The 72,089-nt window shown below is 45.3% G+C and overlaps 3 protein-coding genes across 3 annotated transcripts; 2 read left to right on the top strand and 1 right to left on the bottom strand.

The window, feature by feature from the left end:
* The first annotated feature begins 36,638 nt into the window (after positions 1-36,638).
* LOC306787033 (ectonucleotide pyrophosphatase/phosphodiesterase family member 7-like) lies at positions 36,639-43,320 on the top strand. The gene is made up of 6 exons (XM_079282030.1): positions 36,639-36,738; positions 37,178-37,323; positions 37,462-38,091; positions 40,909-41,143; positions 42,676-42,799; positions 43,050-43,320. The coding sequence occupies exons 1-6, from the start codon at positions 36,654-36,656 to the stop codon at positions 43,105-43,107; spliced, it is 1,278 nt and encodes a 425-aa protein (XP_079138156.1). The 5' UTR covers positions 36,639-36,653; the 3' UTR covers positions 43,108-43,320.
* Positions 43,321-44,739: 1,419 nt separating this feature from the next.
* On the top strand, positions 44,740-48,496 carry cbx2 (chromobox homolog 2 (Drosophila Pc class)). The gene is made up of 5 exons (XM_079282300.1): positions 44,740-44,821; positions 44,938-44,981; positions 46,865-46,930; positions 47,033-47,102; positions 47,183-48,496. The coding sequence occupies exons 1-5, from the start codon at positions 44,750-44,752 to the stop codon at positions 48,482-48,484; spliced, it is 1,554 nt and encodes a 517-aa protein (XP_079138426.1). The 5' UTR covers positions 44,740-44,749; the 3' UTR covers positions 48,485-48,496.
* Positions 48,497-66,250: 17,754 nt separating this feature from the next.
* Positions 66,251-67,560, bottom strand: nog1 (noggin 1). The gene has a single exon (XM_079281382.1). The coding sequence runs from the start codon at positions 67,296-67,298 to the stop codon at positions 66,630-66,632; it is 669 nt and encodes a 222-aa protein (XP_079137508.1). The 5' UTR covers positions 67,299-67,560; the 3' UTR covers positions 66,251-66,629.
* Between the last annotated feature and the right edge of the window lie 4,529 nt (positions 67,561-72,089).

The raw sequence follows: 72,089 nt of genomic DNA, 5'->3' as shown, positions 1-72,089 counted from the left end.
TAAGGTTTATGAAAACATTATGAAATACGTAGTTAGGTTTAGTGACCATTACACAACGTGACAGAAACATCAACAAGCTGAAGCATCCCTGCTTGTTGAACCCACACACCTCCCTGTCCTCCCTATTCGACCAATGTGTTTGTGATTAAATTGTGAAGAGCACAAAGTTCCTCATAGATCCTCTTTAAAAAAAGTGGCCGCCTACGAATGATCCGAGTCACCGGCTTTCAGGAGGCAGCCCGATCGGACCCTCACATCCAAAAGATAACAGTAAAAACAGTTTGGAGGAGTGTGATTAAAAGGCTAACGAAGCCATTAAAGGTGTCATATGGCAGCCTTTTAGCAGGCCTGTAGAGTCACCGGGGTCCGCCGCTGTGCCCTGTTAGAGTTGTTAGCAAGAACCACAGCCAGCCGGCAGGACGTGTCCCCGTGTCCCCGTGTCTTCTACCTGAGGCCCCGCTGTGATCACGCAGCAGGCGAGCATACGATGCTCCTTCGCCCCTCACAGTTCATAGCCCGACACCCCAACCAAGAGGCCTAATTAAATAGGGTCTGATCATGGCGGAGTCAATTATTTAACACTGCCCACACATACTCATGTCTCCTCTTCAGATCCTGAACCAGAGACTTCTCTTTGTCGCTTTTGTCTCCTCTTGTTTCATTTCCCCTCTTTGTCTGTCTCGTCTTTTCTTTTTTTTTTACGACATTTGAAACCAAGTGCTCTTTCATCTCCGAAATGCCATTCGGCGGCCACGGCAGAGTCGTGAAACAGTCACGGAAACAAATGCAGGGCCGGAGCTGGAGGAAGATAACATCGTGTGTTGATTAAAGACGTGGAGGGAGACGCCTATATCATGCTTTGGAATCAACACAGAAGGGCTGACAGAAATATCCCCCCGAGGACGGATATAACAATGGGACAAGCGAGGACGTTAACTGTTGGCTCTTCCTGCTTTCACGCCGAATACCCCCCCCCCCCTAACCTATGCATTTTAATATAAATAACGCTTCTTGTTTTATTATGCCCTTTAGAAACCTGTAGCCCGTTAACATTGCTTTTTGCTGATGCTGTGATCCAAGCAGTACAACTGAAGGTTCACAGGGAAACCGGTGTATTCGTTCACTCAGCGGGGGATGGCATTTTTCATTTCTTTTCTTCGATGCGAGGCTTTTTCCATCTGACAGCGGCGCTCTCTCCGGGCCAATTTCAGACTTTCTGATCACCCACCGCACCGTGCACATCTTTCCACCGCTACACTGTGCTAACTACGAGACCTGAATCCCACAGAAAAGCACTGACCCAAGACAGCGCGGACTGAAAGGGGGGGGGGGGGGGGGGGGGGGGGGGGGGGGGGAGGGGTACATTGCCTTGTAAACATTGCATTTTGCATTTACAATCCGTTGTCATGAAACACTTAACCTTGATAAAAAGCTGCAAACTAACAGCGAGGGGACATTCAAATGCAGCACTCGATACCCCTACATCAGTACAAGGCCTCTACCCAGCAGACCCAACAGACTGAATCAATCAATTAGGAGTGATTGTGCAAAGCTGCTAACTTCACATTTGTTGTTTTCTCCCAGCGGCAGCAGTGCTTGGGGCGGCTGGGTCCAGAGAAGTAGATCTGCGGTTTGATCTCCTCCCGTCCGCATGTGGAAGTGTCCTTGGGCAAGATAATGAACCCCACATTGCTCCCGAAAAGCCATCAGTGTGTGAGTGAGCATCACTATACATCCTGATGAGCAGTTTGCCACCTTTGGGAGCCTCCACCAGCGGATCTGTGGCGGTTTAATGCCAAGTGCGTCTGCAGATGCAAGGTTCTTGGCTTGGCGATTGGTGCAGGAAGACAAACACAGTGCTCTGGTAGAAGACATGATTTGAAAATTAAAAAAAATGTGAAAATGTACAATAGAATATGATAAACAAACAAATTAAGAGTGTGTTGAAATAACCTTTCTAGCATGGGCTCAGCTCGCTAGGGCACTGAAAGAAAGTAGCTGGTACTGTCAACAATTTCCGCGAATGGAAAAGCCAAAAGAGCGAGTCGAGCAGAGCCGTGACGTACCACGCAGTGGAAATGCGGCATCTGATTCACAAGACGGGACTCGGGGTCTTGGCTGGTTAGCATGTCTTCAGTTGACAGCGTACATCCTCATGCACAGGAAACGAGGACCGAGCAGCTCTTGCCTGAACAGCTGATGGGGCTATTTTTAACAATTATGGGAACAAATTCAGGCATAATCCTGCAGAGCTGTGTGCTTCTTCTGGGTTTCACTCAGGACGTTGAGGATTCAAATAATACATCGGCCTCAAGTAGCAAAGAGACTAACAGATGAGTGAAAACTCATACAAAGCTCGTATTTTCATTCAATCATCTTGATGTTCGTCATGGTCGAAATACAGTCCCCAGAAATAGATATAACCAAATGCACATCACCGGGCACACAGCTCCACGGTACATAAAGAGCATCTATTAACAGCCTCTGCAACTCAGCATTACTTTAATAATTAATGGGATTTGTAAGTGTGCAGTAAAATATCACGACACCAGACAACAAAGGTATGCAATTGCTCCATAATGTGCTTTTGCTCCCTGAGCTGTAATGCACTCAGACTGTACGGGGCTGTGGCGCGTCTGCGCATGATCTCGGGCACATTCGTTACCAAAACAACACTTTACTCCGGTGGCAAAATGATGTTGACCTTTGCAAAATCGAATACGAGCAAACCGTGTCTCATTGTTCAAAGATAATAGCCGGGCAGCATTCCTCGTAAGGCAGATGATGTTGCTGGCGTGCTGAGTGCCAGCCCCGCTGTTGGGTGGGTGTTTGGAGCGCTGATGACTCATTCTGCATCTGCTTTAGAGAGACCTGGGTGACAGCTTTCTGTTTTAACCGCCGAAACAAAGCCTTTCCTGTCGTCGTGGATTTTTACTCCGCTTAGATAAATGATTGAGCAAAAAAAAAAAAAAAATCTCCTTTTTGTCTGAGCGACATCCTACCTGAGGGTTACTCGGCATAGCATGTGGAAGAAGAGGAGGAAACAGCACAGAGAGAGAGAGGGAGGGAGAATTAGAGAGCCAGCCACCCTAAAGAAGCCTCGTTCATTCTCCAGGGAAATTGCATCACATATTGATCCGTGTTCCCTGCATCTAATGGACACAGAGGGTGGAATTGCTGGTGGCAATTGGGAAATAGCTATGAGAGTAACAAGGAGTCATTAAGGCATGAAACCCTGGTTATTCACCTGAGGACCTCTCACCTGCCTTCACACAGTCCGTCACAGTGCAGGCTGTCTGAGCGGCTCCATGGACCGGGGAGGTAGATTGGCAAAGCAGCAGGTTCACGGGCTCAGACGAGCATTTGTCTCCATTACAGCCCTCACGCTGGCAAATAAACAGGGGAGACAGCCAATCATTCTACGTTACATCCATGACTATAGCACTTTACATTTTCTATCCGCGCAACAGACTCCCTGGGCCATCTCGCAATCCTCACATTCATTTTGTTTTACTGCGCATTCTGCTACTCGTGAGCACAGATGGAGCCTGAACAAGGGAGGGATTTCCATGACTGCTATAACATTTATGGCCCTTTCTCCGAGGCAAACAAAAAAACAAAAAGCAAGATCCAAAACAAGGTCTGCATGCTAACCCAAATCTGTCATGCCATCGGTGTCGTGCTACTTCAAAACAGAAAGCGAAACTCAGCCTTTCAGCAGCAGTGTGCACCGACATTGTTTCTGCTTGGAGCTCACTGGCCGATGCGGCCGCAGGAGAAGGGCGACAGCAAATGCATTCAAAGGGCTTTTTTCCAACACCGTGCTAAAACAGCAAATGCGAAATTGAAGGCTAAAGCCAGGGCAAGAAAAGCAAGACGGGAGCAGCCAGTAGAGAGAGAATCTGTCATTTATCATGAAAGGAGAAGGAAGTGGGAGGACCGGCATCACGCTGATTTCATTTTGTGGATCTCAGTTTGATGTAAAGCAGAAGCTTGGGGCTGCACAAAAGGCTATTTTTGTTCACACCTAAGCAGGCAAAACGCATTATTCTTCAACATATTCTCTTATTTTTTAATCATGTTCCTTTAAGCTGCAAATGCACCACAGACGGAGCGGCTGCCCTGCACAATTTATATTGGATTTCTAATCGTTTTTTATGGCTCTTTGCAGCTGATAGCCATCTCTATTGCAATTCAGATAACGCTCCATTATTCTTAGAGGCGCGCGGACTATTTCACACATATGAAGGCACTTACTTGCATGTAAATTATTGATCACATCTCAACCCCTTAAATAAACCAATCGGCTCTGCGCATGTAAATAAGGCGCCGCACTTAGCCGAGGTGTTTCGCCCCGGTGTCACACTGCCGCTGATTTTGATTTGGTGCCATTTGGATGTTAAGTGCAGTGGACATTGAGTGCTACAGCAGGGGACAGGCAGCACATCAGTCTCTGTCCAAGCAGACAGAAGCAGCCAGGAAGGAGCTACAGCAGCTAAAGGGCCGCTGCATGAAGACAGGAATCCCAGGAGTGATGGGAAAACGACTTCTGTATGATGAACCCTGTACGAGCTCAGAGGTAGCGGCTCACCTCGGCCGTATGATGAACCGTAAACAAGCTGAGCTACAGCATCTCATCTCATCCCTTTGGTGCTCACGATCTGCCAGTGACCATAATTGCGCAGATTCCGTTTTTGTGACAAAAAGCAGGTTTTCACATGTCACAACATCACCTTTTTGTCGAGGTTGAATCCTCGCTTGCTGCCGCTGCTGGTCAGCAGAGCTGCAGCATGTGTGGTGAATGCTGTTTTGTGCATATTTGTGGAATATCTACATTGCTCTGGCTCTGTTTTTGCAGTGCTACTTTTGGCTTTGAAGCTGCTCCTCAAGGGATCCCCCCCCCCTAAAAAGTTACCTGATGAGCCACCGTTCCCACAGGAAAGAGGGGGTTAGAAACAGAGACAGAGAGAAAGAGAAAGAAAAAGCTCTCATTATTTCTCCCTAATTGCCCACGAGTGACCCTCCTGATTCCCCCCTCTGCAACCAGGTACGGTGCCTCATTACAGGCAGCCTCCTGAGTTCTCCCGGGAGGAACCCATGAAAAGGCCATGAAAGGCCTCGTCTGACAGGGGCCAGCCAGACTGGACCAATTAACAGCGTTTTTCTGTGCTCTGACTCGCCACACTGCAGTTTGCAACTCATCTGTGGCGTGAGACTCGTGGACGTCCTGGGTCAGGGTGGGATGCTTTGTTCAGGAGGCAGGAGGGATAAGGCCAGTGCCGTCCAGCCACTGCTTCGGCGCCATTTACATGTTTCTCACGCCTCCTTTCACTTTTTAATTTGTACTTTTTAGGGTACACATGGCTGACTACTGTATTTATTTATTTTATATTTTGATTAGCTTTGAGAAGGAATATTAAAGAAATGAATTAAGTGCAAATCCGCCTTTTTAACTTTGTATCCAGGGCAAAACAAGTATTCATTTTGGATTAAACTGCGACAGGCCGAGGAAAGTTTAAAATATAGTTGTTTTCTGGCGCCCGGGCATCATCGCTCCACGAAGGCTAAATGCAATTGTCTCTCAGCCTCACAGTGCCAGGTGACTTAGTGTGCGTCTGAATAAATGACCCGGTCGAGGTGAGCTCCCCGTGTCAAGCCAGGAGCATCAAAGACAAACCAGGCAACCTTGCCAGAGGGCCCGCTGTTGTCCTTTCACCCGGAGAACTCCATTTTCACTTTCCAAGGCCTGATGCATTCAAGCCCGTCCTGATCTTTGTAATGACTGGTCAAAAAAAAAAGAAGTAATTCAGACAGCCTGCTGTCTATTAGTGACATGAAAGACAAGGCTTTCAAAGAGCGTCCTCCTTCCTCTGCAGGTCGAAAGAGGCACCGACATCCTCCACGAGGCCACATCAGTTTCCAGTAGAGTGGAAGACAATAATGGGGGGGGGGGGGGGGGGGGGGACAACGATACAACTCAGCCAACAGAGTCTGTCACTTCAGGAGGCGGTGGTGGTTTGGGCAGAGGGAAAGAGGAAGGGTTGTGAGGGGTGGGGCTGGAGGGGAAGAGGGGCACTGATTGGCTTGCTGTCTCCTGGGTGGGGGGAGGGGGGGGCGTGTTTGCCTGCAGGGAAAGGTCACGGGAGGGAACGGGAGCAACGAGGTGTGAAGGGAAGGCGCTGTCCTCGGCTCCTGGGCCCTAGGAGACGTCCCCGGCAAGGTGTTAATGCAGATGCTGCAGCCTCCCAGCTTCTGTTCATTATACCGTCTTACAATATTTTTTAGGGGTTAAACTCAATGTGGTTATTTTTTCTCATTAATTAGTCATGTCTCCAATCAAGCTCACCTCGAGTCTAACCTTCCAAACACCCTGAGCTGTGACCAACAACGTCTCGCTCCCAGCTGACAGTTGGTCGGTGGTCCCTCGGCGTCCGATAGTCTCGACTAATGTAAACCCAGCCGCGTCTTCACTAGACAGTCAGAGCAACTGACTCGAAAGAGAGAGCAAGTCCACACACAGTGTGAGGGAGGGGCGGTCAAACAGACACCAGACTTTCACCCAGGAGACCGCTGTTTGTGTCCCGTGCAAAACTAAAGGTAAACGTCGGTCGTCAGCGTCGTTTGTCACTCGCGAGTCACGAGTCATTGGTCAGTCAAGTTCATGTCAGCCACACTCGTTTCCTCAAACAAATGAAGTGGTTTTGTTGCCTAAGCCTCAACCTTCCTGTGAAGTCAGAAGTTCTCCTTGAAAAGACACGAAGGAGGTAACGAGTGGAAAGTGACACGCTGTCCCACGGCTCCCTGTGGCTAGAGGAGCATCCCACCACAGCTCTTAGGTAAACGCAGTATCGGTGTCATGTGAAATGAAAACGTGATATTTATGATGCCAATGTTGTGTAAATAGTGTGCACTGACCTTTTTTTACATTTCCAATGCAAACGTGTCTGCTATTGTGTTTTAAAACGTAAGAATGTTCATGTTTTGGTCGACGTTGTTGCTTTTACTTGTGGTTGGTGCAGAATCTGAGTTCGAAGACACCGTCTTGCTTCGTGTACACATGGTAATCAATAACTGGTGCATGTTAATTCTTTAGTACCTGTGCCTTTTGCTTCCAGTGACCTGCATGTGTCCTATTGATTATCATTATTTATGTTGCTTGCAACAAGATGGTTCAAAACCAAGCAGCATTGTTTGTAATGCAGGATATGATATATGAATATATTGACTTAAAGGGGAACACCACTTAAATAAAAAATTCGACGATGTTATTAACATCCTAAAGTTCAATCAATACTTGTGAACACGAGCTACTCCCTCTGAAAGCCAGACAGCAGAGCAGTAAAGTCTCAAACACGGTCTGGAACTCCACAGAACGGTTCCCGTGTTTCTTTTATGTCCAAACAAGCTTTATTCCCGCGCAGAGTTTCAGTTGAGAAACAGAAAACGTCGCTGTATACTCAGAACGCTCCCCTGGCTGCTCTCTGTGTTATCTATGTTAAAGATGAGAGGCGGGAATTCGAGTCACATGACTTGGACTCGAGTCACATGACTTGGACTCGAGTCACAAATTTCATGACTTTAGAGTTGACAAAATCAAAAAAAAGGACTTGTATTTAAAACATCGTATTTAAAACATCGTATTTGTTGGAGAGCACTTTATCACTTGTTTAGGACTCGAAACTCAAAGTTCAGGACTTGGAACTTGAGTGCAACGACTTGAGACTGACTTGTGTTTTGACTTGTTCCCACCTCTGTTGACAATGGAGCAGCTCCACACTTTATAACTCTGAGTTACAGCGCTCTCGATTCTGTATTTTGGAGACAGTTGTTCATGTTTACTGATATCTTCGGACTGTCTTGGACCATATTGGAATAACCTATGAATTTTGAAAAAGGTCACAGCTCCCCTTTAATACGAAGGACTAACTTCCATATGAGAAGTTCATCCATAAACCGATGAATAATTAAGGCTGATGTCAAAGTAAACGTGTTTCAACCCGGCAAAGTCATAAGAGAACAACCTCAACACAACCCGAGGTGTCGCAGCCCTTCCTTTGTTTCCAGAGCGGTCCCTGCAGCCTCTCCATGAACTCAACCTGAGAGGGGACCGCATGGGAGACCGACCCTCATTATGTGTAAAATACCATTAATTAACTTTATTGAATGAGTCACAGTATGGTTCCCACCACGTGGTTCCCTCAGGGTCCATTGCCCAAGACCCCACCTTGCCCCGTTTGGAAGCCAGAGCGCCAGCATCCTTCACATCGGCCCGTCCTCTCAGCCGAGGCCGGTTCGAGGTGACTCCTTCTCCCCTCTTGTCATTGCTTAGCAAGCTGCCAGTAATTTATAATGTTGTGACAGTCAAATAAACAGGGCTGCTGCTTGCTGGAGTGAGAGAGAGAAAAGAAGTCCCGTATTAAAGGGAATCCAAATGGTGCCTTGAATGGGAATAATCTGGGAGTGAGATCTGTTCTGGGCCGGCTAATTTAAATGTGTTCAGGGTGACAGCTTACTGGAAGAGGGACATAATGAAGTCCATTATCATCAGTGGTGCAAATTCTAAAGAATGAGAACTCTCATTGTCAGCGCTTTCCTGTATACGAAGGAAATGTGTTCGTCCATTGTGAATGTGCTGAGAATGACAACACGGAGCAAACATAAGACAATGTGAGCTGCGACTCGCCGCTGGAACAAAATAAAAAGGAGTCTGGACAAGTCTCTCTTTTTCATTTTGTTTTTAACGCCTTCACTTTATTTATGGATGAGGTGATGGCGATTTTCACTGCACACGAGAAGGCCGTGTATTGGATTTGAACGCAGTCAAGACTGTAATAGGCTGATAATTCTGATATCGCACAATGTGGCGTGCAGCAGCAAGACAGCCGGCGCCTTTTATTCGCGGGGCCTTTTCTTGTGGTAATCTCACATCTGGTAGACCATGCCAGACCTTGAACACAACAGTGTCTCCCCAAGCATTATCTCATAAAAACAGAACCTTGAAAACGCAGCTCCGCTGGACGAGCAGCGGGAAATATCAACAAGTCATTTTAGGCCGGGATTAACTGATAAACAGGGAAATGAGGGAAGTGTCCAGATCTGTAACCCACGATAACCGGAGCTTGACTAAACTTAGGGAGCGAGGACTTCAAGCTGGCTCCGTAATATATTCACTTCAAAGAGTGTACAAATAGGTTTGGTGCCAAAATAATCATCAGAAGTAAGTTCAGTGCCAGCGAAATGTGCTGTGAACTGGAGGGGAGGAAATGGGAAAAGCCAGGTGTTGGGGGCGAGAGACACACACACACACACACACACACACACACACACACACACACACACTAATGTGCTATTAAAAGTCAAGTGCACACATTCAGGGACAAGAGACTGAATCAAAACACAAAGCAATGCACTAATAATGAAGAAAACACGATTTGAAAACGTGTTGCTTCATCTGAAATGATGAACGTGTTTCGTGGCTCTGCACCTTCCGCCTTTGGAACAGTTGCATCCGTAGAAGTGTCTCACAGCAAACTGGACCCGAAACGCACTGAAAGCGATGAATGATGCACGTCCAGTGACGCTCTACGAGCATTCAATTTGAAATGCACAGAATCAGCAGAACTTCAGGAAAAGGTTGCTATTAAGGCAACAATGTTGCAACAAATAACCAAAACTATTTGAATAGACAAGATGAAGGTCTCGGTTCAAAACTATAAGAGGGGATAAGATTCAGTTATTGATGGAAATGAAAGTTTAACGAGAGGAAGTGAAGTTGAATCAGAGTTCACAGCGTCCCCCGTTGGTTTGTGGGTCTGCTGTTTTGAAGCCTTGCGTTTGCCGTTTCGGCCGTCGGCATCTTGGCTTTTTTTGCAACCGGTGAACAGGAAGTGACCATATTGTACCGACTTGCCGTTTTTACAAGAGGCTAAATGCTGCACCGTGTCTCGGATGGGAACAGTAACTACCTGGCGTCTCCGCTGGTTGCCTGGCAACTGCTCCAAGCCGAGTAAATAGTCGAGCACATAACACATACGAGTATTATGAGATGTGGACACGTGTACGGCTTCTATTACTATTACTTCTATTACTTGTGCAACATTCATTTTTATATTTCAGGACATTTTGGGGCTGAATTTTAAGTGATGTGCCAAAGGAGTCGATATCAGGAGCCAAGTTATCCACACTCCTCAAAGCCATGAATTCCAGACTGCTTTCCATGAAAGGTGGTTGTTATATTCGTGGCTTTTGTCTTGAAATGTTTAAATATTCATGCGGAGAGCTTCTCTGTCCTTTCGGCTTTCAGCTTTTAAATACTCTTTTATTGTGATCGCGGGTCAACCACCTCCTCTGGTTCAACGCTACAGCCGGATAAAAGTTTCACGCCAGAACACAGGAAATGACATTTACCCCGCGAGGACATCCAGACCGCCTTTCATTGCCCCGCCCACATTTTCAATGTGTAGTACGCTCGACTGGTCACTCTGAAAACTACATTTTTCCTACATTTCAAGCAGCCATTAGTTTCCTAATGGTTCGTTTAAACTTGTTGAAGGTTGTGTAATCCATCGCGGTGAATATCATGGGGTTTCAGGCTTTACTTTGAGAATGTGACTGATGATGTGGGGCTCTTTAGTCCTTTCATTCAGAACGTTGAAGGAGGAAGTTACAGCTCAATGTAAACACAAGGGTAACGTCATCATATTACACTGGTACTGTCCACTAATAGTCCTGGTTTCCTTTCAAACGCACCGTGTGGTACACAAGGAAGGAAGGACGTGGCACATGAACTCAAAACATCCTCAGAGCGGTGTTGAAAGGCCTCACAGTAGCTGCCGTCACCTTCATTATGACAATCAGATGCCAAAGCAAAAGTCTCGGATACGAGTGACTTCCAAGGCAAGAAAGACAAAGGACAGGTATCAAACACACACTCGTCCTCTAACCGGCACCGTGTCTCTGTTCCACCTCTCGGGGATCTTCATGTCCCACGCGCCCCCTCTCACCCACTCCTTCAGGTCAATATTAGCACAAGGAACTCCCGCTACTTGATGTACCGGAGTCAAATTTACCAAACGCCGTTTGGCTCGCGCTATTAAATCTGAAGATGAAAGAATCGCCAAGGGCACACAGCCCCCGAGGCCGTACAGCGAACACACAGACGCTCCGCTTTTAACAGCGAGGTACAATTAAGAATTCAAATGGACGCTGCGTGAATGTGCTTCTGCCGTGAATCCGACCGACTTTGAAAATATCATAATTAGTGCCAAGTCGACCGCTGACATTGTGCAAAAGTGTGTAAAGTCCGGCTATCGTCCCTGAAGCCCTGCGGTGATAAGTTCATCCCCCGATTACGAGGTAAGAGCAGGATAATATGACACAAAAAGTACCCCAGAAAGAATAATATCATGAAGTCTGGGGCTGTAGATGTGTGCTCCAATCTACATCTGTTTTACCTCAACACTATGTACTTTCAACATACGATCCCAGCTCTATCACAGGAGATAGAGGACACATATGACAGACAACAGACAAATGGGGAAGAAGAGCGAGAGAGGGGAATAAGAGACGGGGAAGGGGGGGGATGATAAGGAATCACAGATAAAGCATCTAGGGGCAGACGTGTTCCAGAGTGTAAAATGACTCAGTCTAAACCCTGGCAGTGGCATCGGCTCTGACCCCGCATTCCTCGTCCCTGGTTCAGAGGAGTCCTGAGGTTTTGGGGGACTGTGCCAGCTGGTCGTAGGACCGTTTGAACCTGCTGATTTCAACAGCAGCTGAACAAAACAAACACTGTAAACCCTCCGACACAAAAGGCCTCCCCCAGTGTTTCACAGGCAAGGACTAGATGTCGACAAGTTGTCCAAGCGAAAGGATAAATTGCTCGGCTTCTGTCACTGCCCTCCAAAACAACACAACACTCGTTGTCTGGGATGTGAACACCTGTCTCCCGTGTCAAAGACACTCATATCTGTTGACCAATCCCAACACAGAGCTCCTCTGCAAAAGGTTTTTAGGTCATTTTACACGTTTGAACAAACTGACCGACGCTGTTGTTTTTTTTCCGGTGACGGGACTCGGATTTCGACAAAATCAAAAAAGCTGCAAACACCTTTATAACGCTAAGATTGTCTCACACAAACAGGATCTACTCTCGAGTAAGCATCTATTGGATTCACTGATTAAAGGGCTGTTACAGACCATCCAGTTAGGACCTGCTTCACATTGAAGTATGGTATGCAAGTGGGCGAGGAGCTCCTTGCTGAGCAGGCAGGTGTCACTGCAGGTTTTAGACACATCCGTCTCTGCAGCTGTTGTGTAGAATCAGATCTTCGGCCGTGTCGTGTGGGCTGAAGCTGTAGCAGGACCCTGTCAGCCGCACCTGGCTGCGAGGCTCGACATGCTGTCAGAAAGTTGTTCAGAACAAATGTCTGCACAACACCGGCGGAGACGTCCTGGACACGAACCTTTTCAAATAAAACAGCGGCGTGGAACAAACGGGACAGGGATGTATGGGTGCCTGTCAACCACAACAAGCAGTGGGTGGAGTTTGAGTAGCCGTGCTCTGTGGCCTCACGGGAGTGACATCTTGAAGGGCCCTTAAAAAGATCCTGGAAGGAAATCAAGGTGGCCAGAAGGAGGACAGTGGAGACGGAGCTGACGGAGATAAAGCTGACCTGAGGCTACTGTGTCTTCAATCTCAGCATTCTGCTGTGAAAGTCCATTCAACTTATTCGATTTGTGCATTTAATCGAACATGTAGACACATTTGAACACATTAACGATTACGTTTGAATCTCCCCGAGATAATAATAATAACTCCGTTGCTCAGGCTCGGTGTAAATCAGTGAAATGAACTGAGAACTCTGTATCTTGTACCTGCCATCGTGCATTTTCATAAGCAGTTGAGGCGAGGGGGGGGGGGGGCATATTTTGTTTCCTGAGTAGTTGACAGTTGCAAAGTGCACACATATTGACAGTGATTAGCATCTGTGAGGGCTCGCTGCCAATGAATATTCAAGAGCACCTGTCTGCAGCTGAACCGGCGGTTCAACAATGCGTTCAGCGAGTCTCTGAGATGCTCAACGGAGGAATCCAGCTCATTTACCACGCAAATGATATTTAGTCATTCTCTTGTATTTTTGTTTGTTGTAATTTTGTTTAAATCTCAGTCTGTTTTTATCGTTCTGCTCATTAATGATGTTCATTTGACCTCTCTCATTTTTTATTTAGTCTGTTTTGTTCTCGAGACTACTGTCAAACTATTTCATTGATTCTTTATGATATTCGTGTTGTACTTCTTTTTTACTCATGTTTACAATGTTCACTGAGGGAATAAATCAAGAGAGAAGTAGAGTCATGTTCTCATAGACTTCTATACAACCAGAGGAGTCGCCCCCTGGTGGCCACTAGAGAGAATGCAGCTTTTAAGACTCTTCCGCGTTAGCGTCACTCTTCAGAACCGGGAGTTGCCGCCTGTCCGCTAGTTAGCTAGCTTGCGTGTTAATTCCACCTCGCTTTAACGATGGTTTCAGAAAATGAGCTGAAAAAAGGTTGCCACTCATCTGATGGTAGCAATGTGCTTTCATACGCTGTGAAAGGAGTGTGTGGATGAAGCCTTGCATTGTTGTCTCTTCTACTGCTATTTCATTCCTATGGTTGGACCTCGCTGTCGCTCTCCTGTGGCGGAATGGGAGAACGTCCCGGCAGCCAGGATCTGAACTCACGTCTTCACAACAGAGCGGAGGCTTTTATAACAGCACATCAATGCCCGTGGTTATGAAATGAGAGTTTCTATAATTACAGAACATGCAGGCAGCTTGTGGTATAAAGAATTTACCTCGACCAAGCAGAGAAAAAAAGGCAATATCTTTGTTACTCTTGACACCGATCTGTCCCGGTTCTGCTCACGCCCCCTGCTGTGCCTCTCCTCCACCTTTTGGCACATTTCACAATGAGTCACCGAAGTACCAAACGGGAACAGGCAAGACTGTGCCTGCAAAACAAAAACAACCAAAAACAAAAAGCTGAGCTGTAATTCAGGAAAATCCCACTCGAGAATGTAATTTTTCTATTTGCCTTTCAGCCAAATGAATAAATGGAGCGGCTCGCCGTGTTTCTGCACGTTAGAGACCTGAGAGACGCCGAGGTCTTCTCTCATTACAGTTCACTTTCAGTTGACTCATTTACAATGATATAACCTCGTAAATATAGATCCCTGTGTTGGATCCCCGCCTGACAAAGCCAGCCGGTTCTGTTAAGCGTGTGATGCTTTCTCTGGCGCACACGGGGACATAGGTGGGTGGGTGGCACTGAAGCCGTTTCAGGGTCTGCAATTGATATCGCTGCATTTAAATAATGATAATATTTGATAAACAAGACCAAAAAAACAAACACATGTAAACTACCATCAACAGCGCCGCACCGTCTCTCCACCACAAACATCCCATTTGTCTCAGCAATTGTTGAGAGAATTAGATCAGCTTTACACTGCTGAGTGCATTAGCGTCCAGCAGCTCCGACAACGCCCCGTAGATCACATCATCACGAGCTGCTTTCTGCAATTTAGCCGTTAACCACGATCATCTGTGCAGAAGGCAGTGCTTTGTGTGAAGCCAAACGCCGCTATAGACGGGAGCTGTAACCCTGCCGTTCTGTAGCTATGGAAACAATAATGAGGTCACTGTGCTATTTTAGCGCTGGGTTTACTCGGAGAGATCGCTGCTGACATCACCGCCGCTGAAGTTTCTGGAAGTTCAGTAAAAAAAACAAGAGCTTCGGCTGGAAGCTGAGGCAGCGTGTCACACACACATGAAGCTGCGATGCTGCCGGCGGAAACCTTGAGTGATCTCACACGGAGCTCATTAGTTCCTGCAAACAGCTCAATAAGCCACGTCCAAATCACAACAGTAAAGAGCCAACGCATCCATTTCTACTTGCAGTAATAGCATTTGTGTTTGGCCTTCAATCTGCTGAGTCTAAATTCTTTTTCAGAGTCAAACATTTGTTCGGTGAAAGCCGAGCCGCGCCGAGGACGTGAGAGGTCCGGTTCACAGAGCATATCTCAAGGTATACTTTTTGGATAAAAAAAGGTTCCAGTCACTGATTGCTTGAACAGCTTGTATTGGGACTAAGAACTCTAAATTGAAATATGATTTCCCGCTGCAGCGTCTGGCATTCAGCGTCGTTTGATAATGCCTCCATGGAGCAAAACACGTCCATTTATTCAACAACATCATGAAAAGGGGAACACTGAGTCCAGACGAGCAAACCCAGTGTTATGCTTTACATTACACCCGGAGAAAGACTCGCTCGCCCTTCAGTCACAGCCTTTATTTGGACATCAGAGGAGCCACTGAAATGTGCAGACTGGAGGACTGGCAATGACCTGCTTCATGTCAAACACAGGTCGGGTAAAGGCTGGGTGAATTGCTGTTTATGTCACATATCCTCAAGGTGAAGTCACAAAGGGAGACGACTGCATTCATCCAACGCTGAATGGACCCAGCCATCCGGACGAGTTAGCAAGCTTCAAACATTGAGTTAAAACTGTTCAGAATGTCTGCGTGTTGTATGTTCGGTCGCCAGAATCGATATTCAAACAGCAGAGTTTTACAGATTGACGGTTTCAGAGAAACAGATGTTTCAGTTTAACCGGTCACTGTGTTAACTGGTGACTTCCAGCCGAATGCGTCCTCGAGTGCTCGTCGTGGATAATAAACACAGATGAGTCTGTGTTTAAAATAGATTGAAGGCTTTTGAAGGTTCTGTTGGGCAACCACGGAGGAATTCAGCTGAGAGTCACCAGTTAACACGGTCACTGGTTAAACCGAGACACCGGCTGGCTGCGAGCTGTTAAACCCACTCACTGACAGCACACACACCTGGAAAGTGTCTTTGTTTTGGTAGCATTCACAATACTTTACAAGTTTAAATCCATTCTACCTGCTCGTTAAACTTTTCCTTCGGTGAATCACACACTTCCTTAAACCGGTGGATCATTTTTGTGTCGGAGACACGACTTTTGGGGGGTGCTCTGGTGTTGGACGTGATCCGATTTGTCTTTCCTTCCTATTGTCTCGTGGACTTTTCTCATGAAAAAGCATTTGGACAACGTTGGTTGAATTGAAATGAGGATAGTATTGAAAAACAAAACAAAGCAGATTTACAGCACGATTTACCAAGAAATAGGCGTTTTCTCCGAACAACTGCTTGAAAATGTGATCACTATTTGTGAGTTTCAGCTTCAGTCTGCTGAGAGCATTAACATCCAACTGCAGCACAGACAGCACTTACACCACATCACCAATAAATCTGATGATGATGAGCCTTTTTAGCAATTTAGCTGTAAATCCGCACTAAGCATGAAAGTGAGGAGCACAAATATTCCACATTTGTTGTCGTAAATGTGACGAGTGTCTGGTGGTAAAAAACGGAACACGGCCAGACAGCAACACATTGTGGGAGCATCCGAGTGAACCTTGTCCCCCCATATCTCCGCTCTGTCCTTAACCATTTGTACTCTGGTAATGACTCCAACATGCTGTGTTCACCAGATCGAAAAAGGAAGAGAAGATGTGGGGGGGGGGGGGGGGGGGGGGGGGGGGCGGTAAGAGAGGAGGCTTATCGTACAGTTAAGCTGCAGCTGCAGTTTCCATAACAACTACCTGCAAAAACCCTGCTCCCGCGACCGTCATTAGAATCACATTTAATGTAAGCATTAGCGGAATCTGCATGAGCAATGAGACGGGGGTAACACAGAGAAAGTGCCGGCGTCCATTGGAGCTGTCGTTTGACAGTCGTGGCAGGAACCTTCTTGTTTTTTTTCTGCACGGGGATTTCTAACAGCGTAATTGCAGAACGGGAATTGTAAGCCGTGTAGTTTTCCCACATGATGTCTGAGACTTTCCAGAGGCTCGAGCAGTTTAGCATCGCAAATGATTGACACCCACGCAGGGTTCACAGGGCTTCAGAGGCCGGGTCTTCATCAAAAAACACTCCTTTTTTTTTGGTTCTAACATCCGGTGACCGACTCAAGGAGACAAGCGTCTTCTACATTCAGCCTCTCCCCTGATCATGCATTGCAATATTAACTTGAAAAGGGAGGGGGGGGGGGGTAAAAACAAAGCTAGAGGGAACACATTAAGTGTTGGCTGGTTCAGGGTATCATTTAAAATCAGCGCTGATGGTTTCATTGTGTGGGCTGCAACCTTGAGCGAGGCTGGTGGGGCCCTGGTGACCAGCGAGGGGACGGGGACGGGGAGGGGACGGGGACGGGGACGGGGAGAGGGACCGGCTCTTTTTTTCCCTCTTTGCATTCACATTCTGCTCAGCAGGCACCCGGGGGCGATAACCCTGAGAATCCGTATTAGGTGAGCCAAAGTCACCATTAATATAGAGCACTGGGCCATACTATAACCTTACACTTCACATCTCTGGGGTGTCCTGAACTGAGAGGGGGGGGAGAAAAAAAATGGTACTATCGAACAATCACTTGGGAGGACTTTTCAAAAGTGACCTCTTACCAAAGTCAATCCCTTTGCTTTTCCCTTCTTTCTTCTTTTTTCTTCGTTTTCATCTGTGTTTGCTGGTCCTGCTCAAATCTCTCCATCTCGCTCTGGCTCTGCGTGGACGGCGGCTCCGGCCTCGCGCTCCGTGGCCGGTCACGTCAGAGAGCTCGTTCCTCCTTCACTGGATGCAATTACAGATTAGGGCTAAAACACAGGTTGAGGCCATGCTGCTACCACACCTCCGGCTCCAGCTCCAGCCTCCACTGAATATACGGCAACGTGACGGAAGGACCAAAGAAAACACAAGGGGAATAAAGTCTCCTATGTGCACAGTTAGGCTCGGGAAACATTCCCATGAGCACTACGGACCCGCGGGTTCCATCCCACTCCAGGACAGAATCTGTTTGTCGCGTGAGCTCGGGGAAAGTGAGAATGAGGTGCACTTTTTGTTTCACTGTTTTACACAAGGCATGACCTCCATTATGTTGATTTATTTTGGCTGCATGACAGTGAAAAAGTTGAGTTGTGCTTCAGGAACGGAACCTTTTTTTCGCAGCAGATTTTATTTTCCAGGCCTGAGAGAGAAGGCAGAACGTTTTGTTAAAGATCGAGCGCTGAAGTAACCTGCGATGTTGTGACGGAATGAAACTTAATGACATGTGTGCTGTATTCTATGTGTCTTATAAACCAGTGAGGGTTGTGCATGTTACAAAAATAAAGATGTCATTCAATCAATCAATGTCAGGCGGTGAAATAAGGTTCAGTTAAAGAAAGTAATTAAAAAGGTGCCGCATGCAGCAAGTGTCCTTTCAATGTTTGTGAATGACTCATCACTAATCATGTGTAGAAATACGATGACAAACAAAACCCGCTCATTCTGACCTTTTTAAAGGTTATTAACTGATTAACTCCTCGGAGAAACAGAACATTTTTTGAATAAATTGTGAGTCAAAGTGTGTCAAAGTCTTCTGTCACACAATAAATAACTGATTTGCATCCAGTGCACACCATCAACCAAACCAAACATAACCTCCACACAGCTCTCTCACCACTAACCTCCTTATTAAATCGAGAAAAGTTAGACGACAGGCTGCTTAAAATAAACCTACAATGAAGTTATTATCACACTCTAAATTATCCACAAAAGATTAAACGGATTATAAGCTCAAATCTAGGGCTTTACTTTCGCCTCTTAAGGATCAAATTGAGTTGTTTTACCCAATAGAGTGACTTAGTCTGCCTCCAATCCACCTTGAATCCTGATGTGAAAAGCTCCAGAGCTTTTAGAGTTTGTATTCAGCGCTTCACTTGGTGAATATGAAGGTAAGCACAACGCCTCCTCTCCTTGAGAACACATTGTGTGGCACCAGCCTGGAAGTGTGGCCAGAAAGCTCCTGGATCGTTTTTAGACACAACAAAGGAACAGGGTGGTTCTGCTTTACAGCATTGAAAGACGGGAGATGGAGCTGTTCCTCTGGCAGGAAGACAACTGCTGCACCTTCTTTAGAGTTCCTGACAAGAGCAGATGGTGGGAGGAATGTGTCCGGGGGGGCTTTACGGGTTAAGTCAATGTTTGGGGAAAGACTTGCAGTGGGAGACAGAGCTGAACTGATCTGATTTCCAGTTAGTAAACGAATTATTCACAATAGATTTGACAATATGATCATGCAAGGGAGAGACGGGACCTTTCTATAGGTCAGGGGTGTCAAAGGTGCGGCCTGTGAGAGGGTCAGATCCGCTGTGGAGGAAACAGCACTCTGTGTTTTATCATCATCGATGGTGAGCGTCTTCACAACGTACTCGTAGTTCTTCACGCTGAAAGGACGTCGTTATTTAAATGTTATTATGCGATGGTTCTACTGGTTTGGCCCACTTCAGATCTAATTTCTTTGTATGTGGCCCGTGAACTAAAATGCTGGAGACCAGAACCGAATCTATGTGTTGTTGATTTCAGGTTGAAGTTTTCCCGATCCTGACTTTAGAAAGAGAGAAACAATACATCTTCTTATGCTTTGCTGACTGAAATATGTTCATATTTGCCGTTAAACAAAAACTACATTAAAGAGAAAAATCACTTTGTGACCGACGACAGAAAGCTTTGCCGTGTTACATGGAGAGTATAAGCTGAGCCATATGATGGTCAGCCTTGGGCAGCAATGAATACATGAATAAATCGATGAATAAGCAGTCCTCTGTGATGTGATATGTTGTACGTTTTGTGTGGAAGTCAGAGAAATACCTGGTCGGGTTGTTTGTACGGAATCTGTCGGCGTAACAGACACTGTTCTTGTAGTGTTGTGGATGTTTTATGCTTGAGGAGCTGAGGAGCCTCTTGTTCGTTGTTAAAGGGTCAAACCGCCCTGTTTTCATCTCGCCGTGCAGATGCATAGCTCTGGTTCGACACAATGAGCTTTTGAGACATTGGCTTCGAGGTGTAAGACACCGATTACAATCACCGATCGTTGACCCGGGAGAAACAACGAGGTCAAAGTTGATTCATTCGTCACGTAACTTGCGTACTTCAGGAACCACACATCTGTAGTTATTTGGATCTTTTCTTAAACCTTATGAGGTCGTTTCCTGTGAAAACCTGTTTGTAACGAGGGAAAACATTTTACTGGGTTTTACTCACCCCCAGAAGTCAAAATGTCTAAATATTTATCTAAGACTACAATCTTTCCTTCGCCTTAAACAAGAGCTTTTGCAGGATTTTGTTAAGCACGTTTGTTGAAATCTTTCATGGACAGTAACTCTCCGGTCCGTGAGTGAACAGTGCGGAGGAATCAAAGATCACTGAGGAATCTGTGGACAAACCGACTGATGACACAATAACACCCGATGACAAAAATGTTGATGTTATGACCTCACCAACATAAATTTGGCAATTTCCCCACTTCTTTTGAAATGTAACATTTTAAAAAACAAAACAGCAATCAGCTGGTCTACAATTTTTCATTGAAGGTGAGGTTGCCTTTGGCGTCTGTTGCCCTGATTTGATCCGGAGTTCAATTTGATTTCTGTCATTGGTTTAACACTGACCACTCCGTCGGGGGGGGGGGGGGGGGAGGTGAGCAATGAAGTTAGTAATTCATCTCAGAAAAGGGCAGTGTCAGACCCAGCCAATCGCTAAATATAATGTGCCGCCAGCGATTCATGGGATCTGGAGAGCCGGCTCACCTCTGAACTTTGGCCTTTTTGAAATGGGCAACCTTTGCCGGGTGACCCGTTTGAATCCCCACACCTGCTGGGAAATGTGTCTGGAGTACATGAGCTGGGGAAGCATGAGTTCCTACTGTCACCATGCCCTTGCACAAGGCAACTGCTCTAAGAGCATGCATGCGTGGTTCCCTGAGGAAATATTTAAAGGAACAATGCTTATATTTGCAGCAGAGATCTTCAGTGATCAGATATGATGGGGTTAGATGAGGTACCGAAATAACCCGGTACCAAGTAGTATCAGAACTCACCATTCAAAAGAGACCTGTAACCGATCCTCGTTTTTGTGCCCGGAACGAGAAAAAAAACTATTTGCATGATTTATGATCGCAGCCAATCATCACCATCCATTCATTCTTTAACTTTACTTTAAGTGCTTATCCTGCACCATTAACATGATGTATTGAATGAAGTACTCTAATGGTGTCTGTATCACTTTAAGGGTGCTGGAAATTGGTAGCGGCATCGTCAACAACACCCAGCCCCGAGGTCAGAGAATCTTTTGTTCAGAACTGTATTTTGAAGAAAGCTTTGACGGGGAATAAGACAGCCAACCGGTGCTAGCGAGGGTCAAAGAATATGGCCGGTCTGCCAGAACAGGGGACAGATTAAACTCTCCTCTTCCTCAACACAACTACTGTGAAGCCACTGCGTGCCCTCAGGGGGTGGGGTGTTTGGAGGTGTGTGTGGGGGGGGGGGGGGGTGGGGGGGGGGACTGTAATGATTGGCAGCTGTGAAAGAGGGTTTGGGCAAGTGCACGGACCATATCAAAGAGGATCAGCCGGGGCACAGTGTGACCTGACTTTTATTAGGTGCCAAAATGAAATGGTCGCTCTATAGCCCCTTCAAGAAATCATTTAACCAGCACAGCTGAGAGAAATACACGCAAGCATGCACACGCTGGTGAAGTCACACACACACACACACACACACACACACACACACACACACACACACACACACACACACACACACACACACACACGTATAACAAAGACCAAAGGTTGCTGGTATACATTTATCGTGTGGTGAAAGTTGTCTACATCATTGTGTTGGCTGAAGTGATTTGGAAAACATCTGTTTGAAAATCTTTCAGGCTTTTGATCACAGACACTCACCAGAAATAAATAAATCTCACTCAAGTCCAAAAAGGTTTTGATCCGCAGTTAGGGGTTTGCTCAGTTGTCGACCACAACCAAAGGAAAACTCTTTCACAGACTATAAAAAGGAGGACGGGTCATTACGTCATTGTGACATCACAGTTTAAATTTTGCATTGGTGCCAGACTTTGGTGTCCCTTCTATTAGAGATAATGGTGCGTGGCAAGTCCCATTATAACGCATCGTATCGGGGGTGATGATGACTGATGCCTTTCATCTAAATGTCAAAGCAGCTGCACATAGTTCAACTCAAGCCCCCGTTTGGTCCAAGCTACCTACATGATGATACATGACTCAACGTGAACCGTTTTATCTCTGAATTACAGGTGCTATTGATGATATTGATCACTTTCTGCCACTAGATTTCTCCATGAATCTCTCGTAGGAGAGTAATTCATTCATTTTGCAACGAGTAGCTCTACATGCAGCTGTAGCTGTGGCTTTAGGTTCCTTTGTGCAGTGGTGTGCTCTGATGCGCATCGTCGTTACAGATTGTTTGAGGGGAACTGTGAACTGGACGCCGCCGTTGCTAATGCTAACGGAGCTCCTCGCGGTTTGAAGCTGTCATTTTTCTCACTTTAACAATCTAACCGGTGACAACACATGAGTTCAGATCGGCTGTTGTAAGAAGGACTTTTCATTAAATATGCAGCATTGTAATTTTATGGGCTATTTTTATGGGTTGTTTGGACGATTAAGTTGAGATGGCTTATAAATGTGAACGTCAGTTGTCACAATATATGTTTTGTAATTTACGGTAAACAAAGTGTAAATGCTAACTGAGTTCATGGATGACCAAAGTAACAAGTACCGGTACAAGGCACTACACAGTGATCAATGACCCTAGATGGTAAACTGATAGACAGCATCACTTTCTTCAAAGAGGGATGTTGTTCGCAGTTCTATGTGGATTTTTCAGAACTCTGGGAAATAACAATAATCAACCTCAATCTAAATTGTGCGCATGGATTTGTCAAAATTGGATCAAACTGTGGAAGATATAAATGAAAAAAAGGATTCGCATTCGTTTTGCAATAGTGGGGAAATCTCAAGTCCTGAATAAAACCTGTTAGATGACTCTGAAGGGGAAACAAATGTCTTAAACGGCTTATACGTTACCACAAAGTCCCACATTGGGCTGAATGATGATCCGATTTAAATCTTTCTGTCCGAGTTGTGAAGAGGACGTTAAGAGAAGCGCTGAGGGACAAAGCATCTCAAAACAAGAGTTTTAGTCCTGCAAGCTTGAACATTTAACCTTGTTATCCACCACCGTAAAAATAAGTTTAGCTGAAGCACTTTGTTGCCAAAAAAGAGCTTTTGGCATCCATCTGTATCAACTTATTTGGTGCATCTCAGACCGCTGCCCTCTAAGAAGGTAGAATCAGTTGTCAGAGGTGGAACAGTTGATAAAAGGGTCAGACCTTTTAGGAAACAAGGAGTACACAGTTGTCGGGTCAATCTTAAAGTGCCGTAAGTACACACTCAAAGAAACAGGAAGCACGAGAACCACTTTCCATGTTCACCTCCTCTCTTAGAACAGAAATGGACCAGCTCCAAGTTGTCCACGGCGACGCTTTTCTTCGCATTTCTTCTATTCTCAGTCTGGTTACTGGAGGTCTGGACGTCATAACAGATATTTCCTGTCACTTAGCAGCACCCCCGCTCTCTGCTCGCCACCTCTCTCTCTGTTGCCGTTTCCTCATTTGTTGTGTCTCCACATTGGCCGAGCCGGCCGTCCCCTTGAGGGACCGCTTCACTCATGACTTCCACTGTTGTGTGTCGGTCATGTCGATCACTTCCACCCCTCCTCCTTTGTCACCTTTTTTTTCTGTCCTGAGGCTAAAAATACACTTTCCTTCTTTTGGATGACGGAGAAAATTCCATCCCGACCGTCTAACCGCCGAGCCAGGCTCAGTCGTGTGCCCAAAAGAAAGCGTCTTCGCTCTGCCCTCGTTTACCCTCGCTGATGAAATCTCACCTGCGATCCTCTTATCTCTTTGACAGGGCCGACAATAACAGGCGCCGAGGTCACCGCAAAGACGCTGCTTTACTCCCGAAATAACAAGTTTGGGTTTCATAAGGCTGGAGAAGTGGCAATAATGTCCAGCTCAGTGGATCCACACACGCTCGCACAAATACCCTTGGCAGCGCGAGAAGAGGTGTGTTTTTATTTTTCGGAAAGGTTGCGGCGGCGAGGCCTCGACTGAAGTGTCTCAATCAAGGCGGCGCAGAGGTGGGGGGGGGGGGGGTCACCTGATGACCAGTGGCGTCTGCTCCAGAGGGCTCTTAACCCTGGATGAGTAGCTAATGGAGGGAGTCGTCCAGAGCAGATTCACCTCACACATTTAAATAGGCGTCCACTCACAAATGCACGGAGGAAGTGCGTGGAACTGCCGAGTGCTACGACGCCAAAGGCGCTATTAAGGGGACGAAATAACACTCAACAACATAGCAGGTAGTTAGGGAGCGGGCCTTAAAGAAAGGGATTCCTTTTTCCTCCATTATTTGAAAGTAGGATATTAAACCTTTGATTGTCTGCGTGTAATCTCCGCAGGATGGAACAAAACAGTTTTCTTTTTGTAAGAATTCAAAGAATAGTGCGAGACTTACTCGTCACCCTGACAGGAGTCAACGTGAAGAAGAAACTGAGGGTGAAAAACATGCAGTTAAAAAAAAACACAGAAGAAAACTCGACAACATATTAAATGCGATCGCGGCGTAACGAAAAGCGAGCAGTGATAATAATAAGCTGTGACGGGGCCCTCTTATGGCCCATCGATTTCCAATAGCTGAGATCATAGAGAGCTGGGTGGGGTAATTACACTGTGTAAGCAGAGGTCGTCCTCAGCAAATATCATTTTCATCAGATTAGAATGAAAGGCTGGAGCGGGTCGGGCACGCGGCGGGTGAAGGAGACCCAGAGGAGAAGCTCCTCGGCACACATCCCCGACCCTTCATCCGTCTCACTGTCCCCCACCTCGCTCCCGACTCCACGGGTCAGCCCTACATCACACCGACACAAACAAGAGGAGGGAGGGGGGACGGGAGGGGGACAGGTCGCCGAGGCGCGTCCATTCATCAGTGAGGGACGAGGCGTATGATGAGAAACGCATAAACAAGGCGCACGACACCGGCTCGGAGCCGAGCGGGTACGGGGGGCTTTACTGGAGGCTGGAGCGATGGAAGAAAGAGTTATTCCTCTACTTACGTGGCTGTCAGTCAAGTTACAAACGTATCTATTGATTCATGTCTTGATTATTTCTGATATTAATCATTTAGTCTTTGAAATGTCAAAACAAATAGTGAAAAAGTGACCTTTACAAGTTCCCAGAACCGAAAATACCATCTTTAAATTATTCATGTTGTCCAACCAACAAACCCGAGGATGTTTAAAATGAGTTAAAACAACAGCACGTTCCAGCAGCTGGAACCAGAAAATGATTTGGCGTTTTAGTTTTGTACACAGTATAAAGTAAGCTCAAAGTATCAGTTTGTTCGGTATCAGTGTGTATCATATGAAGAACACAACACGTGCATATCAAATAAGAGCAGAACTGGCAGTGCATCGCTAGTTGTGATTGAAACTGTCAAGGGTCTGACCCCATCAATAAACAGGAACACAAGGAGTTAGTATAGAAACACATATTAGCAAAGGAGCATGCATTAACAGCTCTCTCTCTCTCTCTCTCTCTCTCTCTCTCTCGGTTCAAACGAAGTGTGGAGAAGTAGATGAACCATTCAGAGATGATTAGGAGGGAGGGAGTCCCTGCAGGCCCGCCTCACCTCACCCATCTCCCTCACCCTGGGTACCCCCCCCCCCGCCGCCGCCGCCGCCCAGCAGAGTGCCACTCTGACGAGCCTGTGCCGGTCCCTATCTCTGGCGCTCATTGTGGGATCTGGCCCGGGCCACCTGCATTAACATAAACAAGGCGTGCTGCTGGGGTCCGCCTGTCAGCGCCGAGGACGGAGGAGACACACCTCTGCATTACCCTCAGGCTTATCTCGCTCTCGGTGCGTCCCGCAAAGAAGAAGGAATGGAGCGGTCTCGTGTGACGTCACAGTTTTAGCTGTCGGCCATGTTGGAGTACACACAAAGCCACTGGCATGCACGGCTGAGTCGCATAACCTATCGGTGGTGAACTTTTGTGCTGTCTTTGGTTGTGGCAGCAGAGCTGATCGACAAGAAATCATTCTTTTGTTTGCCAGAATTTGAAAAAGGAACTTTCCGATGAATGATCCATGTTTGATTCAGACTTTTTCGAAAATAATGATGAAAAAGTGAGATATTATATATGTGTGTGTGTGGGGGGGGGGGGGGGGGGGGGGGGATGAAGTTAGGGGTTAGGTTAAAGTTAATTCCTACACACACGCACACAATGACATGCATGTACAATGTAAACAAACACACGTGTCTGTTTGCACTGAGTAAACATTGAATATTGCTAAATATCGGACCAGATCTGTATATATTTACCCTTCCAATGACGAGATGAGAATTCTCAACGACCGTTGCTTTGACGTCTCGGACCCATCCACTGACAAACTGATTATAAGCGTCGAGCCCTTTGTAGCACTCCAGCTCGTCTTTTGTGTAAGGACTCGGGGTGTTCACGAGATACGTGTAGATGTTGGCGTAGTTTACCGATGGAAGATAAGTAGGATCGGCACTGAAACCATCTGCACTCATCGTATAGGGATCCAAGTTACCAATAACCTTCAATTTGGCCAGGTAGCGAACCTTTGATGCACTATCCAGTGATTCAAAGTATGGTATTTTTCGCCGCACTTCCTTGTTTACTCTCCGCCATGTAGGTTCTGTATGTACTCCAACATGGCGGACAGACCTCGTAACTAAGGAGACCGTGACGTCGGCGAGACCACTCTATACGTGGGGATTAGTGCTCAGTCAGGAATTGCTTTTGGGTCCTTGTCACTTCTCTGCCTCTTTCCCAAAGCGAGGGAATCCCTGGAGTTTTTTAAACGGCAAAACCCCCACAGGATGCGAGTGCCTTTGATTTCTGGTGACACCTTTGGTGCTTCGTCATGTTTACGTGATCCAACGGCATCTGTGGAAATCTACGTATTGTTCCGTGTGCATGGTGTCCTTCAAGAAGACGTTAAGCGGACAAATAAACTCAGCACGAGACTAAAACATAAGTGCACAAAATAAACCCAAAGATAAGTTGACCAGAATCAAGATGCGGTGAACCTGAACAGACCCAGAGAAAGAAGACCAATTAACAAGCAGCCGAGGCCGTTTTCTCTGCACTCTACATGTCTCGGCCTCAGTGTTATGAGCCGATAGCGATCACACACAAACCCCCAAACCTGAACCAACAAGCCTGATACAATCTGGATCTGGACCTGGATCGGGTCCCGGGCCAGGTTTTTGGTTCAAAGGAAGCGGGCCTCTGAAGAACCAATATTCATATCAATTACTAACGCTTCTACTGGGGAATGTTTTATTTCTGCAGTTGAAAATCCGTCCCGAATTAAAAATGTAATGTTCACAAATAAGCACAAAGACATTCAGTAGATGTGCTAATGATTAATTCCATGACAAAGACCTACACGTTGAAAGGTTTGAATAAACCTTTAAAATGGAATTACATTTCATTCAAAATAAAGATATTTTTTCTTATGATTACTGTTCAGCTGAAGCTTCGTCAAAACATATTCCGACTGACTGCTTATTCAATCGTCGAATAAAAGGAAACGTACTGAAATGTACTGCTGCAGGAGTTTGAAAGAAGAAAGAACTCAAAGTGAACTTCTCGCAGAGCAAAAGCCACGAGTGAAACCTTGAGAGAAGATTTGTTCAACCACTGTTTCCGAGGTCAGAAATGAACTTCCACACTTTGCTCTGCCGGAGTTTCTCCCCCTCTCTGTTTACCCATGCTGGCTGCGGCTGCCTTGTTTCCAGCTAACTTTTATTTTTCTTCCGCTGAAGAGAGGCAGGAGAATGATGAATCACAAAATGATTTCTTGAACTGCATCTGTACAGCATGCAGACTTTCGTGCGCCTGTAGAATTCCTTCGGCAGATTTGTTGACGTCCCCGCGTCAGTGATTTCCGAGGAGGCCTCGCGCTCCGGTGTCACCGCCGATGATGTAGCGTGAAAGGTAAAGGTGCTCCAGCTCTGGCTGACGGATGTCTGCTTCACCGACAAGTAAACAGCAGTTAAGTCCTTCCTCTTCCTCTCCACCTTCCTCTTCCTCAGCCAGCACGGCCGCGTGGCTCCCGGCCAACGGAAAAAGACGTCCGCACCACTGTGAGAGCCCGATCCATAGCTCCAGACCTCGGGCCTAATCAAACAGACCGAATGTAGGGATGGAGTCAATAGCTGCTTAATTACTAACGAGGGTAATGACAATAACAATCGCATTCCTTTCCGGGCTGACGTAATTAAGCGAGGGGCGCCGAGGGGAGAGCTCGCCTCCGAGCGGGGCGGCAATTAGGGGGCAGGAGCCGAGGAGGCAAAGACATGAGACGAGCTGCAGACACCGTCTCAGCAGTCTCCTTTCTTTTTTCCCCGTCCAACACCTTGTCCTCCTTTCAGGCATCAGTATCATCAGTTGGTGCCATGCGCTGACAGTGCCGGGCTTCATTATATCTGTCCTGCCCGTCGGCGGTGCGAACACCGTGTTGTTCACAGCCCGGCTTCCTCCGGCACGTCGCTGGCGGCTGCCATGTTTAATGACCCTCCTCCTCCTCCTCCTCCTCCTCCTCCTCCTCCGCCTGTATCCAGCGCTCAGTCGGCACAGCGTGAGATGTGGGGAAACACTCAATTTCTGTAATGGCTTGAAATGGAGTAAATATCACTCCCCCCCCCACACTTGCATTTGTTACTCGTTCGAGCCCCGTTATCACTTGCCGCCTAATTTCCTGGTGCACTGACAAAGGCAGAGGGCGTTTCCATGGAGAGGGAACCCTTGCGGTTTTTCACGCTTCTCTCAACTTGGCACTCTGTTCATTTCACAGCTATTATACTGAGTCATTCCACACAGAACTCAGGGGAAGGACCTTTCAGCTAATTGCTTTCAAATGGAAATAAAAAATAATCACACGGCTACTTTGTCAAAATGACTCCTGTTATGCAGCATTTGGTACGGTGAAATTGATGTGGAATTCCTTTTAATGCCCCATTTACAATACCCTTCGCTCTATTTCAGGATGAATAGCCTTTAAATGCATCTGGGATGAAGTCCTGACACTGCAGGCACCATCAGCTTCTCAGAAAACAACTTTTTTTTTTTTTTATAGTCCAGGTTAGGGTTTTTTTACCCTGAATATTTGGATGTATTTCCGCTGGAGCAGCTCTGTGGTGTGACATTCACTCCTCAACATATATAAATCCAGTTATTTATTATGACATTAATATTTAATGATGGGTTTCACAGTTATTGACTCTGCCTTTACGGCCGTACTGCACACGATCTTTTCTCTTTTGTTGATGTGATTCATCCGAGGTCTGAGAGGTTTTCTTTCTGCTAATAGACATCACTCTATTCAGGAGATGCAGGTACAACATAAAGATTAGACGGCATGCTGCTGCGTACAGTAATGGAAACGAGTGGAGCAGCCACAGAGTGTCTGTTACCACATTAATCATGAATGAGCCGCCAACGTCTTCAATATTCTTGCAAAACAAAAATACTCTCAACAATTCCTGGAATGCGGCTGCTGAAGGAGCGACTGCTTGAAGACGCTGAGGCTGAAACGCTTTCAGTGGACTGTGACGCAAACACGTCCACTGGACATCCGGGGTTGGACTCGTCTCTCTGTGATGCCAGAGAGTCCCTTTCTTAATTCATGCTCAGCTGAAACGTAGACGTAGATGTGATGTTGTACTGGGCTGCTTTGAGCTAAATAATGACCGAATGCTAACATGCTCACAGTGACAATGCTAACATGCTGATGTAGCATGTTCACCATCTGAAATTAGCATGTTAGCATGCTAACATTTGCAAATAAGCACTAAATACAAAGTACAGCGAAGGCCGATGGGAATGTCATTAGTTCTGCAGAGTGCTGTTGTATTGTTGTAGGCCAACAGGAAGTTAGCATCACACTGGTTCCCTCCACAACAACCCAATGGCATTTGGGATTATGATTATCACACATGATTATGTTCATTTTGTGGGATATTTACAAATTACGGCGCATCATTTTCCAGTCGGCTTCGTCTCTGGGGACCGTGAATGTCTGTACAAAAGGACTAATCCTTCTCACAGACCCCTAGACTTGTTGGTGGCACAACATGAACAGTTAGGGATCAAAGTCATTATGATTCATCCTCTGGGGAACGTGAATCTGTATCAAGCTGTACAAAAAAACGCCAACCACATGATGGCACAAGAGGGCAACTTAGTGATGGCTAAACTGGACAAAATGTAACGGCAATTCATCTAAAAGTTGTTCAGTCAAGACAAAGGTGGTGCACTGACCTAAAGCCACGCCAGAAATGTTGAGTACCCAAGAAGAACTCCTGCAGCTCAATTATTTTCATACATTCCCTCGATTTTTCCACTCAATTCCACAACTATTACACAAACTCCTGCTCTGCAAGCTCCGTCTGGCTGTGACCACAGTATTCGCCAGCAAACAATATATTTGCCAATACACATCAACCGCCGTAATATGAGCTGCAGCGGGCTATTCTTTCGGGTTTAGCGAGCGTCATATTTTGTTTTGCCGTTTGAAGGCATGCGGAGCGGTGCTGGTGTGTTGACGTATGGTGGGAGGCAGGAAGAGGCATCTGCTGTTCATCTCCGCGAGAGGAAGGCCACGCTGAGAGGACGAGTGGAGAGAGGCCTTTCAGAAGATCTCTGAGTCAGAGCGAGTGGGGAGGCATCGGGATATTGTTAGGGAGGTGTGCCTGCTGCCCTGCTATTATGACTGAAATAAATGCTTGTTCTTCTGCTGCTGCTTCAGACCGAAGATACACCTGCCCCGCGTTGTTTCATCGGGTGTTACATGTGAGATGCGAAAGAGATTTGAAACCTGCGATTCCCCATCAGATCGTAGGGATAAAGAGACCTTTTGATTGTTGTGAAAGGGACTGAAGGCTATTCGGGATGAAAACCTGTTCACCGCAGATTAATGACGCCGCGAGAGGAAGATTCAGAAAAGTGAAGACTACGGACTTGAATCTTTGTTTGACATTCACTGCAGTGAATTATATTATCTCGGTACGGTTTAGTAACCTGAAACAGCTACAATATATAACAGAACCTCCAATGAAAGACTCCCAACAGGAGGTCTGCTTTTTTATTCTCCTTAATTCCTCCGCTGACTGAGGCTCTACAGACTCTGTATTATCTCATGTGAAACAGCCACACTGCACTTAATCTCTCGTCTAAATGCACTTAAATAAATGATTGAATGTATAGCGCGGGAACCGAAATGTCACTGATGAGCTCCTTTTTGAAGCTTTGTGTGAAAACATAAAGGCAGAAATGAAAATGTTCATGAATTGTCTGAGGAGTAGGAGATCAGAGGAGCCAAACGAATTTCATATCACACCTAAAGACATTTAATTAAAGTGGCCTGAAAAATGGCTGCCTGGTTGGCTGACAACAGTTTGTCTTGAAGCAAATTAAAGAAATCAATTACTGCCGTGCGAAAAAGTGTAATGCCAGCACACTGGAGCCCCCCGCGGCGTCACAATGAGACACCGGGCCGAGGGGAGAGGAGCGAGGAGGAGGGCGCCTCCACTGTGCCACACATCTGACTGGCTCGGCTGCAGAGTTTATCGCGTCAACCTGTTACGGGCAACAGAGCCTGAAAAAAAAGGGCCCACGCGCTGGAATGAAGCCGCAAATCAGCCGAGCTGCCTCCACACGCCTGAGCCTCCTCCACTCCGCTCCCAGCGCTTACTCATTCTCTCACCTTAATTCTCCCCCTCTCTCCTGTCTCACTAATGCAGAGTGCACACATATGGTACACATGCTTGGGTTGGAGATATTTCAGAGTAATAACTGCATACGGCGTGTTGGCTCGTCAGCGTCGTCCTCTCACTGACGGAACACGGCTCCTTCCTGCTTATATGACCATGTATCTGTTTTTTGCAAAGCCCCGCCCCCTGCTGCTACTCCGTCACGCCTGTCAGAGCTACGTTACCCCGGAGCCCACACTGCCACTAACTGCACTCCCTTAAAAAATATCTTTAAGAAAACTAAAAAGTGATTTCAAAAAAGTGATTTCAGAGACACAGCTCCTTCTGCACAGCTCCTTCAGTCACCGGCTGATTCACCCCCGGTGTCTGAGGGAGAGGTACCGCGAGTCCTTCCTCCCCGCTGCTGTCAGGCTGCACAACAAACTGCTCTCAGTGGACCACGAACACTCTGAACACGAACACTTTGAACACGAACACTTGAACACGAACACTTTAACACTTTAATTCATTCACCTGGTGCAATATCTTATCTAATCCGTGCAATATCCAATACGTTTAAGTATTTACCTGATCCGTCTGTATATTCTGTACATACTGGTATATTTAATACTCTTCTTTACTGTCTTATTTTATTACTGTTTTACTGTTTAGTTTATTATATTACTTGATTTGTATCTTTTATTTTATTTACTTGTGAGCAATGCTGCTGTAATCTCCCCACTCAGGGACCAATAAAGGATTATCTTATTTTATCTTATCTTATCTTATCATTAAGATGGCCGATGCTACGATATGAGTGGCCGCTCTGCATTCGCAGGGCTGGACAAACACATTTTCTTTGCATGTTTTAATCACCTTTGACCTTGCTGGGGGGGGAGACTGTTTTTACCAACATCGGGCCGAGATTTCCACAACAACATTTGCCAGAAATATCAAGTAAATAGTGGCATGAAGTTCCCAAAGAACATTCATGCTCCCCAGGATGAACCTTCAGTTATTTGAACACTCCCAAATTATTTGGGGGCAAATACAGAAGTTTCTTTTGGTATGGAACTGTTGGCTGTGTTGTTATTCCACGTCATACCTGGTCATCTTAACGTGGTAAATTGCAGCAAGGTACGCTTTAAGGTAAAAGTAGAAGTTCACTTTTATCCAGTATAATCTATATTTATGGCAGATTTTACGGTGCAGACTTTAGCTGGTCATTAACTAGATTTCCTATTTATTTATTTTTGGCGCTGGCGTACCACTAAATAAAGTGCTGGTGACAAAACCTCTGCAAGCAAGAAATAAAGAAAGAACAGTTTCCTCTACTGGCTGTTCAAGAGAGCGAGTACGGGATTAATGAAGAGGAAAGCTGATACACTGTAGGTTAGCGACTGTAAGAGAAAGTGATTACATGCTAGCGGCCTGCTGGAGGAAGGAACCACTTTATTATAGGAATATCTGCTGTCATAGTCCTGCTGCTCAATTTTAATGCGATGAGTTACGTACACCGTGCCGTTCAGGCGGAACTGACTGCCACCCTCTCTAAATGTTAATCTCATTGTTATCAAATCAACGGCAACGCACACAACAGGAGCAGCATTCACATATAGACTTTGTCCAAGGATACACACAGACACTCAAGGTCGGTTTGAGTATAAATTCACTTTGATTAAGTGCTGACACGGACATTAGACAGTCAATAACAGTGGAGGTGAATGGAATGCATTTTTAAACCGTTTCTTTCCTCCTGTATGTTCACTTGACTCTGGATCTCTGGCGCTCTGGTGCTGCCCTGAGACCTCTCATGACACACACACTCTCAAACACTTTCTCACTTTTCACAGTGGTTGTTTGACAGGTGTGAAGGAGTCCTCTCCTTCTCCGTTATTCTGCTGCACCAGCAGCTCCAGTCCAGTCCCCCTGCTGAAAGCACACTGCTCCATCAGGGGGCCTGTTGGTCTTGATCCACGGCGGATCAGCATGCATCACAATGTGCCAGACACTGAGGAGCGGCTCAAACGGAGCTGTGAATGATGAGGCATTTATGTCTCGTGGCAACGCGCAGCACCAGTGCAGCAAGTTAGCACTCAAATGCTTTGGTGCATAACGGAGTTTTACTGCTTTTCAGTACGGAGACATTTTGCTTCAGTGGTATAATATACATACATTTATGTGCATTTTGAAGTATCGGCTTAGAAAAGACGATTGAAAGCAGCAAAATTTGATAAAACTTTCTCAATTGCGCAAAAACATGTTTAAATTCGCTTCAGGGTTGTTGTTTTTTGCGAGATTTCAAAAGTTTACTTAGAATTCAATAGATTGTTACTGTGAAAATATGGATTATAGACGCATTAAGTTAACTCACCAATAGTACTGTGGGAGAAAAAATAAATCACAAATTCACATGTTTACTAAAGTGGAAGTGAAAAATGATCAAATGTGCTTAAGTTGTCTAAAGTAAAGTACTAAGAGTCAGTGTTAACTTATTGATACCTTAAAAGTTCATCAGTGTAAAAAGAGATAATGAAAATCACCAAAATGTAGAATAAGACATTAACTGGGTTGACATGTTTCCTCGAAAGGAAAATGGTTTTATAATTACAATAATTCAGCTGCTTACAGTTGTATGCAAACGTTTGTGTTTTGGCACAAATTGAAAACAATTTAAATGTGTGTGCTTTCAGGTTACAGATCAACATTATGATCAATATTGTACATTCAGCCTTGTTTAAGCTCTTTCATTGTTTACAACCAAAACGGATAAAACGGCAATGCGTGACGGCAATTAACTCTGTTGGACGTTTAAAAGCCCGTGAAGCTGTTGCTCACTGAGAGCCGTGCGAGCACCTCCAGTGGAGTTCTCCTGTGGTTTGAAGTTGTACGCTTGGACTCACCGGCATGTAACCTGATCATAAGCCATTCATGCATTAAAAGTTGTGTTTGTTCACAATTCAAAACACATCGATCTCGGCACGCCGGCATGAACTGGATGGTGTACTTCCAGTCACAGCGGGGAAAGAGGCGGCGCGCCATTCAGACTCCAGAGTGAGCAGAATACAGATGCAGTCAAGAGTTTACAGGATAACAGTGTTTATGTGTTTACCACCTCTTTCATCTGCAAGTCTGATTCGACAGAAAAAAAACTATGGGCATGAAAATGTGATTCATTAAAACTCAGGATGTTTAAAATTTAAAAAACTGCATTTAGAAATGACGGCAACTCGTTTTTGATATTTGTTGTCGTGATTGTTGTTTTGAAAAGTCCAATAAGAAATGTCTTTCAAAATAAATGAATCAGCAGCGAGCTAATTAACAGTAGTTTGGGTTGTAGTGACAGATTCAAAGGTTTTTAACATCTCAGACTGATCGTTCAAAGGATGTCAAATCTTATATCGACTGTGTCATCAAAGTTAAACAGAACTCTAGATTAAAAGAAACGTTTGCTAGAAGATAAAATACGACATCTTCAGCTTGGGAAATAGCATGTCTTTTTAAATTCGTGCATAAGTAATGCCCTCTGGCTCAAACTGATGAAATAGTTGTGTCTGTCCGTCTGGGGAGGGAGCGCTGCAGTGGTTGTGTGCGGGCAGCAGGGAGTGCTGAAGGCAGAAAAGAAGAAGAAGAAAAACCTCTTCTTCAAGTAAGTCAGAGTCCCTGTGCAAAGTCTGTGCAGGACTGAGAGGGTCAGAGAAAGTTTGCTCGCCCCTCAAGTCCAGAGTGTGTGCGTTTGATAAAAGTTCTCACAGATCTGAGACCGTGCACCGGTCTCGGCAGTCCAACAACACTCCTTCCGATTCTTGCTGACAGTGGAGACGAGCGGATAGCGTTAACACGGGGAAGCTAATGAATATGAATGAGGTAAATGAAAGCTGATGAATGTTATCCCTTATCTCCATAAAGATTGGACAATTCCCTTGAACCTCTGCCAAGGACACACGCAATAAAGAACAAATTTGAAGAGTTCGCTTGTCTGGCAATTTGATGGACGTTGATAAGGTTACATCACGACGCAGTGATATATACTGTCTGGATGAGGGTGAGATCTGAGCTGCAGATCACCGTTTAATAGTTTGTCCATTGTCACGGCAATTGCTAGAAGAAAAAATCAATGTAGATTTTACAAGATCCTTTACCAATATCCTGCAGGGCTCATACACACATTTGAGTTATTAAAATGAATATGTCTATTAGGGTCTTTTCTTCCCGAGAGACCACTGCGAGCTGACGAAGAGATATATACTCTCATTTTCCTCTTCATTTTCCCGGTGTCAGATCAATCATGCACCATCCCAACTCAAGGTGAAACCCATCAAAGTGTCATTCCTCCATTGTGGGTGATTCACAGGAAACTCCGGCACACAGACGGGCGGGCAGACAAACAGAAAGACAGCATCAACAAGCAAGTGGGGGGTGGGGGGGGGGGGGGGAACAGCCCCAATGCCCGGAGAGATTAATCTGCTTTTACTGCTGGTCCTCAAGAGCAAAACGAACACAACTCCCAGTCGTAAAAATTGGCTCATAAACACCAGCAGGCCGCATGTAGAAAGAGCCGAGATGAAAAGTCCGTCCAATCTACGAGATAAGACACAACAAGGAAACAAAGGGAAACTTTGCTGTGAAGCGGTTGGCTGCAGGTTCCTCAGGTGAGATGCCGAGAAGGTGGATCGTCCTTTAAACGAGAGAGTGTTCGCTGGAGGTGCAGAGTCAGTGAAGATGTGGGGAGAGGTGCACGCCACGCTGTGGACCAGTCTCTGCGTCCTCTGGGCCTCGTCCGTCCTCGGAGCTCCGGCGAACGCGCGGGGACAGAAGGTGCTGCTGGTCTCCTTCGATGGGTTCCGGTGGGATTACGACCGCGACGTGGACACGCCGCACCTGGACAAAATGGCCGAGGATGGGGTCAAAGCCCTGTATGTCACACCTCCTTACCTCACTATCACCAGTCCCACACACATCACCCTGTTGACAGGTAAAGTGGTTTTATGTTCTGACAGTGCTTCAGGTTGCCAGCGGGATCTGCATATCATGGCGGAGCAGGAAACCGCTCTTTACTTTGCTGGGATTGAAAAAAAAACCAGCCATGGTGAAAAAAAAGGAATTAGTTGTAATTGAATGTCCCAGGGTCCAGCAGCTTTTATAGCTGAGTAAGATAATTATGCTTGGATGACTGAGGGAAGAATTCGCCGCTCCCTTTTCTTATTTTGACTCTCAAAATCATCAGCGCCAGCTAAAAGAAATTTAACTTCCTTGAAATTAAATTCCTCTAATCTCCGAAGTTGGTCATAAGACCTTGTCCAAAAGAGTCATGCCACTCAGCCCGTTAAGTTGATAGAATTTTAAATGCGAATGTGTCACGCTGTAAATAATGAGCACGAGCACACTGACGAGCGAATTCCCCTCTTCTGTAGGCCGCTACGTGGAGAATCACGGGGTAATCCACAACATGTGGTTCGACACCACCACCCAGGAGAAGAAGGCTTACTATCCGACTCAGTTTGTGAACGAGTGGTGGGACAACGGCACTCTGCCGATCTGGATCACGGCGCAGAGACAGGTCTGTGTGCGCCGCACAAATCTACATCCCGTCACTGCGAGAGACGGTTTTGCAGTTTTGCAAATTTGATTTGATTTCCCTGCATGTTGAACTGATCGGCCCTTTGCATGCTTTTTAACATGTCTTTCCCCCCCCCAGGGCCTAAAAGCTGGCTCCCTTCACTTTCCCGGCACAGCTTCCAGTTACCAGGGAGAGGTTGCCATGGTGCGGGAGGTGGAGCCGCTGCGGTACAACTACAATAACGAGACTGCGTGGCACGAGAACGTGGACAAGGTGATGGGCTGGTTCAGGGACCAGGATCTGGACTTCGTATCGCTGTACTTTGGCGAGCCGGACGGCACTGGCCACAGATACGGGCCCGACTCCCCGGAGCTCCGGGAGATGGTCAAGCAAGTGGACCGGACGGTGGGCTACATTCGGCACTCAGCTGAAGGACACGGGCTGACCGACCGCCTGAACGTCATCGTCACATCTGACCATGGCATGACCTCGGTGTACCAAAACGGTCTGGTGGAAGAGATCACGCTGTCCAAGATCCCGGGCTTCTCGTTCATGGACCTGTCCTTTCACCTGGTGGACTATGGCCCCTCTGGGATGCTGTTGCCGAAGCCGGGCAGGCTGGAGAAGGTTTACGACGCCTTGAAGGGGGCCCATCCGCACCTCCATGTGTTCAAGAAGGAGGATATGCCGGAGCGTCTCCACTTTGCCAACAACGATCGTATCCTCCCCATCATTCTATGGGCCGACGCTGGATATTTAATCAACGGGGTGCGTTGACGGATAGGCTGAAGTTTGCTTTTTATAACTTCCATGCTAAATAATAGACTGTTTGAGACCTGCAAGACTGCAGAAATACAGATGTTTGATGTGAACTAATCACTACGGCTGCGTTGCACCAACAAGGATTAATTTAATGTAAATTAGTTCTAATCAGAGTTTAGCAATTCTTGGTTTCCAAATCCATATTTAATCTCAAGCCAAGCTCTGTTGCACAATTAAAAACAAATGTTTCGTAATAAGTTTAAACCAAGTTGAATTAATATGGCGATATTTGCTTACCCAAATTAAAATAAATGAAGAAAATTGCATGCTGTCGGGACCAAGTAAGTAGGCTCTGAAACCCGTCTGTGTACATTAATACAACACTACAGTGTTTGCAAGCTAGGAAGCTAAAAACTCAGTTTACCTTACGTTACTCACAACAGCTCTAATATCTCCTCCTTTTAGGAAAACTTGTTGGCCGAAATATTGGAGGAACGTGAACAAATATTATAAGATAAAAAAGAAAACGGCCAAACACAAAAATGTTTTTCACAGCCCGTTCGTCCAATCAGCTCCCGAACAGTTTTCTTCCTAAACCTAGCATCATAAAACTCAACTGTTGAGTCTGCCTCTTAACGTTCTTCGAGGATCTTGATCATTTTGCTCCATCCATCTCAAAAAGGCAGCATTTTTAAAAAAGGTAAACCTCCTCAAATGTAAGTTTAAAGTGAATACTGGGTTACAGTTGAACGATGTGGTGCAACAGAATTAAATTAAACTGAAAGTAACAAACTAAACTGATGTTTAATTGAGAATATGCTACTTATTTTAGCAATCGTTAGCAAGTCAAAGATTTGGTAGTAGTAGTAGTAGCAGTAGTAGTATTAGTATTAGTAGTAGGTGTAGTAGTAGTAGTAGCACTAGTAGTAGTAGTCATATAGTAGTAGTAGTAGTAGCAGCAGGTGTAGTAGTAGCAGTAGTAGTAGCACTAGCAGTAGTAGTAGTAGTAGTAGTAGTAGTAGCAGGTGTAGTAGTAGTAGTAGTAGCACTAGTAGTAGTAGTAGTAGTAGTAGCACTAGTAGTAGTAGTCGTAGTAGTAGCAGTAGTAGTAGTAGTAGTAGTAGCACTAGTAGTAGTAGTAGTCGTAGCAGCAGCAGTAGTAGCAATAGTAGCAGTAGTAGTAGTAGTAGTAATAGCAGTAGTAGTAGTTGTAGTAGTAGTAGTAGCACTAGTAGTAGTAGTCATATAGTAGTAGTAGTAGTAGCAGCAGGTGTAGTAGTAGCAGTAGTAGTAGCACTAGCAGTAGTAGTAGTAGTAGTAGTAGTAGTAGCAGGTGTAGTAGTAGTAGTAGTAGTACTAGTAGTAGTAGTAGCACTAGTAGTAGTAGTCATAGTAGTAGCAGTAGTAGTAGTAGTAGTAGCACTAGTAGTAGTAGTAGTCGTAGCAGCAGTAGTAGTAGCAATAGTAGTAGTAGTAGTAGTAGTAATAGCAGTAGTAGTAGTTGTAGTAGTAGTAGTAGGCCTAGTCAACAAAGTATATTTGTGGAGCAGGTTGTGGTGGATGACTAGATCAAGGTGCAGGACTTCCACACAGGAGACTGAGCTGAATTTTACACTTCGTTTTTTTTTTATTTTAATTTTTATTATTATTATTTTCCGTCAGTTTGGCTAGATTTTGGCAACAAAACTACTTGGTTAGGGTTAGGTCATACGAATATGAATAGCGTACTGTAGGCGACATTATACGGTATCGCCTGGTTGCCAATAGATGTCAGCCTTAATTAAATCTTGACTGAGTTGTAACCGACAACCTCGCCGCTCACTCCTCCACATTAGACCTTTGACTGCTGAGATTATGATTACGACCCATTAACTGATAATAAGGAAACGGATACAGATAAACAACCTTTACAAGCCGTCCAGTTTATTGGAGGAAAATATCCTGAAGTCTCGTCTCCAGAGACACTTGGAGTACCAGTAGCATTTTGCTCACAGGAAAATGGTGAAACTGGACTCTTTTTCGACGAGAATTAATGAGTTAAATTTTAATCTCAGCACATTACAATTTCAATCAAGTGGATTTGCACGTCCTCGGGATAATCCAAGCCCCGGCTGATGACATGCGGCGCTCTCGAATGCTTCGTGAAGCCATTCATGCCTCAACAATTAAAAATTAGCGTTTTCATTTGACTCCACTGGGTCGGTAACTTTGCATCTGAATGCGTCAGTCAGTTCTGGAAAACCACCAAATCATAACTTAATTTAGAGAATAAATAACTGAAATCATAAACGGTCTCCAAATGCTGATTGTGAGGAAACCAATCAGCGCCGCGCATCTGCTGATAAGACAGGTTATCTGATGTTTAGAGGAGACGACCGGCCGTGATCACGATTGTGTTATCTGACTTTCTGTTCTCTCTCTTGACGGCCACTCAAACTGCTTTTAGTCTGATCTCAGAGGAGGATCAGCATGTTGAGGCTGTTACATAACCGCTAGATTGAGGGTATTCTGCATACGCATATTTTTAGCACATTTCTGCTGGAAATAAACAGAATATTTACGACACAAATTATCAAAGGAATTTATGTGTTCTGTGAAAATGTTTATTTTTGGATTCTCATTTAGCCATTGGTTGATAGAAGTAACAGATGATAGAGAACGGAGAGGACTCTTTCTCCTGGACAACACCTCCCTCTGCTGACTAAATAAGAGCAGGCCGAGATGCGTCACCCTCTTCAGCTGTTAAGATCCGGCTCCTTAAATCAATGCCTTATAAACGTTACGATGTAATTGAATCTAACAAACTGTTATCCGTCCTTGCAGTATTTCCCCGTTCAGTTCAACAAGGGTGAGCACGGCTTTGACAACCAGGAGATGGACATGAAGCCCTTCTTCAGGGCAGTGGGTCCGGCGTTTCACAAGAACCTGGAGGTGGGGCCCTTCGAGACGGTGAACATCTACCCCTTGATGTGTCACATCCTGGGCATCCAGCCGGAGGTCAACGACGGCCACCTGAATGCCACCAAACACATGCTGGTTACCAGCGCGACCACTCAGGGTGAGTTTATAGCCGACTAATGAGTCTCTCCCCGTGGCCTCCAACACCTGCTCCTTCATTACGAGGCCATTCATCCATCATGTCTGACTTCATCATGGATGGATTACTGAACGGCCCTACAAAGCACAGGACCAGGGGCCTGAAGTGTCAGGGGCCCCACTGGCCCTCTGCTAAAGAATGTAAACTCAAAGAGACTCGTACCGGCCACGAAGAGAAACAAATACGCTGAAAAAAAAGTAACATTTACTTGAAAAAAGCTAGGTAACAATTTGCACGCAGAAATTGTGAGTAATTTTTACTCAGATATTCTCAAGTTAAGTTTACTTACTAGTAAGAATTGGTTTTTATCCAAAATATGCAAGTAACTTTTACTTGCAAATTTTTCCCTTAGACATAAAATGTACTTAGCCTTTTATAGGCTACCTTTGGATCTAATTACAAACCCCAGTAGAAATCAATTAGGTGTTTCATGTATATTTAACTGGCTTTTCTTTACTTTTTCTGTTGAGAAATATTAAGTAATATTTACACAATATATATTTTATCTACTACTTCTCTACACAACTATTCAAATATGACTGTTGCATTTTCTAAACTGCGCTACTGTTATTTAATAAAATTGTCTTAACATAAGGCTTCTACAAAACATGAAACATCTTTTAAACGGCAGCAGCTTTACTTGTGAACTGTGAAAGAGGTCACTGCTGACCGACACACACCAATACCAACATATATAATCTGGTTGGCATTGCCAGACAAAACATTTCTAAATCGGTGCTGCCAAGAACAAATGTAAGGACACAAACGCTGAGTCAAAAACACACACAATGACATGAAACAACCAAAGAAGACACATCATGACAAATATACACAAAAGAACTGAAGAGAGATATCTTCAAAGAGACGCAAGTAGACTTCAAAGAGACAAAAAACTATTTAAAAAAGACTCAAAAGACCAAAAAGGTTAAATAGTTCAAGGACAATGCTGTCAATATTTTTGATTATTCTTATTACCAACAAATGCCACGAAAAGATCAAAAGCAACAACATGTTTGTCAAACTCAATCCAAAATCTATTGGTTCCTACTCAAAAATGTTCTTTTTGAACAACGCCCACAAATATATTGAGTTTTTTCCTCATTTTCTGAAACAGCTGGGTGCTGTAGTTCTTTTAGCAAACGTTACTCAAACAGAAAGAAATAGTGCACTTGCATGGGACTATTTTCAGCAGCGGATGAATCCACATGTGCTATCGTGAGTATTTCTGACTGCCGGACATTTCTGTCAACACCGACTGGAAAAAGAAGAATGTTATGTCTGAGCCACACAGCTAGGAAGTCATTGGACTGAACTTTAAAGTTGTTATAGCGCCATCATGTGGTTGGTCGATGCCATTGAGTAGAGGCAGCACTTTGATTGATGGGTTTTGCTATATTTTAATGTAGATATTCAATTTCAGCACTAAGTAGCATGTAACATTAGTCTAACTCCAGAAACACACATTTAGACTGTGAATGTGTTTTATGTTTCAGGAGGAAATGTGAATTTCCTGCAAAATGTCTTCACTGGATTGGCTGCAGTGGCTGGATTTCTTGTTGTAGTTTTTATCGCGATGACGTCCCACAAAATACTGCAGAACAAATGCAAGAATAAAAGGTAACGAGTGAATAATTAAAGACTGTTTTCACGTGTCGTAACTGGTTGTCTCCTGTGGAGCTCAGCAATACGGCTAAAAACAGAATATCGAGAATACTTCTGAGAAGTTCTGATATCACGACATGGTAATCGTATTTTAAAAAAATCACATTTTAACTGTTCAACTCTTCACACGTGTGAGACAAAAAAACGTAACGATTGACTGTTGTTTTGCTGAGCGCTGTTATCACTTCTTTTGTTGGTGTTTCAGATCACAAAGTTCAGAACATCTTCCAGAGAACGAAAAGACAAAACAAACTTCATTCTGATCCTCAGGAGGACGGAAGCTGAGGAACAGCTGCCCGTGTGCAGTCCTCCTGGGGGGTTATTGTTCATCCCATGTGAGGAAATGCACTCTGAGAAGTACACAAGGAACCCAGGAGCAGAGTTGTGCAAAAAAAATTCTGATAACTATATTATTTCTTCAAAAAATAAGAATATAAATGAACAGAATCGGTGGGAAATAATCAAATGAATCGAAGAACAGCACATGTGTGTCTTTTGTTGAGTATTTGTTTTGAAGGACTCTTGTATCTGACTGTGTTTCACAAGATGTAATTAGATGTTTACTATGAAGTGTCTGAAGACCATTAGCTCTCTTGAAGAAGAGCTTTAGAAGCCTGTGTTTCACATATGTGTCACTCATAACTGCTGATGTACAAGACGTTTTTATTATTTATAAAAACACAAACAAGAAAATAAGAATGAAGATAAATAACCTTAAAGTGTGTTTCCGATTTGCTCTGAGAATAAAGTAGCGTTAATTTGTCCATGTCTCCACTTTCAATTACAATTTATGAATAAAGCGTTTTGATCAGAGGACGGTGGCCGCCAAGGGACACGTGTAAGCAACCACATTCTCAGTTGCCCGCCTCTCTTCGAGTAATGTCATCAAGTTAAGCGCGGGAGCAACAAACTTCCGGTTTCGACTTTCAAAATAACAGTATTCCCTCAATATACCACAATGTGTGTATTTTTGTATGAAGGAGAATTGTCCGTAACAAACTTTTGTTTACAACACAACAAATGCATAATTGCATTTACACTTAACCAACTTTCTAAGTCAGTTTATTTTGAATGATATTTATAACATGAGTTGTGCTTCCCAGTTGAGACCGATGGGTTAGGATCTGCCCCAATACAGGTAGAGATAGTTAAAGAATAGAAGGCAATAATGCAAAATGTACACAAAACAATATTAATAGAGAGCTAAAATAAAATAGGGAGTTAAGAGAAGTAGAACTCATACAGCAGCGTGTCTCATGCGTGGGTATTATAGTATTGCAGGGGGTATGTGAGATATTTCTAAATCATATTTCATTAAATTATTATTCTATTATAAGTTCAGTACAGGATGTACACGTATGTTCGATAAACCACATTCGAATTTAGTTTGTCAAAACGACTTCAGAGAGACACAAAACAATTACAAAGAGACGCTTAATGACCTCAGAGACATGAAATGACAACAAAGTGAAAGAAATGCCCAGAAATGCCCAGAAAACACACACAGTGACCTCAAAGACACACAGAACAACCAAAACAAAACGACTTGAAAGATGCACAAGGTGATTTCATATCGACCTCAAAGAGACAGAAAAGACCAAATGAGACACAAAATGACTACAAATTGCGTATAGCTTGAAACTACAAACTACATCTGGCAGGTGACTTTGGACAGATTTTAAGAAAACAGATCTGTGGATCTGATGGCAGCTGTTTAGTAGATACTTACATCAATTATTCCAAGGGTGTACTTTTTGTTTATTGTGAGCGTTTAAGCCGAGACGAGCTTTATTCTGAAGGCAGAGGACCGCGGACATCCGGTCCCCACCGCGCGTAATTCCGGTGCGCTGGACGCGCGTCGCCTCGTCCTGTGATAAAGGACTGTTTCTCGGGCAGAAGGCAGACATGGAGGAGCTGAGCGCCGTGGGAGAGCAGGTCTTTGATGCGGAATGCATTTTAAACAAACGGCTGAAGAAGGTCAGAGCTCTGAAACATTACAACTCGTTTCCGCCTTGTTGTTGTTTACCTTCTTCTTCTAACGGCCTGTTTACGCACGTTCCTCCGCTCTTCGGGTTGTTGTTCTTCTCTTCCAGGGAAAGTTGGAGTTCCTGGTGAAGTGGAGGGGATGGTCATCCAAGTGAGTACAACAATGAAAACAACAACAACGTGTCGCTGGTTTCTCTTCCATCAAACGGATCCCCGATCCCTCATTTCATCTTTATTCATCTATTCAATCGTCCAATCAACGAAGTGCGAACAACAACAACGCGAGATCGTCACATCTGCTCGCGAGTTTGTTGCACAAAGTCTCCCTCTTTTCTTTTTTTTTACATTTGCTTTCTTTTGTTCATAACACACTTGCATTTGGGAAGTTATCGCCAAACCAAAGCAAATATCTTTACAGCAATATCCGGTTTGTTTCACGGTTTTCCATACCTCATTTTAATCCAACAACAATTACGTTTTATTAATTTTATCCCCAAAGTAAACACGTTTTAATCGCGTGACCGATCTGTCCACTTCACGAAGACAATCTGACATTAAAGTGACTTTATATTCTGTTATATAACGCGTTACACAACGCGTACTTCTAGTTTATTCACGAGTTATCGGCTCTTTATTTCATTCTGCATTTATGTTGCTGCTTGCAATGCTCCACTCCGTCACTTGCCCTTTTCTGTTCACTCCACATTGTTGCTGTAATCCACCATCAATGCACTGTTGCCTGCCAGCTCCATGGCTTTCTGTTAGAACCACATCCTTTGTGTGTGTGTGTGCGTGTGTGTGTGTGTGTGTGTGTGTGTGTGTGTGTGTGCAGGGAGAGGGTGGGGGTTGATTATTTCAGTGGTGACTGCTGATCAGAACGAGCTATTCAACAACAAGTGATGAGGAGAAAAAGGCATTACGACTTCACGTGTAGGTCAAGATACCAGACGACTCGGCGCGTTTGTCAGTTTGTTTTCTGCAGTTATGAAAAGTTTGTCCACGGATTTGATTTTCACGTGTAGAAAATAGTACCGTTCAATTAAAGCGAAGTAAAATGGGACTAAAGCAGCCGGCGGAGCCACAAAGAAGCGAGGTTATTTAAAAGCACGCTCCGTGCTGTGACATCACAAGCACAGCAGAGTTGTTATTTTCATCACTTCCCATAAATGTCAGAGGAATTCTATGACCTAAAAATGTTCGTGTCTGTGTGTGTGTGTGTGTGTGTGTGTTCTACAGCGATGAACAGCGACTTTGGGAAGAGCAATAAGTCCAAACTGAATCTGATTTAGTGGCTGTGGAAACAAACCAAAACATTCCCAGAAATTCCTCACATATTTCTGTAACGGACACAGAAAATTCTCCACTTTTCTGCTTATTTCAGCCTTTTATTTTGAAAGAGGAAATCAAAACCGGGCTATTATTCTAGCCAGGCGCACGTAAACAGATTGTTAAACTTGTAGAGATGTGTTCTAAACACAGTTATTTCAGTTCATGCTCTGTTCTGCTCAAACTTTCAGGTCTTTCTCAACCGATCCTGAAGGAACACTTCACCCACAAAACAACCATTTTCATAACAGTTACTGACTCAAAAACCAGAGAATTGATGAATGGAAGTAAAACGGGTTTGACGACAGCTAAACTTTATCAAAACATCTGTTTACAAACTGTAAAATAATGAAAGTATCATTTATTCACTTTTGACTTCATCTTTACTAAAACTGTTTATTTAAAACATAAACGGTCCACAGCGTTTTTAAAAGTACGGTTTCAGCGAAGACCTGGATGAAGCGGTTTGTGACTTCTAGTTTTGCTGTGGTTTCTCGTTAAACGTAGCCCTTCTGTTGTGACTCGTTGTTCCTCTCTGCGATGAACAGGACGTCTTTAGTGAGTTCGCGGCTGCTGGAACAACAAAGTCCTTCGTTTCCAAATGAGCAAACTGTTGAACGGTCATTTATCCGAGCTCGGGGTTCTCCGAGGTCGGATGTTTACGTCTTGATCCTGACGCGAGTCTTTCTTCGTGTCCATTCCTTTCAGACACAACAGCTGGGAGCCCCAGGACAACATCCTGGACCCCCGACTGCTGGCTGCGTTCAACAAGAAGTGAGTTCAGCGTGAGCGCAGTGACGCTCAAACACACAAACTGATTTATTGTCTTTGTAGCAGACAGTGGAGTAAAATATGAAATGGTTGGTTCTTTTGAAGAGAGCAAGAAAAGGAGCTTCTGATGCTGAAGAAAGGGAAAAGGCCGAGGGGACGGCCGCGGAAAGTTCTAGTAAGTACGACTCGGAGCAGAATGTAATGAACACTTTGTGGGTTTAGTACACGGCTTCTTATACTTGCTCTTTCATTTAGGAAAATGTGACCGACGCTCCAAAGTCAAGCAGCTCTTCGTCCGGCTCCTCGTCGTCCTCTGACTCCTCCTCCTCGTGCTCCTCTTCGTCATCCTCGTCAGACGACGACGACGACGACGACGGCAGCAGCCACGTGAAACCGGCGACGCCGGGACTCCGAACGCGAGACCTTCACCCCGTCCCCCAGAAGAAGGCGCAGATCGTCGTCGCCAAACCGGAGCCCCCGAAGAAGCGCAGCAGGAAACCGCCGTCGCCCGACGCCAAGGAGCTCCCGCAGCACAAGGAGCCTCGCAAGGTCCTCAAGGCGACCAAAGACGGCGATCTCCCCGGGGCCATCAAGAAGCCCGTCTACCCGGCGAGCTTCACCTTCATGGGGTTCCACCGGGGCTCGCCTCGGGATGCGGTGGCCGGTCAGACCAGAACGGGCTCTCTGACTCAGGGCGGGGCCACTAAGAACTCTGCGGGACCGGGCAGGCCGGTCCAGCCCGCCTCCCTCTCGCTGAGCAGATCCAGCCCGAGCAGGAGCGTCGGCGAGGGCAAGCTGTCCGTCTCCGGCGGCGCAAGTCTGGATTTGAAAGCAGCTGCTAGTAAATCAAAAGGCGTAGCGGCGTTGAGTCTGAATACCTCCAAACACCTCATTCAAGGAACCACTCAGCATACACTAAGCTCCCCCAGCGGACAAAAGAAGGCCCCGGCCCACCTGTTAACACTGCAGCGGACACCCAATAATAAAGCAGTGGCTTCTTTGCCGACTAAAAACTCCCCCGTCACTCAAAGCCCCGGCCCTCAGCCGCTCAACCTCCAGAGCGGCGACGCGCCGGCGTCTGGCCCGAGGAACGCGACCACCCCGGCGAGGAAAACCCCCGTCTCGCACAACCAGGACTATAATCCCGCCAAGAGTCCGGCGACACCCGGGAGACTTCAGACCAGAAAGAGCCAGCCTGGGGCGGACGCGGTCAAGGAGGCGGCTGAGCTCCAGACCCCCAGAGTCCAAGGCAGGCTGGAGAAGAGCGGCGTGCAGAAACCCTCCACCGAGGTCCAGAGCCAGCAGGAGAGGTCGGCCGCCAAGGACGGCAAGAACGCCAAAATGAACGTCATGAGCACGGGCGAAGACGAGAGCTGCTCCGACTCCGACCAGGACTCTCCGTACGTCGGACAGGCGGCCGCCCAGAACCAGGACTGGAAGCCCACGCGGAGTCTGATAGAACACGTGTTCGTAACGGACGTCACCGCTAACCTGGTTACAGTCACGGTCAAGGAGTCGCCGACCAGCGTGGGCTTCTTCAGCCTGCGCAACTACTGACGGGGAGCTGCAAACCAGGTGGGCTGTGAAGCAAACATTTTGGGGGGTCGGGGGGGTTTCGGGCTCTGAAGGAATTCGATAAAAAGCCTTTGGCTGGAGGGTTCCTGAGGAACGCCTCAGAGGGACCAGAGCTTCATTTGCGCTTCTTTCTTTTAGTAAAAGACCAGTTTGTTAGGTTTAAAAAGATAACGTCCGTTATCGATTGTGTTTAATTTATTTTGCTCGTGTCTACAAATTGTTCCACGGTGGACGCGGCGCATTTTTGGTCTGACGATCTGAAAAATGGTCCAAATTGTTGTCGTCACCGGCGTCCTGGAGATAAAATAACTTATTCATCTTTAAAGTGCGGAGAGCTCCGATGCCTTCTGCGTCTGTCTGAGATGGGAGGAGACATTTCGCTCATTATGAGTCAATCGCTAGCGAATGTAAACCAGTTTTTTAATTCTTAGTGTTTAACATTTCATGAGTTAGCTACCTCTTTTTAAATTTGAAAGTTTGCTGCATATGTGTGTTCATGTGTCGTGGGACAGGAGCAGCTCTACCGTCACTGTGTCCTTTATAATTGTTTATATGTATTTATATATATTTGACTCTCGTGCTGTGTTGGCTCCAGCAGCAGACAACGGCTTCAGTTCTGTGTCATGAAAAAAACCTCCACTCGGAACCTCCTCTCGCCCCCGAAAAAAGAAGTTTCGTTCCACAGTGCAGCCGGTTTATCGGCTCGAGGTTTTCTCCCCCAAACGGGCTGCAGCATGTGGGGGAGTCAGATATACGGTATCTGCGCTCAGATAAGACTCGGCCTGAGGTTTCTGCCCCTTCGCTGGCCAGCAGACCTGTAATTCATACAAACGCAGAGAACACGTGCTGGCGTTGGCACGGAGGGATGATCACGGACAGAACACCCGACGAGGGGAACGGGTCGGGCGTGGACTAAAGTCGCCGTTTGTTTGCCGCTCACCAGATGTCATCGTGTCTGTTTGCTGCTGGTGTTTCAACACGTGGAGGACGTGAAACACCAGATTTGGTTGTTTTTTTCCGTTGCAGCTGCAGACGCCTGCATGAGACCCCCCCCCCCCCCAGTAACAAAGAAAAGAAAAAAAAAAGATCTTCATCTGATGTAACGGAAAAGAAACCACAACAATGTGCGCTACTTTCTGCTCCCTCGAGAGGAGTTGGGCGACAAAGCACTTGGACTGAACTCGTCGGTCTCATCCTGCTCTGCAGACGGTGCCTTTTCTTTGCCTCTCAAAGACTGAAACACAAAAGACATTTACCCCAAGACAGCTAGGATTTCAGGTAATTCAATTAAAAGGAGATGCCCTCGAGGAAGAGCGCGCAGACCGGGCGGCATCGCTTGGAAACAATGCGGTCCGCAGACACAGACACACACGTGATGCCTCACTGAAAGCACAGATTAGAGATATTGTCGTTTCCATTGAGGAGCAGCTGAAAACGAGGAGTGAATTCTCACATTACAGGTGGAGAGTGTCGTCTAATCAGAAAGTCCCGTTTCACTACCAGCTGTGTCTCTGAACATGTGTCTTTATTTGATCGGTTTTCCTGACTGAATGAGAAAAACAACCTTGTCATGAATATGTTTTGTTTTTAGATCTACTAACCATCTCAGTGAAATGTTCTTTACAATCTATTTATTTCAAAGCCAGAGCCTTTCACGGTAGGACGGTGTCACCAATCCTTGTATCGTGCCGCTCGTCACGCCGACTAATAAATGGTACCGCCTTTTGTCCGACTCCTTTTGTTTTAAATGAAGCCACTAGAATCAACCCGTCATGTGTACACGTCCGACTGTCCAAAATCTCATAATTAGCAAGTTAACTCTGGAGTTATGGCCAAACTGGTCACACTGACTTTTCACCACCAAATCCTCGTCCGTTTATCCTCGAGTAGACACCTGAAGGAATTCTCTCCAGGTGTTTCTGAGATATCACGAGAACGGACCAGGCGCTCTGTTGTCGTCGGGCAGATTTTCTGCTTCCTGCTTCTTCTATGTGAGGATTTGCTGCTTTTCTCCGAGTGATGACTGTAAATGTAAAATTAGTTTTGGATGTTTGACGGCACCACACTGGGCTCTTGTTGGTGCTGTTCTTCAATATTCTCTGACATTTGACAGACTAACCAGTCGCGGTGGCTGATCCGATATATTACTACTGACGGACAATTAGCATACAAACCAAGTCAAGCATGTGATCACACAACATGTCAGTTGTACATCGGAAGTTATGTTGTATAATCTACGTCTCTGACCAGTTATATTACCGTATGTAGCCCGGCGGTGTTCATCTTTTGTATAAACTGAGAAAGTAAAACGTGTTTATTTGTGCACGTTTAACACCGGTCACTTTTGAGTATTTATATTGTGGCAATCAGCTGAAATGTAATGCACCATTTTACTCGGCCTTTGCTCGTGCACGTAGACTTGGAATAGATGCTGAAATGAGCTCCGTTCTGCACTGAATACAGAATCAATAATCAGATTAAAACCCCAACGGACCAATCGGTTCAATACATAAACAGATTGGTGATGGAAGTGATGTTTCAGCAGCATTTACGTGTTTATTATGACAGACTTGTGCTGATTAGAAATTCACAAACTGTCAAACATTGTATTTTATATTTCATTCTCTCTGCATCAGTGTGGATGTAATCTTCATTATCACCACCGTTAAATCAGTCACATCCATCAGTTCAGAACCCAGATGACTGCCTCGTTCCTCCACCACCTCTTGAGTGGTACTTCAAACAGCCACTAGGTGGTGCTGTTGCACTTGAAGGTGAGGACACCGGGAGCGCTTCAGTTTCTTAATTAACCACAATTACATCATCTGTTAGTTTACAGACTTGAGATTGAACTCCTTCAACTCGGTGCATCTCGTTACGTAAAAGCAAACTGACAATATGAGCTGTACACTAGTATTCTCTCTCTAATTACAGTACAGCACTGTACACTAGTATTCTCTCTGTAATCACAGTACAGCACTGTACACTAGTATTCTCTCTGTAATCATAGTACAGCACTGTACACTAGTATTCTCTCTCTAATCACAGTACAGCACTGTACACTAGTATTCTCTCTCTAATCACAGTACAGCACTGTACACTAGTATTCTCTCTGTAATTACAGTACAGCACTGTACACTAGTATTCTCTCTCTAATTACAGTACAGCACTGTACACTAGTATTCTCTCTCTAATCACAGTACAGCACTGTACACAAGTATTCTCTCTGTAATCACAGTACAGCACTGTACACAAGTATTCTCTCTGTAATCACAGTACAGCACTGTACACTAGTATTCTCTCTCTAATCACAGTACAGCACTGTACACAAGTATTCTCTCTGTAATCACAGTACAGCACTGTACACTAGTATTCTCTCTGTAATCACAGTACAGCACTGTACACTAGTATTCTCTCTGTATAAATAAATAAAGTACTGCAGTACATTCTGGCTCTCGTAACACATGAAAGTGTTGCAAGAAGCTCATTTCACAGCATTGTTATTGTTCCGCTGAAGAGACCAAATGAAGGAGAAAGTGTGCAGACCCCCCCCCCCCCCCCCCCCCGCTGTATTTACACCGCTCTTAAAAACACTGTCAGGCGGCCGGACGAACTGACGCAAGTTATCATTACACAAAGCGCTCGATTCCATAATTTATAGAGATCCCGTCGCCGGTCGAGAGGAATTCTCCCAAAATAAATTCAAGTAAACACTTACGCGACAAAGAGGCACTCACAGTGGCCTGGTATGCATCAACACTATGAACAGTGTGACAGTGTAATCTCACACACACACACACACACACACACACACACACACACACACACACACACACACACACACACACACACACACACACACACACACACACACACACACACACACACACACACACACACACACACACACACACACACACCAAGCAGCCCAGCACTGACTTCAGGCTGAGGTTGGAACCCCCACCTCACCTCACCCCCCCCCCCCCCCCCCCCCGTGCCGATGCACCAACCCTGATCCCCCCCCCCACACCTGACTGCTGGCAAAATAAGCCAGACTCCAATCCATCTTCCATCGCAATAACACCCCCCCCCCCCCCCCAAAACTATGTTGTTTTGAAGAGCATTCAGCAAGTTTGGATGTTTCGTGTCCCCCCCCCCCCCCCCCCCCAGGGACGTCTTATTGTTTTAGCAACACAAGATGCCGTAAATCAATCAGCTCTTTGCTTTAACTCCGCCCTTTGTTTAAAAGCAAGAAATAAGATTTTTTTTTCCCATGATGCATTGTTGGAAAGTAAGCAACTGATACAAAGGACACAAAGCACAAAGGTTTGCACGGAATCTTGTTTCACTCACCTTTTCATCTGCAGGAAAGACTGTACCTCTTCATATGTAACTGAATGACACAAAATATGGAATTCTTTGTGAGGACATATGTCTTCTATTCATCAGTACACAGTAGTGCTTCTAATAACGCTCATATTTCTGTTGTATTGCTGTGTAAAGGCTCCGTTCCAAACAAGAAGCAACAGTGAAACACACTTTCATATCTTCTGCCTCCATCGTTGGCCAGACTCCAGGCTGGCTGTTGACTAACACGGCTATTTAAAAGGCCAATACTGACATTGATATTTCATTTGCTCTGTTTGTATTTGTGTTTTGGAGGATTGTAACAAACGGGTTTGCCGGTTTGAGGTTTTTTTTAAAAAGCTCCTGGGACGGTTGCTCCTCGATTTCAAAGGGAATGTTTAGAAACCTGAGCCGACCCTCAGCGAGCAGACCTTCTACGCCCCTCGTTCTAAATCACTCCGCCGGAGCCGTGTAAACAAACTTCAGTTTGCTCTCTGATATTGAGAGGTTCAGACAAGCGGCAATCCTCCACTATGACAACACGGCCTCAGACAGACGATGTCATCCGTCTTACCTCACTCTCCATCCATCACTACGCCGGAGTCGACATGTCTGACAGTCACACTCTCGCTTTTTCTCGCTGGCACAGGCCTCTCTCTCTCTCTCTCTCTCTCTCTCTCTCTCTCTCTCTCTCTCTCTCTCTCTCTCTCTCTCTCTCTCTCTCTCTCTCTCTCTCTCTCTCTCTCTCTCTCTCTCTCTCTCTCTCTCTCTCTCTCTCTCTCTCTCTCTCTCTCTCTCTCTCTCTCTCTCTCAGACAGAAACCTGGTTTCATCTCGTCTCTAATAAATCTCCTAAAAAAGGTTTGACATGAATCTAAATGTGTAATATTGATAAGAAAGGAGAGTTTATGTAAACCGTGGGTTCATAACTGAGGATGAATCTCCACATGGACATTGAATCATTGTTAATCTACGGACATAGATTATGACCTTTGTGATCATAAATATATAAGCCTGTATACGTTTACATTAATTCTTATTGTTCTGACAGATACCGGATTGACTGCCGGGACGATTCATTTACAAATACCTGACAAAAAAAAACACATAAATCAAAATCTTATTCCCATCAGCCTCTGCTGTACTTTGCATTTAGTGCTAATTAGCATCGTGTTAGCATGCTAACAGAATAAAGTAAGATAGTGAACATTATCAATGCTGTAAACATCAGTGAGTTAGCATGCTGGCATTAGCATTTAGCACTGTGCAGCCTCACACGGCCACGAGCTTGGACTCTCGTTCACTCACTAGTTTACAGATATTAAGCCGTAAATCAAGTGTCAACTTCTGACATCTAACAGGTTTTGTTGCCAATCAGTGATTTAGTAATAATACAATATGGTGAAGCGTGAAACAGCAGAGAGAACTGGTCAAATGAAGAGGAAGACAGAAGGAAGTACGTCTGAGGGGGTTTCTCTCGACACCCACAGGAACACGGAGGAATCTCCCTCTGCTGTGAAACCGAGGTAACAAAGTCAAACTGTATCCAGCAGACAGAAGGTGCCAGCGGGACGTTTGCTCTGATCTCTGCATAATCTGCTGCTACTCTCCTTACCGCCTTCAAAGGCTCCTCTCCTTCACTTCCAGCCTCGCGTCCTAATCCGATTGGCCAGGAGAGGAAAATATTGACAAAGCACTGTAAATATTGGAAACCATTGCTTTGATACACAAGTGGGAAATGGAGCTCAAATATTGACAATTGCACCAATTAATTTAGAAACAACAACCTAAAAAAAGTAACTTTTTTTTAAAGCATGTCAAGTTCTTCCAAAATCACGTTCGCGCAGATCTTTTCCAAGCGTCGACGTTCTCAAATACTACATTCAATTCCCCCCCAAAAAGCTGGGGGTCCCTTTGGTCAACCCACATAAAAGTCCATAAAGCCAGTGGCACCAGTAGCGGCGCGCTGATAAATCAGCGGCAGGCGGCGAACAAGGCCCCGGTGCCGGCGGACCTGTGTGCAACAGGACGACTCTATCGGTGGATTTCACAGGTCATTACTCCGGCTCCAGCCAGCGCAGCCTCCAGTGGCTCTGGAGACAACAGCTTACTGGCTTTGTGCTAAACAAGCGTGTCTGTCTCACAGCAGCAGATCCATGTCCAGATAGAAGGGCCTGCTCCTCCGGGAGACCTGCAGAGGAGCCATCCTTCAACCTTCGGAGGCCATTACACAATAACAGAATAACAAAATCCGAGAGGGGGGGGGGGAGAGGGGGGGCGCTCAGTCAATGAGCCCCCCCCCCTCTCTCTCAGGCCCCCCGGGGCCACAGAGAGAGAGCGGTAGACGGGAGAAAGAGGATTCTGATTTAAGTCTCACCAAAGAGATGAGGGATGAATTTCCTAAAAAAACAAAAAAAAACTAAGTGAGCATATGAAAGAGAAATCTTTTTGTTTTTGTTTTTTGATGCTCTGCGAGATCAAAAGCAGCCGATAGCTGCTGGATGTGACTGAGGAACAGGAACAGAGAGGGCTGATGCTCAGGAGGGCTGCTGCTCAAAACTGGCTCATGTTTCACTCAATTATTTCCGATGATAAAATGATGAATATAATTTCAAACGGGGCATCTTAAAAATTCTTTTTTTTTATTTGACAAGCAGTCAAAAAACAAGCAAAGATGAAACCAGAGACGGTTTTGGATGAAAAGGATGAATTGATTGTCAAAATAGTTGCAAATGAATGTTCGGTAAATTGACTAATCGTATAATCAATGCAAAAATAATGTTAATAATCCATGTTATTTGTATAGCGTGCTGATAAAGACAGTATTAGAAACAGTAAAAAATATAAAAACAGCTCCAAAGTGGATGAAAGGGACGGATGTGGGGCCGTGATGCAGCTTTAACAGCATTTTCACCGTCGTCATCCGTGAGAGGGTTTGTGTGGTAAACACACAAACCCTCTCACTTCACATGAATGGCAGTAAACAACACAGGATCTCAGCCCCCCCCCCCCCCCCCTCACCCCTGAGGAGAGAGGGGTCACACAAACACGCCATCTGATTTGCTTAAAGCAGCCCATTCAAGAAAAAAGAAACGGGCTCATCAACAGAGAGTGTCGTTTGCAGGGCCGTCGCCATAGCTCGGCGGCGGTGGTGTTGTTTCGGGACGCCGCTGACGACTCAGCTGACTTCCAGCACACACAGCTTCACAGAGGCGCCAGGTTGTAATTAACACTTTGCAGATTACGTTTACAGGACCAACATGGTCTGCCTGAGTTTTATTAGCGCCTGGGTTGTACTTCTGCCCTGCGGAGGGGGGGGTACAAAACAGCCTCTGTTGGACGTGGGCCCGTCCTGTGTGAGAACGTTTGACGGGGTTCGGATGGCTGCTCACTGTTCTTCAGAGACAACGGGAACCTCCACACTCACTTCTGCCAGTTTCTCCAGACACACGCCGCAGTCCGACAACATGAATCTTTCTGTCCTCCCTATCGGCAGCTTTTTCATTTATTTATTTGAGCTCACGCTGTTGGCCTCTAACAGTCTCATTAGAGGAGCGGTGACACTAATCCGTTCCTTGGCAGCGGGCGGCAGACAGCTGGGCAGCGAGGAGTCGCCACAAAGTGGCTGATATAATTGCGGCGTAATCGTTTTCGTGCAGCTCCTTTTTTCGGCCGCCTCTGAGAAGGCAAGCGGCGCTTCAGGTTAACATGCTGCCGTCAGCGCACCAATGACCTCAGAGAGGCCCAGTCCTTCAGCTTCCATCAAAAATTACATTTTATCGTCCTGAAACCCACACAGACACGTGTGGAAAGATTTAAATGTCTCACACCTTCTGTGACCTTTTTGTTTTGGTTCAAATGTTTCGAGAGCTCTTGATTTAGCTCGTCAAATCTGAACCGGAGTCCTTTGAGGTGTTCTCAGATCTAAATATATCAGATAAGAGCTGAGCTAATGTCCTGTGCTAATATTAGCCAGAGTTAACATGCTGCAACACTTGTGCTTTGTAATCACGGGCCGCAGCAGTGTGGACAGTTTGCAATGCTGCACCCGAATGAGCTGTACACTTTAAGAGCAGCAACATCTGCACACATCTGTACCACTAGATGGCAGATATCCCCTGAAATACATCCCGTTGAGCAGCTGTCATTAATATTCCTTCAATACAAAAAAACGAATTCAAAACTGATGGCTTCGTGTCAGGAAGAAAAAAGGAAGAATTTTCTAAAAATGAATCTGTTAAAATCCCCAAACAAGACGTGCTTCAAATACTGAATCAACACGCAGCAAATTACCAGTCAACAGCCCGTCAACAGCCAACTGTGGCAAACAGTACTTAGAGAGTTCATTGTAGATCTGAACACAGAGAGGTGTCAGTCTGGACGGAAAAAGCCTGGCTTCCCCATTTATCTCCCCAAACCACACGCATGTGTCTTAAACACTTCACACTGAATTAAAGTGAAGTGGAAACCCACTCTCCAGACTCCTTCTTTCCACTCCATGGCTGGGGTGATAAATCTGTAGTCTTCCAAACTCTGCCGCCTGCCTCCCTTGTTCCTCTATTTTTCTTTAGAAGCATTCATCTTCCTCTCTCTCTCTCTCTCCGCTCAGACAGCGGGAGGTTTGCTTTGCTCACAAATTATATCAGGCAGTTTGGATCTGCAGAACGGTTCAGTACGTCGGCTCTGAGGAAACGTCCTTGAGCACAGTTTCCAGTGAAGATGCTCCTCACATCTGTGAAATAGGTATGAATCGTATCGACTGTATATCAGAAGTGGACGTAGTTATCGTGACGTCACCCATTGGACTGATGTTTCGAAGCCTCGAGTTCGGCGATTTGGCCGTCGCCATGTTGTTGTTTTTGCAACCAGTGAATGGAAATGACCATACTTGGATGGTGGAGGAGAGACGCCTCTCTACGGCTCTGGTAGGGTAGCGACCTGTCAATCAGCGTGTAGCCCCGCCCTAAAGCATCCCCTGCTTTATGGTCTGTGTGACTCTAAATGGACCATAATGTACTAAATGAACATCATGCTGTATTGAAGAAGACTTGAAACTAGAGATTGAGACATAAACTCATGTTTACAATGTTTACTGAGGTAATAAATCAAGAGAGAAGTAGAGTCATTTTCTATAGACTTCTATACAACCAGAGGAGTCGCCCCCTGGTGGACACTAGAGAGAATGCAGCTTGAAGACACTTCAGCATCGGCTTCACTCGGCAGAACCGGAGGTTCACAAATGAGCAATCTACGTGTTGTTTCTATGGAATGATATGACATGGGTTGTATCCAGGGAATCTGTCCAGGTTAGCTCACTGATTAACATGCTGCATCTTGTTTGTTTGACACCTCCTTAAACAGAAATCTGAAAAAGGCAATTTGTGGTTTTAGGAGGAGTCACGTGCCGGAACGATTTCGTGACGAGCAATAACTATGGAAATCCCCGTAAAACCAAATCTGGAATGCTGTGAGTATTAGTCCCTGCAGGTCAAATGTGAGACACTTGTTTTTGTTTTCAACGATGAAGAAATGCATCTCCGCGAGAGACGAATGTGCTTAAATCACTCTGCTGAAATCCGGGATTAAGCCTGAAGTAGGCAGGCGTCCTGCTCATGAAACACAGTATTTATGTGACATGTTTGTGCAGAGCCTCGACAACATGCAATTATATCAGCAACCCACAGGCGTGTTAATGAGGGTGCCCTGTCATTAGGATGGAGACGTGAGGTTGGTTTAGTCTCAGTTGCTGGTGCTGGAGGGCTTTTGTTCCCGATAACCTTTTAGTTTTACAAACATTCGGTAACCCTGCTTGTGCCAAAACCGTCATCGTCAGCTGAGCTCAGGTCGTCGCTCGCGTTCTCATTCTCTTACTCACTCTGTGATGTGCACGCTAGCAAAATGCACCTTTTTACACCTGCCTTGTTTAGTTCGGTAGAGTCCTGGAGCCTTAACCCCCTTAGTTGCGGTTAATTTGGGTAAGTGTGAACGCAGCAATCGCACTCGGTTTACGGATCAAAACAACCTTGTAGAAAAGTTAGTTTCGGTCCAGTGACGAAGAGACTTCGGTGTGGTTCAGTTTACTGGTGCTGAGAACATTCATCGACCTCGATCTGACCCAACTGGAGGAAGCATCGCACCTTTCTTTGTTCTGAATACGCCAGCTCCCGTAGACGACTGCACAGTGTACTTTGTTTGTATTTTGGAGCTGCAGCTGCGACGCATTAAACAGTATCTTTAGCCTAAAGTGATAAATCCAAACAATGAAATAAATTGTGACCAGGACCAGCCCTTCATTGTGGAATTGGAAAGTGTCGAGCCTGTTCTACGTCTTCTCTTTGTTTACCTCAGAGAGTTTTCTCGAGTAGATATTCTGGCTTTATTAGAGAGCGGTTTCCTTGTGCGTCACAAATATCGGTCCGCTTGTAGATGCTGCAGTGTGACTCAAGGCAATATTCAATATTGCAACTAATTATTATAAACGAGCTACAGGTCTGAAAGTGATGCAGAGTTCACCTGAAGTGATGCCTCTCTACTAGGTAGCTGGTGTAGCATCCAGAATGTTCAACACCCAGAGAAGAGGGGAGTCCAACAATCCAGCTCAGCTTATCCAGGAAAGTTGCCGAACTTATCCCCAATTTTCCACCAGACACCTCACCTCCTATCCTCACCGTGCCAGCAGGACGACACAGTATTGTGAATTGTCCTGAACCACATAGGATGAAGACCGTAACACCTCCAGCAAGCGGGAAGCTTCCTCCAGGCTGTTTGTTTGCTTTTCGTGTTTCTTTCTCACTAATATAGCTTTCGGGTTTTTCTTGTTTTTCTTACTAACAGTAGAGAATGAAAGAAAACTGGTTAAAAGAGCAACAACAAGCAATCTGTAGCCAGATTAACACATATGTTGTGGTTACATGGTGGACTGAGATGACAGAAAATGTGCAGATCTAAAAGGAATTTTCTTTGTTAAACACAGAGTGACTGAATGGCTCATCAACTTCAAAATACACCAACTGAGGTTTGCAAATCTAGAGCAGAGTACAACTCCACGAAGACTGATTTCAAAACCTACATCCTGTATATTGATGATCAACAAATGATGAATCATAAAATCCAAATGTGATCAAACGTCTTCATCTGCGCTGTGTTTTTATTGCTCTGAAACAATCCTGTGGTGTTTTCCAGCATCATGTTGTTGGTATGAAGTGAACATTGAAAGGTGATTTAGGAACCAACGGCCTCGATACAAAGAAACTATCCTCACTGCTCGTCACAGCTTAACATCCGATCTTCATGTTACAGAAGCAATTCCTAAGATCGTGTCTGTGTTCTATCAGACCTCCGATTATATCTTGACTTGAGAAATCCCAACTGTCGGTTTGATTCTTCAATCTGCACTCATACTGTCACGCCTGTATCTTAGATCAGAATGTACCGGTAGACTACTCGAGATGGACAAGCCGAGATATCAACGAGTCTCACTTGTCACTGGTGAGCTAGCTTGCCATCATGGACAAAACATGAGGCGCGTTTGATTTTAGGTTTTATGTCATCCTAACTACCGTTTCCTAGGACGGTTCTGTAATAACTAAATTCCTATCCTAAGATTTATGTCTAAATGCCGTCAGGAAACATCCTAAATGTCATCCTAAACTGAGATAAGAAAGGATCTCAGACTCTGTAATGAGCTTCCAGAGCAGCACTCCTTGGCAGTTTCTTCTGAAGTTATTGTAGACGAGAGTATAAATCAAAAAGAGGTGGACCTGGAAACTATTTTGCAGAAATCCCAAAGTGCATCCGAGAGTCTCACGGACCTCCAGAAGTGATCTTTGTTAGATACTGCTGATCAAACCACGGCTTTAATTATAAATATCTTCATAGTGTGTAGCATTGCAAGAGAACAAGACAAAAGCACTTTGGGGAAACCTGAATATGCTCGAAGGCTCGAGAGGTGCCAGTGGAAAGGGGGGGGGGGTGCTCGGGAGACACGGGAGAGGAATGATGGACGGCTCACACGCCAGCCATTGTGAGAAAATTATAGCTAGGTGCGGCCAACTGAGGCAGTGTGGCGGGCGGCCAAAGCCCCGCGAGAACAAAGGCAAAGGATCCCTGTGAGCGAGCCCGCGAACCTCCATATTTACATGTGACGCTCAAGAGTTAATTGCAGTGAATTCCTGCGCTGGGTGCAAAGTGGGGGCTCGTTGTTGCTTTATTTTACATAACAAACACACTGTTTCTAGTCATTCCTCTCTCGTTTCCAAGGAACTTGGACCAAAGATGGAAAAAAAGGGTTTTCAGCCGTCGCAAATCAATGGAGCTCATGAGACAAAACTCTTGAATGACTAAACCATTGAGTCGTTTGTTTGTTGTAATATGGGTCGGGGACGGCTGAAGTAAACGTTGTTTTTAAAAGACAATTCTTTGGTGAGAACAAATGGAAGCAGTGGGCTAATATTGTGGTGATGCATTCTGTGTTATCGCGGCGCTTTCTATTGGTGGCTCGCTGAGGAAAGCATAGAAGTTCCACACATTCCTCCGATTACCCCGTGTGTTTGGGAAGCGATTTGTACGTGATTCAGCCTCTTAGGGGAAAAATGTTCATCTGTGCGCTTTCCAAAGGGGTCCCCTTCTAACAAACCAGACCTCATCCTCACAGTAGTCGGTGGACGGAAGCCAAAATGTGTCAGGGTTGCTGCAGTTCCTGATCTCCGGTAAACGAAGCGGTGCCCTCTCGCCTCTCTCGACTTGGCAGCGCTGGCCCCGTGCACATCAAAGTAGGGTCTGACCTCGCATACCAGATGAGGTTTGGATTAACGAGCTCTGGACATCAAACAGCAGGATCACTCCCCACAAGTCATCAAACCCAGCTCGGTGAAATTTACAGCGGACAAAAAAGAAATGCTGGAAACATCAACATCAACCTTGTCACGCATCCCAGTTTGAACATCGTGACCAGCAGCAGCAGCAGCAGAGAGGATATTTCAAAAGCCCTCCAATTATCCGATGTGTGGGAGAGCACAATGAACTGGGCCGCATGCCAAACAGCATCCTTTACCAAACAAATAAAACTTTTGACAGGACGTGTCTGCCTTTCAGAGAAGGACTGCACACCAACAGACCGCTCAGGCCGGGCGGCGACCAACAATCGATCATACAACAAGCGATCGTATTCAGTGCTCACGCATTTCTGGAACTTCATTTAACAAATTACATTCAGACTTTTATTTTAAAAAACAACTCCAGACAGAACACTGGTTGAAGCAAAGAATGACTCCAAAGCCACGGCATTAAAGATATTGAAAGGTACTGAAAACCCAAAAGGACTTTCTCCTTTTCATTTCCTCCTTCAAGGAGTTTGTCCCACAAACGTTTGAATAGATATCAACGGGATTTTAAAAAGGAAAAGGATTTCTTCAGGCCTGAGTCTGTATGTAAGTTTGTATCTGTTCAGTTACGATTATTATGATGCGTTCAGGCTCCGCTCAGTGAAAATGAGTGTTGGGTGAAGGTCAATTATAACGTTATCGTGATGTGTTCACACGTGATCTCGTGAAATGTAGTTTTGGTGAGAAACTTGAATAAATCCAGTTGTTTGACATAAATAGATATTAGAGAACATAAAGTATAACAATTAGAATTGTTGATGGTTTACTGACTTCAGAGCGGTTGAAATGATTTTTGGGAAAATAAAAAACAGCCTGTAGTCTTGTGGAGCAGCTGGAATCAAACAACAAAGTGAACTGTATCTCCCAACATGGATCATCAATGATCAGCAGTCAGTATCAGCAGGAAAAACAACGTGATCGGGGATCTAAAGGTTCGATTTGCCCCCTTTTACATTTTTGGGCCGATCCCATCAGTGACTCTGAACCGTGAGTTTTATGATCATAGCTGTTGGTGGTTGCCATTAGCACCAGAACACCCAGGAGCACGAGCATGAAGCCTTTCTATCTGACAATAAACTCAAACGATTGGTTCATATCTGAGCCGTGACGGACAGAAACAGCTGTTCCTCCGGCAGCGAACACCTGCATTCATTCAGGGCCGTTCTTCACGAGCCGGACATCTGGACAGCAGCTACTTTATATATTTGGTGCTACTGACAGATGTACGCAGAAATATCACTCCGGTCATTAAAGCAGCGTTTGTCTTCACTGACATGCTAATCATGAAATGGACGTTAAGATAGGTCAGAAAGGATCTCAGGTCATTTAAAACGGAATAAATGAGCTTTTATTACGAGGAGTCACGAAGTCCAACATGCTCGGCCAATATCTCCGTTCATATTCATTTCAATGCAGGAACACAATAGACAGTTTTTAGGGTGCTAAATTTGAAACCAGAATATTCTAATAATGTAATCTAAACATTCGTCCACTAAAGAAAAGCTTCAACCAATCAAATAAATATAATCCGGCTTTATCAATACATTCTGGTTTGGACTTTTGGAAGGATGATGATATGAAATCAGGAGAATTAAAAACATTTTCCTCAGCAGCAGTTCTTGTGTCGCTTTGAACTTTTAAGGCCAATACATAAATCAATACGACGACTGTTATTATGAGTTTAATAGAGTTTATTTTCTTTAATTTTAGGTCTGGAAAAAGTTGTAATGTCTGTCATTTCATCACGAGGGAAGTGTGTCACGTCTGGACTAGTTTGCTGTTGATGTAACACACATTTCCCACTAATTAAGCTGGACGTGGTATCTTTAGAAAGTCTGAATGAAGCTTTTTCTGCTCAGCACGATGTTTGGAAAGACCTTTTTCTTTGGAACAACAAATCATCTTTCGAATAAACATCCCTCACCAGCCCGACTCTCACAAAGTGTTTTCTTAACGAAGGCGCCCATATAAGGCTCTATACCTTCAGCCTATTAACGAGCCAAAGTTATTCTAACTAATTGTATCATCTGTAATGAAAAAACCCAAACTGAATTATGTTTGATATTGTTGGCAGAAACTAACAAGGAGAAGTTTGCTTTGATCAGGAAAACATCTGAACCCTGTAGGAGGATCTAATCAGCAACAAGGTTTTGGCCTCAGAATCTCTCGGTGGAAAAAGAAAGAAAGAAAGTTGATTAGTTTGAGGGGGGGGGGGCAATAAGAGGAGCCCAGACCCAAACAGATCATGAAGTTAAAGGATCACCGGTTGGCTAAAAGCATTACGTCGTCGGGCATCTCGGACCGACGGGGGATCGAGGCCGTCCGCAGAGAGCCGAGGCTCAGGAGTAACGAAGGGCATTTGCGGCCTCTGCATCCTCCTCGTCTGCAGCTGGTGAGCAGCCACCGAGCGCTCTGTCAACACCTGCTGCTCCAACCACAAATCATCCGCCGCCGGCGGCACTTTGCCCACGCTTACAGCAGTGAAGAGGTGGAGGGAAAGTTGAAGAGGAAAATAACTTGCGTTTCTTACGAGCGATGAGAAGCAAAGCCTCGACTGTCGTCACAGAGCAGATCTCGATAGAGAGCCGAGTACACGAGGAGATAGAAACACACCTTTGCCTGAAGTAGAGTAGAAGGTATGAGATGTGTATTTGTACGGGGCAGCTGCTGACCGACTGGCCTTTAATCCTTTAACGCCCCCGACTGTGACGCTTAAAACCTGAAATAGGTGGACATCCACGGAGCTCGTCAACTGTGAAGCCCGACCACCACCAGCTTTATGCAACGGGACAAACGGTGTCATGGAGAAGACAAAGAGGATCACTGTCAAACGCGAGGGGTCCGACACACACACACACACATCAAAGGAGCTATTTATTGTGTTTGTGTAAGCGGCATGCTGGAGATCTTCGCCCTTACGTTGCTATCCGGTGACAAGTTCGGGGGATTCGTCCGCCGCATGCGTATACGTGCGGCGCTGGCTCCGAGGCTGAGGAGCATCATTACGGACTAAACACAAGTGAAACAAAACACAGGAGCTCTGGTGCCCCACAGTCTACCCCACTGAGGCAGGGGAGGACCAGAGGGAGGAGGGGGGAGAGAGAGAGAGAGAGAGAGAGAGAAGCAGCTCTGCAAAACTGTGACGATGAGAGAAACTCACTTATTGTTTTACTGACTAAATCCTTCATGACCCAGCGGCTCCATCTTTAAAAACTCTGTTGAAACACGCAGTACTTTACTTTACTTTCTCCAAAAAAAAGGCTTCCAAAGATGTCAGTTTGAATTTTGGGTAATTGTTGAAGTGATGAGTATTAATAGAAAAAATGTACTTAACTGTTGATATGTAGAACCGACATTTTATTAAAGAACATTCTTATTAATTATGACAATAATAACTATAAACAAGCACAATACTTCTACTTAAGTCCATGTTCTGCTGCTTTACTCCGCCACATATAAACTTTGGTATTTTTGACTCCACTATATTCAGCTGACAGCTGTCGTCACCACTTCATTCATATTCATGCTGAGCAGAAGCTTATGATCAGTTCATAAAAGACGATGTGCTGCTATATGTTCAACTAGCCAACAGTATATTAAGCAGTTATCATCTCCTCCAGCTACAACTATTAAAATGATGCTCACACATTTATGGAGACATATCCATTCATGTCACATCACTAACAGGGGACACGCAACGTTTGGTCCTTTAAGGATATGTTGCCGATAATACTTGTGTACTTTTACTTTAACTTACATTCAGGAGCGTTTGTCATTTTGCTCATTGTTCCATTTCAATGGATCGCTTGTTGATCGTCTTCATTTTTTGATTTGGAGTTTGTATCTGCCCTTTTCCCCCACAGCACAGACCCACCAGCTCAGCAAGAAGCCTAAAACGTTGTGTTTTTCTAACCGATTCATATTTGAATGGGTGCAGAGACTCGGTAGGAGAGGCTTGTGGAGCATCAGTCGCCCTCTCCCAGTGAGAAACCCAGCTCCTCTCCTCAGCTCAGCTCCTGCTGGGCTGCAAATGGGAGGAGGAGGCTGAGCACATGAGAATAATGAGAGCTGTTAGCAGCTGCTGATTCCTTCAATCAGTGAATCTCTGCTGCTTCCTTTATCAGCATGAACCGGGGCTCTGACGTACGGCCGACACTTTCAGAGAGATAAGATCGTGTTGGTTTTAACTGGAGGCCGGGAGAGAGCTGTTGACCACATGCTGTCTGTGAATCAAACATTGATATTGTGTAATATAACCATGATCCAGCAGACATATCTACAGTTACCAGCAGTTCATCACCAGATCCTCCGCTGTGTCTGTAAATACAAGCGATACCACATGGAATGTATAATTTTGGGTAAAAGAAGACGCCATGGTGCAGGATATGCACGATTGTTGAAAGTGTTTTATGCGTTAAGCGGTGTGAACTGGAGGACTTCACATTGTGAGCACTGACTTAAAGTTACCCAACCAGGTAGAAGTGATGGAGAGAAGGAAGAGAAACGCATTTAAAAGTCATTTCAGTGTTTTATTGTACGAATATAAAGAATAAATAGCACATTTCCTTAATTTACAGGATAAAACAATTATCAATAATCCACGTTTTAACTCTTGAGGTCGATCTGCTTTACTCCAAATGTGGAAAAAACAGCAAGTCCTTACGTGGCTCTATATATGCGCCATATCTCCATAAATACAAAATATATAACCAATATTCTCCACCAATAAAGTAGGCTCTGGTTACAAATAACACTGACTTTGTACAGGGAGCTATATAGAACTGCATGGCACCGCATATACAGAAAATACATTCCGACACTCGGTAGTGCACGTGAAGAAGAAAAAAAAGAATCACAAAATGAATGCGCTTATAATTTATTATTCAGTCTTTTTCTTTTTTAACTTGAACAGGAGCATTTGCAGTCTGTGATGATCGGGTACTGCACCGGTATCCACGCGCATTTGAGTCCCCCTTTCCTCTGCACGCATCTCCATCTCAGTATCGTCAGGTGGGTCGAGTTCGCGGATTTACACACCATCCCCTCCGGAACCGAACACGACCTCTTGCTGAGGCAGCTGCCCACGCGCACGAACCGCGGCCAGAACCTGGTCCCCAAGTCGGTCCACGTGTACAGGACCGGGCAGAACGAGTACGCCCACAGCCACTGCTGCAGCCGCCTCTTCAGCTTCTTACTGGGCTTGTGCTTCTTGCCGAACTGGACGTCGAAGTCCACCGCTCGGATTTCTTTCGGCAGTACTCCACCGGGCTTCTGCACCTCAAAGTCATCGAGCTCGTCGTTCCCGGTGTATCTGTCCTCCACGGGCGGCAAAACGGACAAATAGCGGCTGTCAAAGTCCCCCAAGACGCTCTTCAGCTCCGTCTCGTTAAGGTCCCGCTCCCTGGGGTCGAGGACGGGGTCTGGGTCCTCCTTTAATTCCACCAGCGGCAGACTGTCACTCGGGATGGGGCGGAGAAGGTAGTAGTGCTGGCAGACCCCCCTCTCCGCGAGGAGTCCGAGAGAGAGCACCAGCAGATACATGGCCACACACTGCGGGGTCTGATCCATGTCCAGGCGGTCCGGCGGAGAGATCGGTGCGCGCGGGGAGCTGCTAAACGGACACTTTCTTGTGCGCAATTACGCGTGAGCCGTATCCAAAACCTGCGTCTCCTTTCAAATTCAGTTTCCCATGATGAAAATCCGTCTCACAAATAAAAAACGTTCACCCGCAGCAGCATCAGTGGGAAACTATTTATTTGTGACGAACTGCGTGACAAAGCTCAGATCTCTCCTCGGGCTCCGTGCGCGCAGGCTCGGCATGATGCTCCCCTCTCAATGTCTCCTCTGAAGCGCTGAGCGCGACCCGCGACCTCCGTTATATCCTCCACACGGAGCGTGACGTAATTCGCGTGCCTCTCTTTGAATGTGGGTTTGTTGTCTAGGAGGAGATCCCCAATACCTCCTTCTTCCACCGCACTGAGGGGGGGGGGGGGGGGGGGGACAGCGAGAGGAGTCGCCCCCTGTCGGTTTTCCAGACGTCCTCGTGTCCTTGAGACTCAGTGGGAATGATGGTCGTTCCTCTGGGGAATCCTTCTGCTGGAGCTTCAGTACAAAGCAACCAAAGCTTCCAGAACTACAAAGACTATAATGAAACTTTACACTGTGGGTTAACACGACAATTATTTGACTTATTTACTTTATCTTAAGGATGAGAATATTTCTTTCACTTCAGATGTTGATCTTCCGCCACAGCTGGCAAGTAAGGAACAAAACCCGTGCTTTACCGATGCAGTCATCTCTCTAAATAAAGCATCACGGTCATGCACCATTATTAAACTCAAGCATTTGCTCAAAGAGGGTCATGTCAGTTCAGACTTTTATTTTGTAAATAAAGAAGAAATATTCTTTCCTCAATAACTTCAATGACTCTCACATGTTATATTATTAATAAGCAGCATTCAGACCGCGGGTCGGTCATTTCTAACTCGAGCTCTGCAGCTTGAAGCTTCTTCTAAAAGCTTACAACGAGACCAAATATGTCGGGTTGGATTTTTGTATTGTGCATAAGATGAGTCACAAAGACATGTAGAATATGTCTGTTTGATGAAACAGTGCCGTTAAAGTCTTGGTTTATGAAGGTTTCACTGCGTAAAACAATATGATAAAGCTCCAACAAAGAGCTGGAACGAGTTGATACAGAACACGTGATGCTGTCAGGCAGCGTGCTGTTTAGGCAACATTTTCATTTCCTGACTAATTTCTTGATTTAAGTGTAATTTTCTTTCCTGAAAGTTGAGAAACCCGCTCGGTTGTCGTTATTAAAGATGTTGAAACAACACGCACATGAACCAAGCTGATCATATCACCCAATGAGCAGAACGTTGGCGGTTTTCTTTGGACAGACAATTTACAGCTCGACTGTCACACGAAATGACCTGTTCAGTGCATTCTTTTGTGTTTTACTGCGTATATGTTGAGGGACAACATCTCTGCCTCTCCACGAGGCCAAGCCAAATTAGCTCCCAAATAAACACGCTCACGAAGCAGCGGCCATGGAAAGTCATTTTGCAAAAACCCGTCTGAGCTCGTGCTCAGGGAATCATTCTTTGAAAAAATGAATTGAATGGAAGAAGTTAGCCAGCTGCTGCATCAGCCATAGACCATCCGAGATAAATGCATCTTCTGTTTTATTTTTTCAATGAGCTAATTCACACACGCGCTCCAAAGACTCATTTACTTTCACCGGTAAGTGATGGCGAAAAGTCTGGAAAATGTCACCCCTCTATTTTTCATCTGACCAGCACCGATCATAAACCATCGCCCCCCCCCCCCCCCCCAAAAAAAAGCATGTGACAGATCAATCCAGTGCATTCACGTGTAAACGACTCACACACACGTTACATACAAACCTCTTAAAACAAGCACCAGAGACACAAGACTGAATTGTAAAGCAGCAATACAGATTGAATCGCTTATTTTCCTTTTTTGACAACATGTAAAAATGAAGCAGTTGAACTCACTCGCAGGGATTTTTCAAAAGAAAAGCCTAAAAGTCTAAATATGGTTCTCATTAAGTGCCACCAGGATTTGCCAGGCTCATTTAACGGCGAGTTGTTCTGGTTTATTCTAATCCCTTCCTACTGTTTTACAACACGAACTAAGTGACAGTGAAATATTCCTCCTTAAACACAGGCAGACGCCTGCGTAATTGGAGGTGTTTTTTCTGTATTCTTGAGTTCACCAAACACAGTTCTCTTTGGCGAATGGACCTGTTTTCTAGCGGGTTCTGGTTCTTCGAGACTTTTAAACCTGCGCTTAAGGATATGCGTTTTAAATGAACCTACAGGTCATTGCGGCGTTCCCTGCTGATTTCTCATTTGGTGAGAAAAAGCAGACTTCTGCTGTTGGCAGGGAAACAAAGGATTCTGTGATTCTGAGAGCTTCCATCCGTTCAGTGGCACAACCACGCAGCACCTTTCACGCGCTTTATCTCCCTCCGTGCGCGGGTTCACGCCTCGTGCTAATTGAGGCCGCATCGTCAAGCTGAACACACACAGACATGAAGCGGCGCTGTTCTGTTGACTCTGCCACTTCGGGAGGTGTGTGTGTGTGTAATTTGCGAGTTTGTTCTATGGCGCTATGTTCCTATTCCTCTGCGACCCAAGAGCACACACACACACACACACACACACACACACACACACACACACACACACACACACACACACACACACCACTCCTGCTGTGAGCTTAATTTAATTAAAGTATCGCTGCTTCTGACCGCTATGACACGGATGGCACATTTGCATTCCTGCAAGTCACTTCGTTGCCTTATTCTCAATACGTTGGTTTTTAAAGTCATTCTTCGTCAGTTTAGAGACTTGCTGTCTGAAGATGTGTATTACACTGAAATACGACGTGACAAATAAACCACAAGGCAAATGTGAATCTAAAGCGAAGCAGTGGTGCAACGTTGCAATACTTCAATAAAAAGGTCCCAAAAAGTACGTTTCACACAGGCAGAGGACCAACCCTCAGGATCCCGCATGCCTATAGCGCTTTTATTGTGAAAGGTAAGAACAGAAGCAGTGCATCTCTCTGGTCTGTGCTGCCTGCGTCGAGGAGTAATGGAGTTGGCCTCTGTGTTATTGTGCACTGTTTACAGTGCACGTTTTGAATACGTTCGTTACACACAACGTGACCAGTCGAGGCCTTTATTCGTGGTGTGAAAGCTAAAAAAAACACAGAAAACAACGAGCTCATTCCCAAAAAACACTGCGTAATTCTTGTTCTGTGAGAAAGTACTCATGACGAAAACAGTTTGAATTGCACAAAAAAAGGTTTGATTCATGAGTTCATAAGAAGAAGCAGAAAGATAATTTCAGACAACAGTTTGATACAGTTGGATAATTAAACCCTGGACCTCTGCATTCTAATATTACTAATATATTACTATTCATTATCATTATATTACTCTAATGGACCCTTTACATCCAGTCTATTATCATCAGCTGGTAGAGAACACTCATGAATATCTGTGGCTTTTAACAAGAGCTATAATTTAGCTCTTGTTCAGCACATTTAGCTTGTTTTTTCCCCACATGTTGCAGAGCTGGAGGCATAGAAGCCTGGTGTGTGTGTGTGTGTGTGTGTGTGTGTGTGTGTGTGTGTGTGTGTGCACGCGTGTGTGGGCGCGTGTGTGCGTTCCTTCCACTCCTCCATAAAAGTTTTCACAGACAGAATCTCTGCATCCAAACAAAGTCATTAAAACCAAAAAACAGAACAAAGTAGTCCGTGATTACTCTCGAGTCTCCACTGAACGTCAGGTATTGAGTGTTCAAGTACACAAAAAGGTCAGCTTGAGGTATTGTAACAATTATATATTTTTTGCATTATTTTTAACTTGTCCTCAGCGTCTGTGGCTCATTGTGCTGATTGTCCTTTTTGCAAAATCATATTCCACTATTTTGAATTTTAATGATTTTCTTTCAATCCAAATGTATCTAAATTCAATTTTACAAACTATATCGACTTCCTGCAGACAACAACTGACGTTAAGAATGTTTTGATGAACCACATTCTTTAGCTGTGATGTAAAAACGCATTGTCTAGATTCTAGATCTCCTTTCATCTCATCGATACTTGAAGCAACACATCCCCACCAGCACAGCCAGATGTCTTTACGAAGGACATCGTCTGTGCCCATCAATGTACGCTAGAGACCTTTGGTCTCATTAGAAAGCACCATGAGGACAATTTGCAACAGCAACTTGTTTTTTGCCCGGCCGTCATGTTAGCCAAACCATGCAGAGCCCATATTCCCAAAGAGACAAGTGTCTAAGGTCAGAAGTCAGAGGGTGACTTTGGTATTTTTGTGTTTCAGTGACTGATGGGGACAACAGTTGGTTCAGTATTTGGGGAGAACGTTGCAGACGGCAGCTGCTCAACGTGCTGTAACGTAATCTCTCGGTGCAGCTCCTCGCAGTCGATGTACGTCCACTGAAAGAGCTCTTTTTCTGCTGCAGACGGGCTCAGATTGTTGTTATAAGTGTCTGACAGCATCATGGAAAGAACCCCTCTGACACGTAAAACCTTTTCGTGATCCGGTCTGTTTATTTTTGTGCCATGCAACTTGTTGCCCGAAAACAACGTTGGAAATTAGAGGTGCAACGGATCATAAAACTCACGGATCGTATCGACACATGATACGATCAGAACAAAGGGAGCAAATACAACTTTTAGATCCCCGATCACATTTTTTCCACCGATACTAATCGCTGATCATTGATGATCCATGTTGGCACAGATGTGGACGCACTAGAGGCCACTTGCAGATATGAACGATGTGAAATCCTCCTC

Source organism: Melanostigma gelatinosum, assembly GCF_949748355.1.
Source record: "Melanostigma gelatinosum genome assembly, chromosome: 13".
Classification (NCBI taxonomy): domain Eukaryota; kingdom Metazoa; phylum Chordata; class Actinopteri; order Perciformes; family Zoarcidae; genus Melanostigma; species Melanostigma gelatinosum.
Note: the sequence above shows the minus strand (reverse complement) of the source record. Positions and strands in the feature narration are given on the sequence as shown.

Excerpts from the sequence above, each read along its gene's own strand:
- LOC306787033 (XM_079282030.1), top strand. The coding sequence starts at position 36,654 with ATGGCCGAGGATGGGGTCAAAGCCCTGTATGTCACACCTCCTTACCTC. Across the intron at positions 36,739-37,177 it reads ACACATCACCCTGTTGACAG|GCCGCTACGTGGAGAATCAC; the intron begins GTAAAGTGGTTT and ends CCTCTTCTGTAG. Across the intron at positions 41,144-42,675 it reads TACCAGCGCGACCACTCAGG|GAGGAAATGTGAATTTCCTG; the intron begins GTGAGTTTATAG and ends TTTATGTTTCAG.
- cbx2 (XM_079282300.1), top strand. The coding sequence starts at position 44,750 with ATGGAGGAGCTGAGCGCCGTGGGAGAGCAGGTCTTTGATGCGGAATGC. Across the intron at positions 44,822-44,937 it reads TAAACAAACGGCTGAAGAAG|GGAAAGTTGGAGTTCCTGGT; the intron begins GTCAGAGCTCTG and ends CTTCTCTTCCAG. Across the intron at positions 46,931-47,032 it reads CTGGCTGCGTTCAACAAGAA|AGAGCAAGAAAAGGAGCTTC; the intron begins GTGAGTTCAGCG and ends GTTCTTTTGAAG.
- nog1 (XM_079281382.1), bottom strand. The coding sequence starts at position 67,298 with ATGGATCAGACCCCGCAGTGTGTGGCCATGTATCTGCTGGTGCTCTCT.